At 50.2% G+C, this 69,893-nt stretch overlaps 1 long non-coding RNA gene across 1 annotated transcript; it reads left to right on the top strand.

Moving 5' to 3' along the window:
- Positions 1 to 19,258: 19,258 nt before the first annotated feature.
- Positions 19,259 to 53,809, top strand: LOC310890853. The gene is made up of 6 exons (XR_014577334.1): positions 19,259 to 19,878; positions 26,692 to 26,969; positions 33,317 to 33,594; positions 39,940 to 40,217; positions 46,414 to 46,902; positions 53,525 to 53,809. It is a non-coding gene; the product is annotated as an uncharacterized lncRNA (long non-coding RNA).
- Positions 53,810 to 69,893: the final 16,084 nt, after the last annotated feature.

Raw genomic sequence — 69,893 nt, forward strand, 5'->3', positions numbered from 1 at the left:
AAGCATTTGCAGGTCGCCCTTTGGAAGAAAAGTGGACGGGACCATACCAGGTGCTGCTGACAACACATACCGCCATCAAGATTAAGGAGCAAACGGCCTGGATCCATTATTCGAGAGTGAAGAAAGCTCCAAAAGCCCCCTGGAAAGTAACGCTGGGTGACGGTGAACTGAAACTAAAGTTCAGTCAAGCAAAATGAAGACACTATGGTCAGGAGTATTTAGTAATGTAGTTAGCAGAAATTTAGTTAACAGAATTGTTTTATTTCTGTGGCTTATAGTTGTAATTGTGATTCAAGAATTGGAAGGTGCTTCTATGATGATAGAGAATGGTGGGTGGCCTTGGTCTGAAGCCGTAACCACGGAGGATAAGAACATTAATGGAAAGTTAGCTGTTGTGGTTATTTGGCGAACAAATGGTGATCATTTACATGCATTATCAGAATGGCAAAATTTAGAGGAAGGGTGGATACACCAAAGAACTGTAGGGGACGAAATTGAAATAGGGTGCCGAATGATTAATGGAACAGCCCACGAGAAAGCAACGGGGATTTTAGTAAAACCGACTTCCAAAAGTGGCCAACAAGAAGGTTGTATCCGCCCAGGTAAATTAGATTGTTGGTATAATTTTATATTAACACAGACTGTAGCAGTTAACTGTTTTTGGACTAATAATGGTCAAAAGCTCGAGATCAAGGAAGGCGAGAGCCTCATGATAAATTTTACAATATATGCTATACTTCCTACGACAGTGAGACCCCCTATTGCACTTCCTTCCCCTACAACCTATGCCCAAGCCCCAGTCAAGCTGGAACCCAAAATTTATGAAACAGGCCCATATGTAGTAAGGAACACAGGCCAACAACAATTGTTATTTAATCCAGAATGGTCTCTCAAGCGTGTTGAATTGCTAATACAAATTAACATCTCAGCAGTTCAACCAGCCTGTTCTCCTTTCCTGAAGACATCATTAGAAGGCTGGACAATATGGTCACAAAAGCAAGTACACCTCAGGGGCAGAACACAAAGAGACTTAACTGGAATGCTAGGAACAGGATTAGGAGTTTTAAATGGAATTGATTCAGAAATACTAATGAATAAGCTAGCCACAGCAACAAGCGATTTGACAAAGCTAAAACAGCCCCTGCAATCATCCTTACTGGCATTGGGAACTAGCCAATGGCAAGTTTCAAAGGTGTTACCAATATGGGAAAAGGCTGAAGACCAGGACCACAGACTAATAATAGATGCACTTAGTATGGCACAAGATAATGTATCTTTAGCTCTTAGTTGTATACAGGTACAGTTATGGATGCAGGCAACGGCTGCCTTGATCATTAGGGAAGGAAGTGAAGGCATTTTTCCGGCTGAAGTCCGAAAGATTGTTTGGGACAATGCCAATGATTTCGAAAAGAAGTTCCAATCTTGGTGGACTCTGGTAAATTTTACCTATGATCCCATTATTAACATGGCTACTGCCTTTGTGCTTACTATACGTAATGCTACAGTTTATGTTATCCACCCCATTGTTGCACTAGGGTTAAATCATGAGGAAACAGTGCTCTATCCTTCGGAGCATAGAACCTGGGCCCGGATGAAGAACGGGAAATGGCAGTCTGTGAATCTAGAATCATGTGTTACCCGGGAACAACAAGGATTTATTTGTGAGAGCAACACAATTGATGCTCAGGATGTCTGTCTTGACACTGAGCAAGGTGTTTGCCACTTTGAAATTCATCCAAATACTAGTCAAAAGACTGTGCTTGTATATATTGGTCAAGGCTGTGTGTGTTTAAGAACTGCTTGTGCTTTTGTAGAAGTAGATGAGGAAAACATAACTCTACCTAGCAAAAATCACTCTAACTTTTGTATTTGTAACTTTGTTAGAATCATCGGGTGTGATTTTTTTATATTCAGCACCAGTGGTATCCCACCAGTTGATCAAGTCCAACCACACAATGTATCACAAGTTATTACCCACACCTATTGGGATGAACCTCACGCTAGTGAAGCAATTACTTAAACACCAAGACCTGATCAAAATTTTAAAAGGCATTCAGGAAGATGGAGAGAAGACTTTAATCACTGTCCACCATGATACAAAAGAAATAAACAGAGTTTTGCAAAGAGTAAAACAAGACACAGATCATAGCTGGTGGGACAAACTCTTTGGATGGTCGCCAACTGCAACTGGGATTTTGAACACATTGTGTCACCCAATTATTGTTCTATTGATGTTAGTTGGTATAAGTTTAATATTGTCTTTTGTAATACTTGTTTGGAATTGGAAATTGTTACAACGAATGGCAATATTAGCTTCCCTGACGAAAGTACATGGCAAGGTATTGAGAGATACATATCGTAGAGGCTGGGAAGAAGAATTTTTGTATTCGGAAAGGTCTCTACTGACATAGAGGAAATATAGAAACAAACAAAGGTTCTGTATAAGATTAGTAAGGATAACATTTCATGGGGCTTTGAGGAAATATGGAATAAGTTAACTTCATGGTTACCCAACTTTCAATAGTTAGAACAAGTTTTTACTGATCTGGTTATGTTATTGGTAGTAGGAATATTTGTATGTATGTCACTGCGATACTGCTAATGATAAGGGCATGCAATGCAAAAGAATTTGCATGGGGAAAAGAAAAGGGGGGATTGATTAGGGAAGCTGAGGCGATTCCAGATAAGAAAGGGTTAAGAATGAAACTATTAAAGGAGAACAGAACATTAGGTGTAGGGCAGGAAACAGATGTACGGACAATGTATCTCAAAATAGGACATACGGGCAATATATCTCGAACAAGACATTGGAATCCAAGATAAGAAAATAATGAGCAGAAGATTCGAAGAAAAAACAGTCCTTGCGGTTAGGAAGAAAGCTAAATCAGCAGAATCCTGACCAAGGGTGAAAAGTACACTGTGAGGAAGACTTATGGCCTTCCTCTCTGAGACCACCGACCACAGCTTGACGACCCCTGCCCAAGACCACTGAGAGGATCTGCGCAGGCGCAGGACACAAAAAACTGATTAGCATGAGAAGCGAGAGTAGGCGGGGTTAGATAATGAATATGTATAGGCGTTAATAAAATATTAATCACTGTGATGTATAAATTTGGGACGGCTTTTCACTTCGGGATGCACGATAGGCGGAAAGATCCGCCGTGCATCCGGCACCGTCAATAAAGAATAAATCACTTAAAGAAATTGGATTTATGATCTTTGAATCACTTGTGGGACGCCTGCCATTGCAATCGTGAATAAAAATGCTACCTCACTGAGATACTTGCCTGAGCCTATGGTATTGGTTACAGAGTGTTTCTAATAAGGTGTTAGGGTTTTAAGGTTTCAGGGCTAAGGCACTAGGGTTGGGTTTCAGGGTTAGGGTTTCCAGGGTTTAGGGTTAGGATTTTAAGGTTGTTAGGGTTGGAGTTATAAGGGTTAGGGTTTGGGGGTTAGTGTGTTAAGGTTTTAAAGTATTTTGTGGTTTTAGTGTTGATAGGGTTTTTAGGGTTAGGGTCTTAGGGTTTTAGTTATGGTCAGGTATTTAGGGTTAGGGTTTTAAGGCCTTTTTTTTTTTTTTTTTTAAGGTTAGGGTCTCCAGCGTTAGGGCTTTGAGAATCTTTACGTTTTGGGTTAGGGTTTAGAGGGTCTTAATTTTTAGGGTTAGGGCTTTTAGGCGTAGGTCTAGTGTGGTAAATTTTATCGGGTTAGGACTGTAAGGGTTTTTAGGGTTAGGGTTTCTAGGGTTTTTTGGGGTAGGGGTTAGGGTTAGATCCGTGGGAGCCGTAGTGTTAGGGGTCAGGGTTCTTAGGGGTAAGGCCCAATATTAGGGTGGAAGGCCAAACTAAGGGGGGAGCCCCCCCCAAAATTGAAGGGTCGAAGCCCCAATTTAGGGGAAGAAACGTCAAAATTGTGGGGTCCCCCAAAATTGGGCGGAAGAGCTCTTAATATTGGGGGAAACCCAAAAAAGGAGGGTGGGGGACTCTAAAATTGGGGGGACCCCCCAAATTGGTTGTGTCCCCCCCCAAATTGGTTGTGTCCCCCCCAAATTAGGGGAGGAACCCCCAAAATTGGTTGGGCGAACCCCCAAATTGGGGGGAAGAAGACTTAAATGGAAGTGTGAAATTCCAGAATTGGATGTGGACCCCCCAGAACAGTCTTCAGGGGTTTAGTGTGGTAAATTTTATCGGGTTAGGGCTGTAAGGGTTTTTAGGGTTAGGGTTTCTAGGGTTTGTTGGGGTAGGGGTTAGGGTTAGATCCGTGGTTGCCATAGGGTTAGGGGTCAAGGTTCTTAGGGGTTAGGCCTAATATTAGGGCGGAAGGCCAAAATAAGAGGGGAGGAGGCCACCCAAAATTGAAGGGTTGAAGCCCAAAGTTAGGGGAAGGAACGTCAAAATTGTGGGGTCCCCCAAAATTGAGCGGAAGAGCTCTTAATATTGGGGGAAACCCAAAAAAGGAGGGTGGGGGACTCTAAAATTGGTTGTGTCCCCCCCAAAATTGGTTGTGTCCCCGCCAATTAGGGGAGGAACCCCCAAAATTGGGTGGGCGAACCCCCATATTGGGGGGGAAGAACACTTAAATGGAAGTGTGAAATTCCAGAATTGAATGTGGACCCCCCAGAACAGTCTTCAGGGGTTTAGTGTGGTAAATTTTATCGGGTTAGGGCTGTAAGGGTTTTTAGGGTTAGGGTTTCTAGGGTTTGTTGGGGTAGGGGTTAGGGTTAGATCCGTGGTTGCCATAGGGTTAGGGGTCAAGGTTCTTAGGGGTTAGGCCTAATATTAGGGCGGAAGGCCAAAATAAGAGGGGGGGAGCCCCCCCCAAAATCGAAGGGTTGAAGCCCAAAGTTAGGGGAAGGAACGGCCAAATTGTGGGGTCCCCCAAAATTGGGCGGAAGAACTCTTTAATATTAGGGGGGAACCCAAAAAAGGAGGGTGGGGAACTCTACAATTGGGGGGGACCCCCAAAATTGGTCGGGTCCCCCCAAATTAGGGGAGGAACCCCCAAAATTGGGTGGGTGAACCCCCAAATTGGGGGGAAGAAGACTTAAATGGAAGTGTGAAATTCCAGAATTGAATGTGGACCCCCCCCAGACCTGGGGAGGAATCCCCAAACTTGGGGGGGACCCCCAAAATTGGGGTTAAAGCCCCAGATCCCGGGGAGCTAAGCCCCAAATTAAGGGAAGGAACCTCAAACATGTGGTGAGAACCCCAACATTGGGGGAAAGAACCTTAATATTAGGGTGGCAGGCCAAGAAAGGATGGTGGGGGCCTCCAAAATTGTGGGGGGCTTGGAATTGGGGGGAATCCCCAAAATGGAGGGGGAACCCCAAAAGTGGGGGGGGGGGGCGAAGCACCAAATTAGGGGAAGGAACCCCAAAATTGCGGGGAAGAACTCTGAAATGGAGAGCTGAAAACCCAAAATTGAGGGGAAACCCCCCAAAACGGCGGGAAAACCCTCCATAAACACGAAACCGGTAATGTAACAGAGCAAAAACTGGCGTCCTACGGCCAGGTGCGAGGCTCAATTTTCTGGGGAGTGCTGGGAAATGTAGTTCTTGGCCACCGGGTTTCCGGGAGTCCATATTGTTTTCCCAGAGCATGCCGGGAGATGTAGTTCTCGGACACTGGGCTTCCGGGAGGCCATGTTGGTTTCCCATCTTTGCTAGACTCCGGGTGCTCTGGCTTCACAGAGAAACCCCCAAACTGAAAAATGTACCTGCTAATATATTGGGCTCTAAATGTAGCCCTGGGTTAATTGAATAACAATCCCTGGGTAAGATTGAAGTGCAGGAGGGGTTGGCTACGGTTTTAAGAGCCGGTTTGCAGAAAAGGGATTTCCCGTTAAGAAATGGCATATACTGATTGTTCTCTTCCTTGCTCTGCCAAGACCTGAAGCACATCTTGGAAGCCAGGCAGAATCCGTGGAGCCAATGGAGTTCTCAAGCTCGACTTCAGCTTCTTCCCAGCTAGAAGAAGCAAGGACACGCCGGCTGAGTTCCACAGGCAACGCGCCCGTATCTGTAGACGAGGATTTAGAGATGCTACTTTGGGAACTCTCAGACGGCATACTGGAAGCCGAGCTCGACTTGGACCCAGGGAAGGATGAGGATGACCTCCTCCTTGAGCTTTCCAAGATGATTGATGATTGAACTGCATAGTCCTATGGTATATTAAAAAAAAAAGAAAAAAAAAAAAAAAGAAAACAACTCTTCTTCTTGTTGGATACCCTGAGGTGATCCTTTTTCTAACTGAGGCTTTGCAATGAGACTTAAAGCACAGTTGGAACTGGTAGAAATTGGCAGGATCTGCACTCAGTTGTCCTAAGTTTTCCTGCTGGTCAGAGTTAAGGTCTTGTGCATGGTTCCGTAACTATAGGTGGCTACCTTTGATATCAAGAGGACAAAACACTTGCTTCTTTTGGCACAGAAAGATGTCCATCGGCACGCTGTGGTGGCTGTGAATTGACGTAGTGATGGAGCGATGCTCTGAAGGCTTAAACGGAAAGCTTCTTCCTTCCGCCCCCCCTTGGCACAGCTCGATGTTGGGCACATTGTGAAGCCTGGGTGTTCTGATTTCTCGAACAGTTGATACCCAAATCCCGGAGTTACTACGTCAACTCTTGACTTTTATTTGTGTATGCCATTGTTTTGACTGTAATCTTTTCAGATGATGAAGCTGTAGGGACGGGAGGGAGCAAAATAATTATTCTAGCGTTGTGGACCAAACATGCTGCCAGGAGTGGTGGTGGTGGGGTCAGCCCACCCGGCCTTACTTTCAATTATCAGGGATGATAAAATGGTGTGAAAAGCAGCAGCTCTGCGATACGGCTACGCTACCCCCACTCCCTTCTCTTGTGCTGTACCAAAGTTCCCCCAAGCTTTGGTTGGTGCTTTTTGCTGGTGACAGTAGGACTCCAGGGCGAGTAGTCGGGACTCTCCTGCAGTAACTGGGTCAATTAAGGGTTGGTTTAAGTGCCTCCTGGTTTTTAAAATTGCTCCCCTGAGCTGCTGGCTCTGCTGCCTGCTACAGCAAATGTTCGGGTGCCATCAGCGTCGCACTTGGGCGTGGGCACTGACCCTGCGGAGGAGAGCTGAGACTCGCGTGTATTGTGTACCCTGCCGCCAGTGATCGTTTTCCCCTAGCAGATCTATTTTGAATCATTTCCCTAAATTTTAGAGGAACTTTAGGCTCTTTGTGCTATGATTTGTGAAGCTGTAGGGGCCCTCAGGCATTTGCTGCTGGCAGAGGAAAACCGCTTGTCGAATTTGTTGTAAATACTTTCTGTTTGGACAACAACGCCTGTGTGTGTGTGTGTGTGTGTGTGTGTGTGCGTGCTTTGACGACCCCCTGCGACGCCCCAGCTCCGCGAGGGAAGCTTTGAAGCGGCTCTGGGAAAACCTCTGCGGAAGAAACCGCTGCTAGTGACTTGCGGAAAAGGGACTCCACAATCAGTGAGATTGTAAAGTAGGTATGTTTATTCAGCGCTGGGCAGCACGGGAGGTCGTGGGCATGAAGATTGATGACTCTTCCTCGTCACCGCTAGTTGACCTCTTGTCTTTGCACAGACTCAGTTGCTCCTTGGCTCTTGTCCATCTGCAGGACCAGTTTCTCCCAGTTTCTTAAGACAGGCTCACTCTCTTATTAGGAGACTGACCTTGGTAAGGGGCCCAAGGCTTCTTGCTTTAGTTAATTGGCACAATGCACCATAGTTAGCAAAGACGCTAAGTAGCATCCTAGTTTAACGCCGTCAGCGCTCTATCTCTACTTGATAAGATTCTCCTAACTCCCTCTCTCACTGGAGCCCACGCAGCCCTCCGTCCTGCCGAAGGACTTCACGGGGACTTCTGCCGGCTCCGGGTGCCCGCACACAGACAGAAATGGCTTTGAGAGAAAACAATCAGGAGGAGGAGAGCTCAGAGACTGCGGCTGGCTTCGGCCACCTTCCCCTCGCTTTCCCTCTCCGTGTTCAAACCGAGCACTGTTCTGCCGTCAACCTTCGCTGCCTCTGCCCGCGGCGCTGGGCTTTCGCGTGTGCCATTGCTCCTCTACATATTTTATCCTTCCTTTTGTAAGGAATGGTCCAGCAATTCGTGTCACTAAGGGATTTGAAGGGTTACCATCGAGGCCCGGGTCTAGGTGATAAGAGAACAAAGGGGTTTTTAGGGAAAAGTGCTGACTACTGCAGGGGATGTTGCTAGAGTTTCTGAAATCCGGCGCAGAGGCTCCCAAACGAGGAGGAAGGGGGAGCTGAAGGACAATTGAAGGACAAAAGCCTGAGAGGAAGACAACCAGCATTCAGCCCGAGCAAGCCCCGAGAGACCACCAGAGACTGGTAGGCAGGCGCCCCTGGGAGGGGTTTCGGATTCCGGAAACCAATTCTAATAACCCTGCCTCTTCTCGAAGTAGTAATGAATATGTATTAGCCTGGGAGCATCAAAACCAGCCGCCTTACGTAACAGGTGTGCGTCCTGGGGGAGCAGAGACTCCCGGCGCACCCAGCGCTGCTTGCTTGCCTCTATTCGTTTAATAAATTGTAAACTTTGATTGTAATCCTATTTGGATTTATAACAGCCATTTATAACAGTTTTTATATTTGTATTTTATTTAAGGCTGTCTTGCCCCCCTCCCCCCCCAGCCTCGCTGCTCGCCAATAAAGCTGGCGCAGGGGCTAAGGGATTTGAAGGGCCTGCTTGTACACCTAAGGGATTTGAGGGCCTGCTTGTACACCTTTGGGGACTGCCTCTTTTGGGGGGGCGTGGGGGGGTGTTAGGAGCTGCTTGTATACTTTTTTAGGCATTCCTCTGAGAGGGGGTTGGGAGCTTCGTGTATACTGGGGGGGGAGGGCCTCCCTCGAGGTGGAAGCGGGGGGGGTTGGAGCGTTTCTACACTGTAGGGGCCTGCCTGTACACTTTTGGGGCCTGCCTTGGAGGGGTTGGGAACTGCTTGTACACCTTTGGGGCCTGCGTCTGCGCGGGGCGGGGGGGGGTTGGGGGGTTGGAGCTGGTTTTAACCTTTCGGGCTTGCATCTGGAGGGGGTTGGGGCCTGCCTTTGGGGGGGTGGTTGTGAGCTGCTTGTATACTGTAGGGGCCTGCTTGTACACCTTTGGGGCCTGCGTCTCGGGGGGGGTGGGAGCTGCTTGTACACTGTTAGGGCCTGCCTTGGGGGAGGGGTTGGGGCATGTGCCTTGGGGGCATGGGGTTGGGAGCTGCTTCTACACTGTAGGGGTCTGGGTCTTGGGGGGTTGGGGCTGTTTGTACACCTTTGGGGCGTGCCTCTGGGGAGGATGGGGAGTTGCTTGTACACCTTTGGGGCCTGTGTCTGGGGGGGGGTTGGGGCCTGTGCCGGGGGGGTTGGGAGCTGCTTGTACGCTCTAGGGTCCTCTGGCAGGCTTTGGGGCCTCCCTTTGAGGGGGGCAGTTGGGAGCTGGTTGTACACCTTTGGGGCCTGAGTCTGGGGTGTGGGGGCTGGGGCTGAGGCCTGGGGCCTGGGGCATGCATCTGGGTGGTGGTGGGGGGGGGTCCAGTTCATGGGGGGGGTGGGTTGGGAGCTGCTTGTGGACAGTTGGGGTCTGCATCCGGGTGTGGCTGGGGCCTGCTTGTAGACTTCTGCAGCCTGTGTCTGGTGTTTGGGGGCTTTTCTGTAGTGTTTGGGGATCGCATTTTGGCTTTGGGATGTGTCTAGAGCTTCTGGGGCCTAGCTGTAGTTCTTGGGGCCTGCGTCTGGGGCTTTTCTGTAGCATTTTGGTAGCGTGTTTGTGATTTGGGGTCTGTATCCAGGGTTTTGCCTTTTTTGTAGTTTTCAGCTTTGTGTCTGTTTCTTTGTTGGTTGCCTGGGGTTTGGGGTTTGGATCATTAGTCAGTGTCATTAGCGCCGGGGGGTTGATATGAAGGGTTAGGGTTGTGGTTAGAGTTGTTAGGGTTAAAGAGAATAAGGATTTTAGGGTAAGGGGATCAAGGTTGTGGGAATAAAAATGTTTTTGCACAGAGTTACATCGTTTAGAGGGAAGGAAGGTGGTATTGATATATGCTTGCAGTGATAAGAAAGCTTAACAGACAACCTTGTAAAATGCAGACAACCAGAATCCTTAGAGCAATTGGGTGGAAATCACGGTGTAAGAAACATTACCACCTCAAAGAGGAAAACAGTCAAGAAAAAAATAAAATTGACTAGTAACAGGCCAGCAGCTGTGTATTTTCTGTGAAGCACTGGATAGATTGTGAACATGGATTACCCAGTCAATGGGGAAACTGGGGAGGGTCCTGGTCACCGAGAGGAAAAAAAAAATTATATAAACTGTGTTATGGAACTAGTAGGTGGCTTGTGGGACGCCTGCCATTGCAATCGTGAATAAAAATGCTACCTCACTGAGATACTTGCCTGAGCCTATGGTATTGGTTACAGAGTGTTTCTAATAAGGTGTTAGGGTTTTAAGGTTTCAGGGCTAAGGCACTAGGGTTGGGTTTCAGGGTTAGGGTTTCCAGGGTTTAGGGTTAGGATTTTAAGGTTGTTAGGGTTGGAGTTATAAGGGTTAGGGTTTGGGGGTTAGTGTGTTAAGGTTTTAAAGTATTTTGTGGTTTTAGTGTTGATAGGGTTTTTAGGGTTAGGGTCTTAGGGTTTTAGTTATGGTCAGGTATTTAGGGTTAGGGTTTTAAGGTCTTATTTTTTTTTTTTTAAGGTTAGGGTCTCCAGCGTTAGGGCTTTGAGAATCTTTACGTTTTGGGTTAGGGTTTAGAGGGTCTTAATTTTTAGGGTTAGGGCTTTTAGGCGTAGGTCTAGTGTGGTAAATTTTATCGGGTTAGGACTGTAAGGGTTTTTAGGGTTAGGGTTTCTAGGGTTTTTTGGGGTAGGGGTTAGGGTTAGATCCGTGGGAGCCGTAGTGTTAGGGGTCAGGGTTCTTAGGGGTAAGGCCCAATATTAGGGTGGAAGGCCAAACTAAGGGGGGAGCCCCCCCCAAAATTGAAGGGTCGAAGCCCCAATTTAGGGGAAGAAACGTCAAAATTGTGGGGTCCCCCAAAATTGGGCGGAAGAGCTCTTAATATTGGGGGAAACCCAAAAAAGGAGGGTGGGGGACTCTAAAATTGGGGGGACCCCCCAAATTGGTTGTGTCCCCCCCCAAATTGGTTGTGTCCCCCCCAAATTAGGGGAGGAACCCCCAAAATTGGTTGGGCGAACCCCCAAATTGGGGGGAAGAAGACTTAAATGGAAGTGTGAAATTCCAGAATTGGATGTGGACCCCCCAAAACAGTCTTCAGGGGTTTAGTGTGGTAAATTTTATTGGGTTAGGGCTGTAAGGGTTTTTAGGGTTAGGGTTTCTAGGGTTTGTTGGGGTAGGGGTTAGGGTTAGATCCGTGGTTGCCATAGCGTTAGGGGTCAAGGTTCTTAGGGGTTAGGCCTAATATTAGGGCGAAAGGCCAAAATAAGAGGGGGGGAGCCCCCCCCAAAATCGAAGGGTTGAAGCCCAAAGTTAGGGGAAGGAACGTCAAAATTGTGGGGTCCCCCAAAATTGGGCGGAAGAACTCTTTAATATTAGGGGGGAACCCAAAAAAGGAGGGTGGGGGACTCTACAATTGGGGGGGACCCCCAAAATTGGTCGGGTCCCCCCAAATTAGGGGAGGAACCCCCAAAATTGGGTGGGTGAACCCCCAAATTGGGGGGAAGAAGACTTAAATGGAAGTGTGAAATTCCAGAATTGAATGTGGACCCCCCCCAGACCTGGGGAGGAATCCCCAAACTTGGGGGGGACCCCCAAAATTGGGGTTAAAGCCCCAGATCCTGGGGAGCTAAGCCCCAAATTAAGGGAAGGAACCTCAAACATGTGGTGAGAACCCCAACATTGGGGGAAAGAACCTTAATATTAGGGTGGCAGGCCAAGAAAGGATGGTGGGGGCCTCCAAAATTGTGGGGGGCTTGGAATTGGGGGGAATCCCCAAAATGGAGGGGGAACCCCAAAAGTGGGGGGGGGGGGGGGCGAAGCACCAAATTAGGGGAAGGAACCCCAAAATTGCGGGGAAGAACTCTGAAATGGAGAGCTGAAAACCCGAAATTGAGGGGAAACCCCCCAAAACGGCGGGAAAACCCTCCATAAACACGAAACCGGTAATGTAACAGAGCAAAAAATGGCGTCCTACGGCCAGGTGCGAGGCTCAATTTTCTGGGGAGTGCTGGGAAATGTAGTTCTTGGCCACCGGGTTTCCGGGAGTCCATATTGTTTTCCCAGAGCATGCCGGGAGATGTAGTTCTCGGACACTGGGCTTCCGGGAGGCCATGTTGGTTTCCCATCTTTGCTAGACTCCGGGTGCTCTGGCTTCACAGAGAAACCCCCAAACTGAAAAATGTACCTGCTAATATATTGGGCTCTAAATGTAGCCCTGGGTTAATTGAATAACAATCCCTGGGTAAGATTGAAGTGCAGGAGGGGTTGGCTACGGTTTTAAGAGCCGGTTTGCAGAAAAGGGATTTCCCGTTAAGAAATGGCATATACTGATTGTTCTCTTCCTTGCTCTGCCAAGACCTGAAGCACATCTTGGAAGCCAGGCAGAATCCGTGGAGCCAATGGAGTTCTCAAGCTCGACTTCAGCTTCTTCCCAGCTAGAAGAAGCAAGGACACGCCGGCTGAGTTCCACAGGCAACGCGCCCGTATCTGTAGACGAGGATTTAGAGATGCTACTTTGGGAACTCTCAGACGGCATACTGGAAGCCGAGCTCGACTTGGACCCAGGGAAGGATGAGGATGACCTCCTCCTTGAGCTTTCCAAGATGATTGATGATTGAACTGCATAGTCCTATGGTATATTAAAAAAAAAAGAAAAAAAAAAAAAAAAGAAAACAACTCTTCTTCTTGTTGGATACCCTGAGGTGATCCTTTTTCTAACTGAGGCTTTGCAATGAGACTTAAAGCACAGTTGGAACTGGTAGAAATTGGCAGGATCTGCACTCAGTTGTCCTAAGTTTTCCTGCTGGTCAGAGTTAAGGTCTTGTGCATGGTTCCGTAACTATAGGTGGCTACCTTTGATATCAAGAGGACAAAACACTTGCTTCTTTTGGCACAGAAAGATGTCCATCGGCACGCTGTGGTGGCTGTGAATTGACGTAGTGATGGAGCGATGCTCTGAAGGCTTAAACGGAAAGCTTCTTCCTTCCGCCCCCCCTTGGCACAGCTCGATGTTGGGCACATTGTGAAGCCTGGGTGTTCTGATTTCTCGAACAGTTGATACCCAAATCCCGGAGTTACTACGTCAACTCTTGACTTTTATTTGTGTATGCCATTGTTTTGACTGTAATCTTTTCAGATGATGAAGCTGTAGGGACGGGAGGGAGCAAAATAATTATTCTAGCGTTGTGGACCAAACATGCTGCCAGGAGTGGTGGTGGTGGGGTCAGCCCACCCGGCCTTACTTTCAATTATCAGGGATGATAAAATGGTGTGAAAAGCAGCAGCTCTGCGATACGGCTACGCTACCCCCACTCCCTTCTCTTGTGCTGTACCAAAGTTCCCCCAAGCTTTGGTTGGTGCTTTTTGCTGGTGACAGTAGGACTCCAGGGCGAGTAGTCGGGACTCTCCTGCAGTAACTGGGTCAATTAAGGGTTGGTTTAAGTGCCTCCTGGTTTTTAAAATTGCTCCCCTGAGCTGCTGGCTCTGCTGCCTGCTACAGCAAATGTTCGGGTGCCATCAGCGTCGCACTTGGGCGTGGGCACTGACCCTGCGGAGGAGAGCTGAGACTCGCGTGTATTGTGTACCCTGCCGCCAGTGATCGTTTTCCCCTAGCAGATCTATTTTGAATCATTTCCCTAAATTTTAGAGGAACTTTAGGCTCTTTGTGCTATGATTTGTGAAGCTGTAGGGGCCCTCAGGCATTTGCTGCTGGCAGAGGAAAACCGCTTGTCGAATTTGTTGTAAATACTTTCTGTTTGGACAACAACGCCTGTGTGTGTGTGTGTGTGTGTGTGTGTGTGCGTGCTTTGACGACCCCCTGCGACGCCCCAGCTCCGCGAGGGAAGCTTTGAAGCGGCTCTGGGAAAACCTCTGCGGAAGAAACCGCTGCTAGTGACTTGCGGAAAAGGGACTCCACAATCAGTGAGATTGTAAAGTAGGTATGTTTATTCAGCGCTGGGCAGCACGGGAGGTCGTGGGCATGAAGATTGATGACTCTTCCTCGTCACCGCTAGTTGACCTCTTGTCTTTGCACAGACTCAGTTGCTCCTTGGCTCTTGTCCATCTGCAGGACCAGTTTCTCCCAGTTTCTTAAGACAGGCTCACTCTCTTATTAGGAGACTGACCTTGGTAAGGGGCCCAAGGCTTCTTGCTTTAGTTAATTGGCACAATGCACCATAGTTAGCAAAGACGCTAAGTAGCATCCTAGTTTAACGCCGTCAGCGCTCTATCTCTACTTGATAAGATTCTCCTAACTCCCTCTCTCACTGGAGCCCACGCAGCCCTCCGTCCTGCCGAAGGACTTCACGGGGACTTCTGCCGGCTCCGGGTGCCCGCACACAGACAGAAATGGCTTTGAGAGAAAACAATCAGGAGGAGGAGAGCTCAGAGACTGCGGCCGGCTTCGGCCACCTTCCCCTCGCTTTCCCTCTCCGTGTTCAAACCGAGCACTGTTCTGCCGTCAACCTTCGCTGCCTCTGCCCGCGGCGCTGGGCTTTCGCGTGTGCCATTGCTCCTCTACATATTTTATCCTTCCTTTTGTAAGGAATGGTCCAGCAATTCGTGTCACTAAGGGATTTGAAGGGTTACCATCGAGGCCCGGGTCTAGGTGATAAGAGAACAAAGGGGTTTTTAGGGAAAAGTGCTGACTACTGCAGGGGATGTTGCTAGAGTTTCTGAAATCCGGCGCAGAGGCTCCCAAACGAGGAGGAAGGGGGAGCTGAAGGACAATTGAAGGACAAAAGCCTGAGAGGAAGACAACCAGCATTCAGCCCGAGCAAGCCCCGAGAGACCACCAGAGACTGGTACGCAGGCGCCCCTGGGAGGGGTTTCGGATTCCGGAAACCAATTCTAATAACCCTGCCTCTTCTCGAAGTAGTAATGAATATGTATTAGCCTGGGAGCATCAAAACCAGCCGCCTTACGTAACAGGTGTGCGTCCTGGGGGAGCAGAGACTCCCGGCGCACCCAGCGCTGCTTGCTTGCCTCTATTCGTTTAATAAATTGTAAACTTTGATTGTAATCCTATTTGGATTTATAACAGCCATTTATAACAGTTTTTATATTTGTATTTTATTTAAGGCTGTCTTGCCCCCCTCCCCCCCCAGCCTCGCTGCTCGCCAATAAAGCTGGCGCAGGGGCTAAGGGATTTGAAGGGCCTGCTTGTACACCTAAGGGATTTGAGGGCCTGCTTGTACACCTTTGGGGACTGCCTCTTTTGGGGGGGCGTGGGGGGGTGTTAGGAGCTGCTTGTATACTTTTTTAGGCATTCCTCTGAGAGGGGGTTGGGAGCTTCGTGTATACTGGGGGGGGAGGGCCTCCCTCGAGGTGGAAGCGGGGGGGGGTTGGAGCGTTTCTACACTGTAGGGGCCTGCCTGTACACTTTTGGGGCCTGCCTTGGAGGGGTTGGGAATTGCTTGTACACCTTTGGGGCCTGCGTCTGCGCGGGGCGGGGGGGGGTTGGGGGGTTGGAGCTGGTTTTAACCTTTCGGGCTTGCATCTGGAGGGGGTTGGGGCCTGCCTTTGGGGGGGTGGTTGTGAGCTGCTTGTATACTGTAGGGGCCTGCTTGTACACCTTTGGGGCCTGCGTCTGGGGGGGGGTGGGAGCTGCTTGTACACTGTTAGGGCCTGCCTTGGGGGAGGGGTTGGGGCATGTGCCTTGGGGGCATGGGGTTGGGAGCTGCTTCTACGCTGTAGGGGTCTGGGTCTTGGGGGGTTGGGGCTGTTTGTACACCTTTGGGGCGTGCCTCTGGGGAGGATGGGGAGTTGCTTGTACACCTTTGGGGCCTGTGTCTGGGGGGGGGTTGGGGCCTGTGCCGGGGGGGTTGGGAGCTGCTTGTACGCTCTAGGGTCCTCTGGCAGGCTTTGGGGCCTCCCTTTGAGGGGGGCAGTTGGGAGCTGGTTGTACACCTTTGGGGCCTGAGTCTGGGGTGTGGGGGCTGGGGCTGAGGCCTGGGGCCTGGGGCATGCATCTGGGTGGTGGTGGTGGGGGGTCCAGTTCATGGGGGGGGTGGGTTGGGAGCTGCTTGTGGACAGTTGGGGTCTGCATCCGGGTGTGGCTGGGGCCTGCTTGTAGACTTCTGCAGCCTGTGTCTGGTGTTTGGGGGCTTTTCTGTAGTGTTTGGGGATCGCATTTTGGCTTTGGGATGTGTCTAGAGCTTCTGGGGCCTAGCTGTAGTGCTTGGGGCCTGCGTCTGGGGCTTTTCTGTAGCATTTTGGTAGCGTGTTTGTGATTTGGGGTCTGTATCCAGGGTTTTGCCTTTTTTGTAGTTTTCAGCTTTGTGTCTGTTTCTTTGTTGGTTGCCTGGGGTTTGGGGTTTGGATCATTAGTCAGTGTCATTAGCGTCGGGGGGTTGATATGAAGGGTTAGGGTTGTGGTTAGAGTTGTTAGGGTTAAAGAGAATAAGGATTTTAGGGTAAGGGGATCAAGGTTGTGGGAATAAAAATGTTTTTGCACAGAGTTACATCGTTTAGAGGGAAGGAAGGTGGTATTGATATATGCTTGCAGTGATAAGAAAGCTTAACAGACAACCTTGTAAAATGCAGACAACCAGAATCCTTTATAGCAATTGGGTGGAAATCACGGTGTAAGAAACATTACCACCTCAAAGAGGAAAACAGTCAAGAAAAAAATAAAATTGACTAGTAACAGGCCAGCAGCTGTGTATTTTCTGTGAAGCACTGGATAGATTGTGAACATGGATTACCCAGTCAATGGGGAAACTGGGGAGGGTCCTGGTCACCGAGAGGAAAAAAAAAATTATATAAACTGTGTTATGGAACTAGTAGGTGGCTTGTGGGACGCCTGCCATTGCAATCATGAATAAAAATGCTACCTCACTGAGATACTTGCCTGAGCCTATGGTATTGGTTACAGAGTGTTTCTAATAAGGTGTTAGGGTTTTAAGGTTTCAGGGCTAAGGCACTAGGGTTGGGTTTCAGGGTTAGGGTTTCCAGGGTTTAGGGTTAGGATTTTAAGGTTGTTAGGGTTGGAGTTATAAGGGTTAGGGTTTGGGGGTTAGTGTGTTAAGGTTTTAAAGTATTTTGTGGTTTTAGTGTTGATAGGGTTTTTAGGGTTAGGGTCTTAGGGTTTTAGTTATGGTCAGGTATTTAGGGTTAGGGTTTTAAGGTCTTATTTTTTTTTTTTTAAGGTTAGGGTCTCCAGCGTTAGGGCTTTGAGAATCTTTACGTTTTGGGTTAGGGTTTAGAGGGTCTTAATTTTTAGGGTTAGGGCTTTTAGGCGTAGGTCTAGTGTGGTAAATTTTATCGGGTTAGGACTGTAAGGGTTTTTAGGGTTAGGGTTTCTAGGGTTTTTTGGGGTAGGGGTTAGGGTTAGATCCGTGGGAGCCGTAGTGTTAGGGGTCAGGGTTCTTAGGGGTAAGGCCCAATATTAGGGTGGAAGGCCAAACTAAGGGGGGAGCCCCCCCCAAAATTGAAGGGTCGAAGCCCCAATTTAGGGGAAGAAACGTCAAAATTGTGGGGTCCCCCAAAATTGGGCGGAAGAGCTCTTAATATTGGGGGAAACCCAAAAAAGGAGGGTGGGGGACTCTAAAATTGGGGGGACCCCCCAAATTGGTTGTGTCCCCCCCCAAATTGGTTGTGTCCCCCCCAAATTAGGGGAGGAACCCCCAAAATTGGTTGGGCGAACCCCCAAATTGGGGGGAAGAAGACTTAAATGGAAGTGTGAAATTCCAGAATTGGATGTGGACCCCCCAGAACAGTCTTCAGGGGTTTAGTGTGGTAAATTTTATCGGGTTAGGGCTGTAAGGGTTTTTAGGGTTAGGGTTACTAGGGTTTGTTGGGGTAGGGGTTAGGGTTAGATCCGTGGTTGCCATAGCGTTAGGGGTCAAGGTTCTTAGGGGTTAGGCCTAATATTAGGGCGGAAGGCCAAAATAAGAGGGGAGGAGGCCACCCAAAATTGAAGGGTTGAAGCCCAAAGTTAGGGGAAGGAACGTCAAAATTGTGGGGTCCCCCAAAATTGAGCGGAAGAGCTCTTAATATTGGGGGAAACCCAAAAAAGGAGGGTGGGGGACTCTAAAATTGGTTGTGTCCCCCCCCAAATTGGTTGTGTCCCCGCCAATTAGGGGAGGAACCCCCAAAATTGGGTGGGCGAACCCCCATATTGGGGGGGAAGAACACTTAAATGGAAGTGTGAAATTCCAGAATTGAATGTGGACCCCCCAGAACAGTCTTCAGGGGTTTAGTGTGGTAAATTTTATCGGGTTAGGGCTGTAAGGGTTTTTAGGGTTAGGGTTTCTAGGGTTTGTTGGGGTAGGGGTTAGGGTTAGATCCGTGGTTGCCATAGGGTTAGGGGTCAAGGTTCTTAGGGGTTAGGCCTAATATTAGGGCGGAAGGCCAAAATAAGAGGGGGGGAGCCCCCCCCAAAATCGAAGGGTTGAAGCCCAAAGTTAGGGGAAGGAACGGCCAAATTGTGGGGTCCCCCAAAATTGGGCGGAAGAACTCTTTAATATTAGGGGGGAACCCAAAAAAGGAGGGTGGGGGACTCTACAATTGGGGGGGACCCCCAAAATTGGTCGGGTCCCCCCAAATTAGGGGAGGAACCCCCAAAATTGGGTGGGTGAACCCCCAAATTGGGGGGAAGAAGACTTAAATGGAAGTGTGAAATTCCAGAATTGAATGTGGACCCCCCCCAGACCTGGGGAGGAATCCCCAAACTTGGGGGGGACCCCCAAAATTGGGGTTAAAGCCCCAGATCCCGGGGAGCTAAGCCCCAAATTAAGGGAAGGAACCTCAAACATGTGGTGAGAACCCCAACATTGGGGGAAAGAACCTTAATATGAGGGTGGCAGGCCAAGAAAGGATGGTGGGGGCCTCCAAAATTGTGGGGGGCTTGGAATTGGGGGGAATCCCCAAAATGGAGGGGGAACCCCAAAAGTGGGGGGGGGGGGCGAAGCACCAAATTAGGGGAAGGAACCCCAAAATTGCGGGGAAGAACTCTGAAATGGAGAGCTGAAAACCCAAAATTGAGGGGAAACCCCCCAAAACGGCGGGAAAACCCTCCATAAACACGAAACCGGTAATGTAACAGAGCAAAAAATGGCGTCCTACGGCCAGGTGCGAGGCTCAATTTTCTGGGGAGTGCTGGGAAATGTAGTTCTTGGCCACCGGGTTTCCGGGAGTCCATATTGTTTTCCCAGAGCATGCCGGGAGATGTAGTTCTCGGACACTGGGCTTCCGGGAGGCCATGTTGGTTTCCCATCTTTGCTAGACTCCGGGTGCTCTGGCTTCACAGAGAAACCCCCAAACTGAAAAATGTACCTGCTAATATATTGGGCTCTAAATGTAGCCCTGGGTTAATTGAATAACAATCCCTGGGTAAGATTGAAGTGCAGGAGGGGTTGGCTACGGTTTTAAGAGCCGGTTTGCAGAAAAGGGATTTCCCGTTAAGAAATGGCATATACTGATTGTTCTCTTCCTTGCTCTGCCAAGACCTGAAGCACATCTTGGAAGCCAGGCAGAATCCGTGGAGCCAATGGAGTTCTCAAGCTCGACTTCAGCTTCTTCCCAGCTAGAAGAAGCAAGGACACGCCGGCTGAGTTCCACAGGCAACGCGCCCGTATCTGTAGACGAGGATTTAGAGATGCTACTTTGGGAACTCTCAGACGGCATACTGGAAGCCGAGCTCGACTTGGACCCAGGGAAGGATGAGGATGACCTCCTCCTTGAGCTTTCCAAGATGATTGATGATTGAACTGCATAGTCCTATGGTATATTAAAAAAAAAAGAAAAAAAAAAAAAAAAAGAAAACAACTCTTCTTCTTGTTGGATACCCTGAGGTGATCCTTTTTCTAACTGAGGCTTTGCAATGAGACTTAAAGCACAGTTGGAACTGGTAGAAATTGGCAGGATCTGCACTCAGTTGTCCTAAGTTTTCCTGCTGGTCAGAGTTAAGGTCTTGTGCATGGTTCCGTAACTATAGGTGGCTACCTTTGATATCAAGAGGACAAAACACTTGCTTCTTTTGGCACAGAAAGATGTCCATCGGCACGCTGTGGTGGCTGTGAATTGACGTAGTGATGGAGCGATGCTCTGAAGGCTTAAACGGAAAGCTTCTTCCTTCCGCCCCCCCTTGGCACAGCTCGATGTTGGGCACATTGTGAAGCCTGGGTGTTCTGATTTCTCGAACAGTTGATACCCAAATCCCGGAGTTACTACGTCAACTCTTGACTTTTATTTGTGTATGCCATTGTTTTGACTGTAATCTTTTCAGATGATGAAGCTGTAGGGACGGGAGGGAGCAAAATAATTATTCTAGCGTTGTGGACCAAACATGCTGCCAGGAGTGGTGGTGGTGGGGTCAGCCCACCCGGCCTTACTTTCAATTATCAGGGATGATAAAATGGTGTGAAAAGCAGCAGCTCTGCGATACGGCTACGCTACCCCCACTCCCTTCTCTTGTGCTGTACCAAAGTTCCCCCAAGCTTTGGTTGGTGCTTTTTGCTGGTGACAGTAGGACTCCAGGGCGAGTAGTCGGGACTCTCCTGCAGTAACTGGGTCAATTAAGGGTTGGTTTAAGTGCCTCCTGGTTTTTAAAATTGCTCCCCTGAGCTGCTGGCTCTGCTGCCTGCTACAGCAAATGTTCGGGTGCCATCAGCGTCGCACTTGGGCGTGGGCACTGACCCTGCGGAGGAGAGCTGAGACTCGCGTGTATTGTGTACCCTGCCGCCAGTGATCGTTTTCCCCTAGCAGATCTATTTTGAATCATTTCCCTAAATTTTAGAGGAACTTTAGGCTCTTTGTGCTATGATTTGTGAAGCTGTAGGGGCCCTCAGGCATTTGCTGCTGGCAGAGGAAAACCGCTTGTCGAATTTGTTGTAAATACTTTCTGTTTGGACAACAACGCCTGTGTGTGTGTGTGTGTGTGTGTGTGTGTGTGCGTGCTTTGACGACCCCCTGCGACGCCCCAGCTCCGCGAGGGAAGCTTTGAAGCGGCTCTGGGAAAACCTCTGCGGAAGAAACCGCTGCTAGTGACTTGCGGAAAAGGGACTCCACAATCAGTGAGATTGTAAAGTAGGTATGTTTATTCAGCGCTGGGCAGCACGGGAGGTCGTGGGCATGAAGATTGATGACTCTTCCTCGTCACCGCTAGTTGACCTCTTGTCTTTGCACAGACTCAGTTGCTCCTTGGCTCTTGTCCATCTGCAGGACCAGTTTCTCCCAGTTTCTTAAGACAGGCTCACTCTCTTATTAGGAGACTGACCTTGGTAAGGGGCCCAAGGCTTCTTGCTTTAGTTAATTGGCACAATGCACCATAGTTAGCAAAGACGCTAAGTAGCATCCTAGTTTAACGCCGTCAGCGCTCTATCTCTACTTGATAAGATTCTCCTAACTCCCTCTCACTGGAGCCCACGCAGCCCTCCGTCCTGCCGAAGGACTTCACGGGGACTTCTGCCGGCTCCGGGTGCCCGCACACAGACAGAAATGGCTTTGAGAGAAAACAATCATGAGGAGGAGAGCTCAGAGACTGCGGCCGGCTTCGGCCACCTTCCCCTCGCTTTCCCTCTCCGTGTTCAAACCGAGCACTGTTCTGCCGTCAACCTTCGCTGCCTCTGCCCGCGGCGCTGGGCTTTCGCGTGTGCCATTGCTCCTCTACATATTTTATCCTTCCTTTTGTAAGGAATGGTCCAGCAATTCGTGTCACTAAGGGATTTGAAGGGTTACCATCGAGGCCCGGGTCTAGGTGATAAGAGAACAAAGGGGTTTTTAGGGAAAAGTGCTGACTACTGCAGGGGATGTTGCTAGAGTTTCTGAAATCCGGCGCAGAGGCTCCCAAACGAGGAGGAAGGGGGAGCTGAAGGACAATTGAAGGACAAAAGCCTGAGAGGAAGACAACCAGCATTCAGCCCGAGCAAGCCCCGAGAGACCACCAGAGACTGGTACGCAGGCGCCCCTGGGAGGGGTTTCGGATTCCGGAAACCAATTCTAATAACCCTGCCTCTTCTCGAAGTAGTAATGAATATGTATTAGCCTGGGAGCATCAAAACCAGCCGCCTTACGTAACAGGTGTGCGTCCTGGGGGAGCAGAGACTCCCGGCGCACCCAGCGCTGCTTGCTTGCCTCTATTCGTTTAATAAATTGTAAACTTTGATTGTAATCCTATTTGGATTTATAACAGCCATTTATAACAGTTTTTATATTTGTATTTTATTTAAGGCTGTCTTGCCCCCCTCCCCCCCCAGCCTCGCTGCTCGCCAATAAAGCTGGCGCAGGGGCTAAGGGATTTGAAGGGCCTGCTTGTACACCTAAGGGATTTGAGGGCCTGCTTGTACACCTTTGGGGACTGCCTCTTTTGGGGGGGCGTGGGGGGGTGTTAGGAGCTGCTTGTATACTTTTTTAGGCATTCCTCTGAGAGGGGGTTGGGAGCTTCGTGTATACTGGGGGGGGAGGGCCTCCCTCGAGGTGGAAGCGGGGGGGGGTTGGAGCGTTTCTACACTGTAGGGGCCTGCCTGTACACTTTTGGGGCCTGCCTTGGAGGGGTTGGGAATTGCTTGTACACCTTTGGGGCCTGCGTCTGCGCGGGGCGGGGGGGGGTTGGGGGGTTGGAGCTGGTTTTAACCTTTCGGGCTTGCATCTGGAGGGGGTTGGGGCCTGCCTTTGGGGGGGTGGTTGTGAGCTGCTTGTATACTGTAGGGGCCTGCTTGTACACCTTTGGGGCCTGCGTCTGGGGGGGGGTGGGAGCTGCTTGTACACTGTTAGGGCCTGCCTTGGGGGAGGGGTTGGGGCATGTGCCTTGGGGGCATGGGGTTGGGAGCTGCTTCTACGCTGTAGGGGTCTGGGTCTTGGGGGGTTGGGGCTGTTTGTACACCTTTGGGGCGTGCCTCTGGGGAGGATGGGGAGTTGCTTGTACACCTTTGGGGCCTGTGTCTGGGGGGGGGTTGGGGCCTGTGCCGGGGGGGTTGGGAGCTGCTTGTACGCTCTAGGGTCCTCTGGCAGGCTTTGGGGCCTCCCTTTGAGGGGGGCAGTTGGGAGCTGGTTGTACACCTTTGGGGCCTGAGTCTGGGGTGTGGGGGCTGGGGCTGAGGCCTGGGGCCTGGGCATGCATCTGGGTGGTGGTGGTGGGGGGTCCAGTTCATGGGGGGGGTGGGTTGGGAGCTGCTTGTGGACAGTTGGGGTCTGCATCCGGGTGTGGCTGGGGCCTGCTTGTAGACTTCTGCAGCCTGTGTCTGGTGTTTGGGGGCTTTTCTGTAGTGTTTGGGGATCGCATTTTGGCTTTGGGATGTGTCTAGAGCTTCTGGGGCCTAGCTGTAGTGCTTGGGGCCTGCGTCTGGGGCTTTTCTGTAGCATTTTGGTAGCGTGTTTGTGATTTGGGGTCTGTATCCAGGGTTTTGCCTTTTTTGTAGTTTTCAGCTTTGTGTCTGTTTCTTTGTTGGTTGCCTGGGGTTTGGGGTTTGGATCATTAGTCAGTGTCATTAGCGTCGGGGGGTTGATATGAAGGGTTAGGGTTGTGGTTAGAGTTGTTAGGGTTAAAGAGAATAAGGATTTTAGGGTAAGGGGATCAAGGTTGTGGGAATAAAAATGTTTTTGCACAGAGTTACATCGTTTAGAGGGAAGGAAGGTGGTATTGATATATGCTTGCAGTGATAAGAAAGCTTAACAGACAACCTTGTAAAATGCAGACAACCAGAATCCTTTATAGCAATTGGGTGGAAATCACGGTGTAAGAAACATTACCACCTCAAAGAGGAAAACAGTCAAGAAAAAAATAAAATTGACTAGTAACAGGCCAGCAGCTGTGTATTTTCTGTGAAGCACTGGATAGATTGTGAACATGGATTACCCAGTCAATGGGGAAACTGGGGAGGGTCCTGGTCACCGAGAGGAAAAAAAAAATTATATAAACTGTGTTATGGAACTAGTAGGTGGCTTGTGGGACGCCTGCCATTGCAATCATGAATAAAAATGCTACCTCACTGAGATACTTGCCTGAGCCTATGGTATTGGTTACAGAGTGTTTCTAATAAGGTGTTAGGGTTTTAAGGTTTCAGGGCTAAGGCACTAGGGTTGGGTTTCAGGGTTAGGGTTTCCAGGGTTTAGGGTTAGGATTTTAAGGTTGTTAGGGTTGGAGTTATAAGGGTTAGGGTTTGGGGGTTAGTGTGTTAAGGTTTTAAAGTATTTTGTGGTTTTAGTGTTGATAGGGTTTTTAGGGTTAGGGTCTTAGGGTTTTAGTTATGGTCAGGTATTTAGGGTTAGGGTTTTAAGGTCTTATTTTTTTTTTTTTAAGGTTAGGGTCTCCAGCGTTAGGGCTTTGAGAATCTTTACGTTTTGGGTTAGGGTTTAGAGGGTCTTAATTTTTAGGGTTAGGGCTTTTAGGCGTAGGTCTAGTGTGGTAAATTTTATCGGGTTAGGACTGTAAGGGTTTTTAGGGTTAGGGTTTCTAGGGTTTTTTGGGGTAGGGGTTAGGGTTAGATCCGTGGGAGCCGTAGTGTTAGGGGTCAGGGTTCTTAGGGGTAAGGCCCAATATTAGGGTGGAAGGCCAAACTAAGGGGGGAGCCCCCCCCAAAATTGAAGGGTCGAAGCCCCAATTTAGGGGAAGAAACGTCAAAATTGTGGGGTCCCCCAAAATTGGGCGGAAGAGCTCTTAATATTGGGGGAAACCCAAAAAAGGAGGGTGGGGGACTCTAAAATTGGGGGGACCCCCCAAATTGGTTGTGTCCCCCCCCAAATTGGTTGTGTCCCCCCCAAATTAGGGGAGGAACCCCCAAAATTGGTTGGGCGAACCCCCAAATTGGGGGGAAGAAGACTTAAATGGAAGTGTGAAATTCCAGAATTGGATGTGGACCCCCCAGAAGAGTCTTCAGGGGTTTAGTGTGGTAAATTTTATCGGGTTAGGGCTGTAAGGGTTTTTAGGGTTAGGGTTACTAGGGTTTGTTGGGGTAGGGGTTAGGGTTAGATCCGTGGTTGCCATAGCGTTAGGGGTCAAGGTTCTTAGGGGTTAGGCCTAATATTAGGGCGGAAGGCCAAAATAAGAGGGGAGGAGGCCACCCAAAATTGAAGGGTTGAAGCCCAAAGTTAGGGGAAGGAACGTCAAAATTGTGGGGTCCCCCAAAATTGAGCGGAAGAGCTCTTAATATTGGGGGAAACCCAAAAAAGGAGGGTGGGGGACTCTAAAATTGGTTGTGTCCCCCCCCAAATTGGTTGTGTCCCCGCCAATTAGGGGAGGAACCCCCAAAATTGGGTGGGCGAACCCCCATATTGGGGGGGAAGAACACTTAAATGGAAGTGTGAAATTCCAGAATTGAATGTGGACCCCCCAGAACAGTCTTCAGGGGTTTAGTGTGGTAAATTTTATTGGGTTAGGGCTGTAAGGGTTTTTAGGGTTAGGGTTTCTAGGGTTTGTTGGGGTAGGGGTTAGGGTTAGATCCGTGGTTGCCATAGGGTTAGGGGTCAAGGTTCTTAGGGGTTAGGCCTAATATTAGGGCGGAAGGCCAAAATAAGAGGGGGGGAGCCCCCCCCAAAATCGAAGGGTTGAAGCCCAAAGTTAGGGGAAGGAACGGCCAAATTGTGGGGTCCCCCAAAATTGGGCGGAAGAACTCTTTAATATTAGGGGGGAACCCAAAAAAGGAGGGTGGGGAACTCTACAATTGGGGGGGACCCCCAAAATTGGTCGGGTCCCCCCAAATTAGGGGAGGAACCCCCAAAATTGGGTGGGTGAACCCCCAAATTGGGGGGAAGAAGACTTAAATGGAAGTGTGAAATTCCAGAATTGAATGTGGACCCCCCCCAGACCTGGGGAGGAATCCCCAAACTTGGGGGGGACCCCCAAAATTGGGGTTAAAGCCCCAGATCCCGGGGAGCTAAGCCCCAAATTAAGGGAAGGAACCTCAAACATGTGGTGAGAACCCCAACATTGGGGGAAAGAACCTTAATATGAGGGTGGCAGGCCAAGAAAGGATGGTGGGGGCCTCCAAAATTGTGGGGGGCTTGGAATTGGGGGGAATCCCCAAAATGGAGGGGGAACCCCAAAAGTGGGGGGGGGGGGCGAAGCACCAAATTAGGGGAAGGAACCCCAAAATTGCGGGGAAGAACTCTGAAATGGAGAGCTGAAAACCCAAAATTGAGGGGAAACCCCCCAAAACGGCGGGAAAACCCTCCATAAACACGAAACCGGTAATGTAACAGAGCAAAAAATGGCGTCCTACGGCCAGGTGCGAGGCTCAATTTTCTGGGGAGTGCTGGGAAATGTAGTTCTTGGCCACCGGGTTTCCGGGAGTCCATATTGTTTTCCCAGAGCATGCCGGGAGATGTAGTTCTCGGACACTGGGCTTCCGGGAGGCCATGTTGGTTTCCCATCTTTGCTAGACTCCGGGTGCTCTGGCTTCACAGAGAAACCCCCAAACTGAAAAATGTACCTGCTAATATATTGGGCTCTAAATGTAGCCCTGGGTTAATTGAATAACAATCCCTGGGTAAGATTGAAGTGCAGGAGGGGTTGGCTACGGTTTTAAGAGCCGGTTTGCAGAAAAGGGATTTCCCGTTAAGAAATGGCATATACTGATTGTTCTCTTCCTTGCTCTGCCAAGACCTGAAGCACATCTTGGAAGCCAGGCAGAATCCGTGGAGCCAATGGAGTTCTCAAGCTCGACTTCAGCTTCTTCCCAGCTAGAAGAAGCAAGGACACGCCGGCTGAGTTCCACAGGCAACGCGCCCGTATCTGTAGACGAGGATTTAGAGATGCTACTTTGGGAACTCTCAGACGGCATACTGGAAGCCGAGCTCGACTTGGACCCAGGGAAGGATGAGGATGACCTCCTCCTTGAGCTTTCCAAGATGATTGATGATTGAACTGCATAGTCCTATGGTATATTAAAAAAAAAAGAAAAAAAAAAAAAAAAAGAAAACAACTCTTCTTCTTGTTGGATACCCTGAGGTGATCCTTTTTCTAACTGAGGCTTTGCAATGAGACTTAAAGCACAGTTGGAACTGGTAGAAATTGGCAGGATCTGCACTCAGTTGTCCTAAGTTTTCCTGCTGGTCAGAGTTAAGGTCTTGTGCATGGTTCCGTAACTATAGGTGGCTACCTTTGATATCAAGAGGACAAAACACTTGCTTCTTTTGGCACAGAAAGATGTCCATCGGCACGCTGTGGTGGCTGTGAATTGACGTAGTGATGGAGCGATGCTCTGAAGGCTTAAACGGAAAGCTTCTTCCTTCCGCCCCCCCTTGGCACAGCTCGATGTTGGGCACATTGTGAAGCCTGGGTGTTCTGATTTCTCGAACAGTTGATACCCAAATCCCGGAGTTACTACGTCAACTCTTGACTTTTATTTGTGTATGCCATTGTTTTGACTGTAATCTTTTCAGATGATGAAGCTGTAGGGACGGGAGGGAGCAAAATAATTATTCTAGCGTTGTGGACCAAACATGCTGCCAGGAGTGGTGGTGGTGGGGTCAGCCCACCCGGCCTTACTTTCAATTATCAGGGATGATAAAATGGTGTGAAAAGCAGCAGCTCTGCGATACGGCTACGCTACCCCCACTCCCTTCTCTTGTGCTGTACCAAAGTTCCCCCAAGCTTTGGTTGGTGCTTTTTGCTGGTGACAGTAGGACTCCAGGGCGAGTAGTCGGGACTCTCCTGCAGTAACTGGGTCAATTAAGGGTTGGTTTAAGTGCCTCCTGGTTTTTAAAATTGCTCCCCTGAGCTGCTGGCTCTGCTGCCTGCTACAGCAAATGTTCGGGTGCCATCAGCGTCGCACTTGGGCGTGGGCACTGACCCTGCGGAGGAGAGCTGAGACTCGCGTGTATTGTGTACCCTGCCGCCAGTGATCGTTTTCCCCTAGCAGATCTATTTTGAATCATTTCCCTAAATTTTAGAGGAACTTTAGGCTCTTTGTGCTATGATTTGTGAAGCTGTAGGGGCCCTCAGGCATTTGCTGCTGGCAGAGGAAAACCGCTTGTCGAATTTGTTGTAAATACTTTCTGTTTGGACAACAACGCCTGTGTGTGTGTGTGTGTGTGTGTGTGTGTGTGCGTGCTTTGACGACCCCCTGCGACGCCCCAGCTCCGCGAGGGAAGCTTTGAAGCGGCTCTGGGAAAACCTCTGCGGAAGAAACCGCTGCTAGTGACTTGCGGAAAAGGGACTCCACAATCAGTGAGATTGTAAAGTAGGTATGTTTATTCAGCGCTGGGCAGCACGGGAGGTCGTGGGCATGAAGATTGATGACTCTTCCTCGTCACCGCTAGTTGACCTCTTGTCTTTGCACAGACTCAGTTGCTCCTTGGCTCTTGTCCATCTGCAGGACCAGTTTCTCCCAGTTTCTTAAGACAGGCTCACTCTCTTATTAGGAGACTGACCTTGGTAAGGGGCCCAAGGCTTCTTGCTTTAGTTAATTGGCACAATGCACCATAGTTAGCAAAGACGCTAAGTAGCATCCTAGTTTAACGCCGTCAGCGCTCTATCTCTACTTGATAAGATTCTCCTAACTCCCTCTCACTGGAGCCCACGCAGCCCTCCGTCCTGCCGAAGGACTTCACGGGGACTTCTGCCGGCTCCGGGTGCCCGCACACAGACAGAAATGGCTTTGAGAGAAAACAATCATGAGGAGGAGAGCTCAGAGACTGCGGCCGGCTTCGGCCACCTTCCCCTCGCTTTCCCTCTCCGTGTTCAAACCGAGCACTGTTCTGCCGTCAACCTTCGCTGCCTCTGCCCGCGGCGCTGGGCTTTCGCGTGTGCCATTGCTCCTCTACATATTTTATCCTTCCTTTTGTAAGGAATGGTCCAGCAATTCGTGTCACTAAGGGATTTGAAGGGTTACCATCGAGGCCCGGGTCTAGGTGATAAGAGAACAAAGGGGTTTTTAGGGAAAAGTGCTGACTACTGCAGGGGATGTTGCTAGAGTTTCTGAAATCCGGCGCAGAGGCTCCCAAACGAGGAGGAAGGGGGAGCTGAAGGACAATTGAAGGACAAAAGCCTGAGAGGAAGACAACCAGCATTCAGCCCGAGCAAGCCCCGAGAGACCACCAGAGACTGGTACGCAGGCGCCCCTGGGAGGGGTTTCGGATTCCGGAAACCAATTCTAATAACCCTGCCTCTTCTCGAAGTAGTAATGAATATGTATTAGCCTGGGAGCATCAAAACCAGCCGCCTTACGTAACAGGTGTGCGTCCTGGGGGAGCAGAGACTCCCGGCGCACCCAGCGCTGCTTGCTTGCCTCTATTCGTTTAATAAATTGTAAACTTTGATTGTAATCCTATTTGGATTTATAACAGCCATTTATAACAGTTTTTATATTTGTATTTTATTTAAGGCTGTCTTGCCCCCCTCCCCCCCCAGCCTCGCTGCTCGCCAATAAAGCTGGCGCAGGGGCTAAGGGATTTGAAGGGCCTGCTTGTACACCTAAGGGATTTGAGGGCCTGCTTGTACACCTTTGGGGACTGCCTCTTTTGGGGGGGCGTGGGGGGGTGTTAGGAGCTGCTTGTATACTTTTTTAGGCATTCCTCTGAGAGGGGGTTGGGAGCTTCGTGTATACTGGGGGGGGAGGGCCTCCCTCGAGGTGGAAGCGGGGGGGGGTTGGAGCGTTTCTACACTGTAGGGGCCTGCCTGTACACTTTTGGGGCCTGCCTTGGAGGGGTTGGGAATTGCTTGTACACCTTTGGGGCCTGCGTCTGCGCGGGGCGGGGGGGGGTTGGGGGGTTGGAGCTGGTTTTAACCTTTCGGGCTTGCATCTGGAGGGGGTTGGGGCCTGCCTTTGGGGGGGTGGTTGTGAGCTGCTTGTATACTGTAGGGGCCTGCTTGTACACCTTTGGGGCCTGCGTCTGGGGGGGGGTGGGAGCTGCTTGTACACTGTTAGGGCCTGCCTTGGGGGAGGGGTTGGGGCATGTGCCTTGGGGGCATGGGGTTGGGAGCTGCTTCTACGCTGTAGGGGTCTGGGTCTTGGGGGGTTGGGGCTGTTTGTACACCTTTGGGGCGTGCCTCTGGGGAGGATGGGGAGTTGCTTGTACACCTTTGGGGCCTGTGTCTGGGGGGGGGTTGGGGCCTGTGCCGGGGGGGTTGGGAGCTGCTTGTACGCTCTAGGGTCCTCTGGCAGGCTTTGGGGCCTCCCTTTGAGGGGGGCAGTTGGGAGCTGGTTGTACACCTTTGGGGCCTGAGTCTGGGGTGTGGGGGCTGGGGCTGAGGCCTGGGGCCTGGGGCATGCATCTGGGTGGTGGTGGGGGGGGGTCCAGTTCATGGGGGGGGTGGGTTGGGAGCTGCTTGTGGACAGTTGGGGTCTGCATCCGGGTGTGGCTGGGGCCTGCTTGTAGACTTCTGCAGCCTGTGTCTGGTGTTTGGGGGCTTTTCTGTAGTGTTTGGGGATCGCATTTTGGCTTTGGGATGTGTCTAGAGCTTCTGGGGCCTAGCTGTAGTTCTTGGGGCCTGCGTCTGGGGCTTTTCTGTAGCATTTTGGTAGCGTGTTTGTGATTTGGGGTCTGTATCCAGGGTTTTGCCTTTTTTGTAGTTTTCAGCTTTGTGTCTGTTTCTTTGTTGGTTGCCTGGGGTTTGGGGTTTGGATCATTAGTCAGTGTCATTAGCGTCAGGGGGTTGATATGAAGGGTTAGGGTTGTGGTTAGAGTTGTTAGGGTTAAAGAGAATAAGGATTTTAGGGTAAGGGGATCAAGGTTGTGGGAATAAAAATGTTTTTGCACAGAGTTACATCGTTTAGAGGGAAGGAAGGTGGTATTGATATATGCTTGCAGTGATAAGAAAGCTTAACAGACAACCTTGTAAAATGCAGACAACCAGAATCCTTTATAGCAATTGGGTGGAAATCACGGTGTAAGAAACATTACCACCTCAAAGAGGAAAACAGTCAAGAAAAAAATAAAATTGACTAGTAACAGGCCAGCAGCTGTGTATTTTCTGTGAAGCACTGGATAGATTGTGAACATGGATTACCCAGTCAATGGGGAAACTGGGGAGGGTCCTGGTCACCGAGAGGAAAAAAAAAATTATATAAACTGTGTTATGGAACTAGTAGGTGGCTTGTGGGACGCCTGCCATTGCAATCGTGAATAAAAATGCTACCTCACTGAGATACTTGCCTGAGCCTATGGTATTGGTTACAGAGTGTTTCTAATAAGGTGTTAGGGTTTTAAGGTTTCAGGGCTAAGGCACTAGGGTTGGGTTTCAGGGTTAGGGTTTCCAGGGTTTAGGGTTAGGATTTTAAGGTTGTTAGGGTTGGAGTTATAAGGGTTAGGGTTTGGGGGTTAGTGTGTTAAGGTTTTAAAGTATTTTGTGGTTTTAGTGTTGATAGGGTTTTTAGGGTTAGGGTCTTAGGGTTTTAGTTATGGTCAGGTATTTAGGGTTAGGGTTTTAAGGTCTTATTTTTTTTTTTTAAGGTTAGGGTCTCCAGCGTTAGGGCTTTGAGAATCTTTACGTTTTGGGTTAGGGTTTAGAGGGTCTTAATTTTTAGGGTTAGGGCTTTTAGGCGTAGGTCTAGTGCGGTAAATTTTATCGGGTTAGGACTGTAAGGGTTTTTAGGGTTAGGGTTTCTAGGGTTTTTTGGGGTAGGGGTTAGGGTTAGATCCGTGGGAGCCGTAGTGTTAGGGGTCAGGGTTCTTAGGGGTAAGGCCCAATATTAGGGTGGAAGGCCAAACTAAGGGGGGAGCCCCCCCCAAAATTGAAGGGTCGAAGCCCCAATTTAGGGGAAGAAACGTCAAAATTGTGGGGTCCCCCAAAATTGGGCGGAAGAGCTCTTAATATTGGGGGAAACCCAAAAAAGGAGGGTGGGGGACTCTAAAATTGGGGGGACCCCCCAAATTGGTTGTGTCCCCCCCCAGATTGGTTGTGTCCCCCCCAAATTAGGGGAGGAACCCCCAAAATTGGTTGGGCGAACCCCCAAATTGGGGGGAAGAAGACTTAAATGGAAGTGTGAAATTCCAGAATTGGATGTGGACCCCCCAAAACAGTCTTCAGGGGTTTAGTGTGGTAAATTTTATTGGGTTAGGGCTGTAAGGGTTTTTAGGGTTAGGGTTTCTAGGGTTTGTTGGGGTAGGGGTTAGGGTTAGATCCGTGGTTGCCATAGCGTTAGGGGTCAAGGTTCTTAGGGGTTAGGCCTAATATTAGGGCGAAAGGCCAAAATAAGAGGGGGGGAGCCCCCCCCAAAATCGAAGGGTTGAAGCCCAAAGTTAGGGGAAGGAACGGCCAAATTGTGGGGTCCCCCAAAATTGGGCGGAAGAACTCTTTAATATTAGGGGGGAACCCAAAAAAGGAGGGTGGGGGACTCTACAATTGGGGGGGACCCCCAAAATTGGTCGGGTCCCCCCAAATTAGGGGAGGAACCCCCAAAATTGGGTGGGTGAACCCCCAAATTGGGGGGAAGAAGACTTAAATGGAAGTGTGAAATTCCAGAATTGAATGTGGACCCCCCCCAGACCTGGGGAGGAATCCCCAAACTTGTGGGGGACCCCCAAAATTGGGGTTAAAGCCCCAGATCCTGGGGAGCTAAGCCCCAAATTAAGGGAAGGAACCTCAAACATGTGGTGAGAACCCCAACATTGGGGGAAAGAACCTTAATATTAGGGTGGCAGGCCAAGAAAGGATGGTGGGGGCCTCCAAAATTGTGGGGGGCTTGGAATTGGGGGGAATCCCCAAAATGGAGGGGGAACCCCAAAAGTGGGGGGGGGGGGGGCGAAGCACCAAATTAGGGGAAGGAACCCCAAAATTGCGGGGAAGAACTCTGAAATGGAGAGCTGAAAACCCAAAATTGAGGGGAAACCCCCCAAAACGGCGGGAAAACCCTCCATAAACACGAAACCGGTAATGTAACAGAGCAAAAAATGGCGTCCTACGGCCAGGTGCGAGGCTCAATTTTCTGGGGAGTGCTGGGAAATGTAGTTCTTGGCCACCGGGTTTCCGGGAGTCCATATTGTTTTCCCAGAGCATGCCGGGAGATGTAGTTCTCGGACACTGGGCTTCCGGGAGGCCATGTTGGTTTCCCATCTTTGCTAGACTCCGGGTGCTCTGGCTTCACAGAGAAACCCCCAAACTGAAAAATGTACCTGCTAATATATTGGGCTCTAAATGTAGCCCTGGGTTAATTGAATAACAATCCCTGGGTAAGATTGAAGTGCAGGAGGGGTTGGCTACGGTTTTAAGAGCCGGTTTGCAGAAAAGGGATTTCCCGTTAAGAAATGGCATATACTGATTGTTCTCTTCCTTGCTCTGCCAAGACCTGAAGCACATCTTGGAAGCCAGGCAGAATCCGTGGAGCCAATGGAGTTCTCAAGCTCGACTTCAGCTTCTTCCCAGCTAGAAGAAGCAAGGACACGCCGGCTGAGTTCCACAGGCAACGCGCCCGTATCTGTAGACGAGGATTTAGAGATGCTACTTTGGGAACTCTCAGACGGCATACTGGAAGCCGAGCTCGACTTGGACCCAGGGAAGGATGAGGATGACCTCCTCCTTGAGCTTTCCAAGATGATTGATGATTGAACTGCATAGTCCTATGGTATATTAAAAAAAAAAAAAAAAAAAAAAAAAAAGAAAACAACTCTTCTTCTTGTTGGATACCCTGAGGTGATCCTTTTTCTAACTGAGGCTTTGCAATGAGACTTAAAGCACAGTTGGAACTGGTAGAAATTGGCAGGATCTGCACTCAGTTGTCCTAAGTTTTCCTGCTGGTCAGAGTTAAGGTCTTGTGCATGGTTCCGTAACTATAGGTGGCTACCTTTGATATCAAGAGGACAAAACACTTGCTTCTTTTGGCACAGAAAGATGTCCATCGGCACGCTGTGGTGGCTGTGAATTGACGTAGTGATGGAGCGATGCTCTGAAGGCTTAAACGGAAAGCTTCTTCCTTCCGCCCCCCCTTGGCACAGCTCGATGTTGGGCACATTGTGAAGCCTGGGTGTTCTGATTTCTCGAACAGTTGATACCCAAATCCCGGAGTTACTACGTCAACTCTTGACTTTTATTTGTGTATGCCATTGTTTTGACTGTAATCTTTTCAGATGATGAAGCTGTAGGGACGGGAGGGAGCAAAATAATTATTCTAGCGTTGTGGACCAAACATGCTGCCAGGAGTGGTGGTGGTGGGGTCAGCCCACCCGGCCTTACTTTCAATTATCAGGGATGATAAAATGGTGTGAAAAGCAGCAGCTCTGCGATACGGCTACGCTACCCCCACTCCCTTCTCTTGTGCTGTACCAAAGTTCCCCCAAGCTTTGGTTGGTGCTTTTTGCTGGTGACAGTAGGACTCCAGGGCGAGTAGTCGGGACTCTCCTGCAGTAACTGGGTCAATTAAGGGTTGGTTTAAGTGCCTCCTGGTTTTTAAAATTGCTCCCCTGAGCTGCTGGCTCTGCTGCCTGCTACAGCAAATGTTCGGGTGCCATCAGCGTCGCACTTGGGCGTGGGCACTGACCCTGCGGAGGAGAGCTGAGACTCGCGTGTATTGTGTACCCTGCCGCCAGTGATCGTTTTCCCCTAGCAGATCTATTTTGAATCATTTCCCTAAATTTTAGAGGAACTTTAGGCTCTTTGTGCTATGATTTGTGAAGCTGTAGGGGCCCTCAGGCATTTGCTGCTGGCAGAGGAAAACCGCTTGTCGAATTTCTTGTAAATACTTTCTGTTTGGACAACAACGCCTGTGTGTGTGTGTGTGTGTGTGTGTGTGTGCGTGCTTTGACGACCCCCTGCGACGCCCCAGCTCTGCGAGGGAAGCTTTGAAGCGGCTCTGGGAAAACCTCTGCGGAAGAAACCGCTGCTAGTGACTTGCGGAAAAGGGACTCCACAATCAGTGAGATTGTAAAGTAGGTATGTTTATTCAGCGCTGGGCAGCACGGGAAGTCGTGGGCATGAAGATTGATGACTCTTCCTCGTCACCGCTAGTTGACCTCTTGTCTTTGCACAGACTCAGTTGCTCCTTGGCTCTTGTCCATCTGCAGGACCAGTTTCTCCCAGTTTCTTAAGACAGGCTCACTCTCTTATTAGGAGACTGACCTTGGTAAGGGGCCCAAGGCTTCTTGCTTTAGTTAATTGGCACAATGCACCATAGTTAGCAAAGACGCTAAGTAGCATCCTAGTTTAACGCCGTCAGCGCTCTATCTCTACTTGATAAGATTCTCCTAACTCCCTCTCACTGGAGCCCACGCAGCCCTCCGTCCTGCCGAAGGACTTCACGGGGACTTCTGCCGGCTCCGGGTGCCCGCACACAGACAGAAATGGCTTTGAGAGAAAACAATCATGAGGAGGAGAGCTCAGAGACTGCGGCCGGCTTCGGCCACCTTCCCCTCGCTTTCCCTCTCCGTGTTCAAACCGAGCACTGTTCTGCCGTCAACCTTCGCTGCCTCTGCCCGCGGCGCTGGGCTTTCGCGTGTGCCATTGCTCCTCTACATATTTTATCCTTCCTTTTGTAAGGAATGGTCCAGCAATTCGTGTCACTAAGGGATTTGAAGGGTTACCATCGAGGCCCGGGTCTAGGTGATAAGAGAACAAAGGGGATTTTAGGGAAAAGTGCTGACTACTGCAGGGGATGTTGCTAGAGTTTCTGAAATCCGGCGCAGAGGCTCCCAAACGAGGAGGAAGGGGGAGCTGAAGGACAATTGAAGGACAAAAGCCTGAGAGGAAGACAACCAGCATTCAGCCCGAGCAAGCCCCGAGAGACCACCAGAGACTGGTACGCAGGCGCCCCTGGGAGGGGTTTCGGATTCCGGAAACCAATTCTAATAACCCTGCCTCTTCTCGAAGTAGTAATGAATATGTATTAGCCTGGGAGCATCAAAACCAGCCGCCTTACGTAACAGGTGTGCGTCCTGGGGGAGCAGAGACTCCCGGCGCACCCAGCGCTGCTTGCTTGCCTCTATTCGTTTAATAAATTGTAAACTTTGATTGTAATCCTATTTGGATTTATAACAGCCATTTATAACAGTTTTTATATTTGTATTTTATTTAAGGCTGTCTTGCCCCCCTCCCCCCCCAGCCTCGCTGCTCGCCAATAAAGCTGGCGCAGGGGCTAAGGGATTTGAAGGGCCTGCTTGTACACCTAAGGGATTTGAGGGCCTGCTTGTACACCTTTGGGGACTGCCTCTTTTGGGGGGGCGTGGGGGGGTGTTAGGAGCTGCTTGTATACTTTTTTAGGCATTCCTCTGAGAGGGGGTTGGGAGCTTCGTGTATACTGGGGGGGGAGGGCCTCCCTCGAGGTGGAAGCGGGGGGGGGTTGGAGCGTTTCTACACTGTAAGGGCCTGCCTGTACACTTTTGGGGCCTGCCTTGGAGGGGTTGGGAATTGCTTGTACACCTTTGGGGCCTGCGTCTGCGCGGGGCGGGGGGGGGTTGGGGGGTTGGAGCTGGTTTTAACCTTTCGGGCTTGCATCTGGAGGGGGTTGGGGCCTGCCTTTGGGGGGGTGGTTGTGAGCTGCTTGTATACTGTAGGGGCCTGCTTGTACACCTTTGGGGCCTGCGTCTGGGGGGGGGTGGGAGCTGCTTGTACACTGTTAGGGCCTGCCTTGGGGGAGGGGTTGGGGCATGTGCCTTGGGGGCATGGGGTTGGGAGCTGCTTCTACGCTGTAGGGGTCTGGGTCTTGGGGGGTTGGGGCTGTTTGTACACCTTTGGGGCGTGCCTCTGGGGAGGATGGGGAGTTGCTTGTACAACTTTGGGGCCTGTGTCTGGGGGGGGGTTGGGGCCTGTGCCGGGGGGGTTGGGAGCTGCTTGTACGCTCTAGGGTCCTCTGGCAGGCTTTGGGGCCTCCCTTTGAGGGGGGCAGTTGGGAGCTGGTTGTACACCTTTGGGGCCTGAGTCTGGGGTGTGGGGGCTGGGGCTGAGGCCTGGGGCCTGGGGCATGCATCTGGGTGGTGGTGGGGGGGGGTCCAGTTCATGGGGGGGGTGGGTTGGGAGCTGCTTGTGGACAGTTGGGGTCTGCATCCGGGTGTGGCTGGGGCCTGCTTGTAGACTTCTGCAGCCTGTGTCTGGTGTTTGGGGGCTTTTCTGTAGTGTTTGGGGATCGCATTTTGGCTTTGGGATGTGTCTAGAGCTTCTGGGGCCTAGCTGTAGTTCTTGGGGCCTGCGTCTGGGGCTTTTCTGTAGCATTTTGGTAGCGTGTTTGTGATTTGGGGTCTGTATCCAGGGTTTTGCCTTTTTTGTAGTTTTCAGCTTTGTGTCTGTTTCTTTGTTGGTTGCCTGGGGTTTGGGGTTTGGATCATTAGTCAGTGTCATTAGCGTCGGGGGGTTGATATGAAGGGTTAGGGTTGTGGTTAGAGTTGTTAGGGTTAAAGAGAATAAGGATTTTAGGGTAAGGGGATCAAGGTTGTGGGAATAAAAATGTTTTTGCACAGAGTTACATCGTTTAGAGGGAAGGAAGGTGGTATTGATATATGCTTGCAGTGATAAGAAAGCTTAACAGACAACCTTGTAAAATGCAGACAACCAGAATCCTTTATAGCAATTGGGTGGAAATCACGGTGTAAGAAACATTACCACCTCAAAGAGGAAAACAGTCAAGAAAAAAATAAAATTGACTAGTAACAGGCCAGCAGCTGTGTATTTTCTGTGAAGCACTGGATAGATTGTGAACATGGATTACCCAGTCAATGGGGAAACTGGGGAGGGTCCTGGTCACCGAGAGGAAAAAAAAAATTATATAAACTGTGTTATGGAACTAGTAGGTGGCTTGTGGGACGCCTGCCATTGCAATCGTGAATAAAAATGCTACCTCACTGAGATACTTGCCTGAGCCTATGGTATTGGTTACAGAGTGTTTCTAATAAGGTGTTAGGGTTTTAAGGTTTCAGGGCTAAGGCACTAGGGTTGGGTTTCAGGGTTAGGGTTTCCAGGGTTTAGGGTTAGGATTTTAAGGTTGTTAGGGTTGGAGTTATAAGGGTTAGGGTTTGGGGGTTAGTGTGTTAAGGTTTTAAAGTATTTTGTGGTTTTAGTGTTGATAGGGTTTTTAGGGTTAGGGTCTTAGGGTTTTAGTTATGGTCAGGTATTTAGGGTTAGGGTTTTAAGGTCTTATTTTTTTTTTTTTAAGGTTAGGGTCTCCAGCGTTAGGGCTTTGAGAATCTTTACGTTTTGGGTTAGGGTTTAGAGGGTCTTAATTTTTAGGGTTAGGGCTTTTAGGCGTAGGTCTAGTGTGGTAAATTTTATCGGGTTAGGACTGTAAGGGTTTTTAGGGTTAGGGTTTCTAGGGTTTTTTGGGGTAGGGGTTAGGGTTAGATCCGTGGGAGCCGTAGTGTTAGGGGTCAGGGTTCTTAGGGGTAAGGCCCAATATTAGGGTGGAAGGCCAAACTAAGGGGGGAGCCCCCCCCAAAATTGAAGGGTCGAAGCCCCAATTTAGGGGAAGAAACGTCAAAATTGTGGGGTCCCCCAAAATTGGGCGGAAGAGCTCTTAATATTGGGGGAAACCCAAAAAAGGAGGGTGGGGGACTCTAAAATTGGGGGGACCCCCCAAATTGGTTGTGTCCCCCCCCAAATTGGTTGTGTCCCCCCCAAATTAGGGGAGGAACCCCCAAAATTGGTTGGGCGAACCCCCAAATTGGGGGGAAGAAGACTTAAATGGAAGTGTGAAATTCCAGAATTGGATGTGGACCCCCCAAAACAGTCTTCAGGGGTTTAGTGTGGTAAATTTTATTGGGTTAGGGCTGTAAGGGTTTTTAGGGTTAGGGTTTCTAGGGTTTGTTGGGGTAGGGGTTAGGGTTAGATCTGTGGTTGCCATAGCGTTAGGGGTCAAGGTTCTTAGGGGTTAGGCCTAATATTAGGGCGAAAGGCCAAAATAAGAGGGTGGGAGCCCCCCCCAAAATCGAAGGGTTGAAGCCCAAAGTTAGGGGAAGGAACGGCCAAATTGTGGGGTCCCCCAAAATTGGGCAGAAGAACTCTTTAATATTAGGGGGGAACCCAAAAAAGGAGGGTGGGGGACTCTACAATTGGGGGGAACCCCCAAAATTGGTCGGGTCCCCCCAAATTAGGGGAGGAACCCCCAAAATTGGGTGGGTGAACCCCCAAATTGGGGGGAAGAAGACTTAAATGGAAGTGTGAAATTCCAGAATTGAATGTGGACCCCCCCCAGACCTGGGGAGGAATCCCCAAACTTGTGGGGGACCCCCAAAATTGGGGTTAAAGCCCCAGATCCTGGGGAGCTAAGCCCCAAATTAAGGGAAGGAACCTCAAACATGTGGTGAGAACCCCAACATTGGGGGAAAGAACCTTAATATTAGGGTGGCAGGCCAAGAAAGGATGGTGGGGGCCTCCAAAATTGTGGGGGGCTTGGAATTGGGGGGAATCCCCAAAATGGAGGGGGAACCCCAAAAGTGGGGGGGGGGGGGGCGAAGCACCAAATTAGGGGAAGGAACCCCAAAATTGCGGGGAAGAACTCTGAAATGGAGAGCTGAAAACCCAAAATTGAGGGGAAACCCCCCAAAACGGCGGGAAAACCCTCCATAAACACGAAACCGGTAATGTAACAGAGCAAAAAATGGCGTCCTACGGCCAGGTGCGAGGCTCAATTTTCTGGGGAGTGCTGGGAAATGTAGTTCTTGGCCACCGGGTTTCCGGGAGTCCATATTGTTTTCCCAGAGCATGCCGGGAGATGTAGTTCTCGGACACTGGGCTTCCGGGAGGCCATGTTGGTTTCCCATCTTTGCTAGACTCCGGGTGCTCTGGCTTCACAGAGAAACCCCCAAACTGAAAAATGTACCTGCTAATATATTGGGCTCTAAATGTAGCCCTGGGTTAATTGAATAACAATCCCTGGGTAAGATTGAAGTGCAGGAGGGGTTGGCTACGGTTTTAAGAGCCGGTTTGCAGAAAAGGGATTTCCCGTTAAGAAATGGCATATACTGATTGTTCTCTTCCTTGCTCTGCCAAGACCTGAAGCACATCTTGGAAGCCAGGCAGAATCCGTGGAGCCAATGGAGTTCTCAAGCTCGACTTCAGCTTCTTCCCAGCTAGAAGAAGCAAGGACACGCCGGCTGAGTTCCACAGGCAACGCGCCCGTATCTGTAGACGAGGATTTAGAGATGCTACTTTGGGAACTCTCAGACGGCATACTGGAAGCCGAGCTCGACTTGGACCCAGGGAAGGATGAGGATGACCTCCTCCTTGAGCTTTCCAAGATGATTGATGATTGAACTGCATAGTCCTATGGTATATTAAAAAAAAAAGAAAAAAAAAAAAAAAAGAAAACAACTCTTCTTCTTGTTGGATACCCTGAGGTGATCCTTTTTCTAACTGAGGCTTTGCAATGAGACTTAAAGCACAGTTGGAACTGGTAGAAATTGGCAGGATCTGCACTCAGTTGTCCTAAGTTTTCCTGCTGGTCAGAGTTAAGGTCTTGTGCATGGTTCCGTAACTATAGGTGGCTACCTTTGATATCAAGAGGACAAAACACTTGCTTCTTTTGGCACAGAAAGATGTCCATCGGCACGCTGTGGTGGCTGTGAATTGACGTAGTGATGGAGCGATGCTCTGAAGGCTTAAACGGAAAGCTTCTTCCTTCCGCCCCCCCTTGGCACAGCTCGATGTTGGGCACATTGTGAAGCCTGGGTGTTCTGATTTCTCGAACAGTTGATACCCAAATCCCGGAGTTACTACGTCAACTCTTGACTTTTATTTGTGTATGCCATTGTTTTGACTGTAATCTTTTCAGATGATGAAGCTGTAGGGACGGGAGGGAGCAAAATAATTATTCTAGCGTTGTGGACCAAACATGCTGCCAGGAGTGGTGGTGGTGGGGTCAGCCCACCCGGCCTTACTTTCAATTATCAGGGATGATAAAATGGTGTGAAAAGCAGCAGCTCTGCGATACGGCTACGCTACCCCCACTCCCTTCTCTTGTGCTGTACCAAAGTTCCCCCAAGCTTTGGTTGGTGCTTTTTGCTGGTGACAGTAGGACTCCAGGGCGAGTAGTCGGGACTCTCCTGCAGTAACTGGGTCAATTAAGGGTTGGTTTAAGTGCCTCCTGGTTTTTAAAATTGCTCCCCTGAGCTGCTGGCTCTGCTGCCTGCTACAGCAAATGTTCGGGTGCCATCAGCGTCGCACTTGGGCGTGGGCACTGACCCTGCGGAGGAGAGCTGAGACTCGCGTGTATTGTGTACCCTGCCGCCAGTGATCGTTTTCCCCTAGCAGATCTATTTTGAATCATTTCCCTAAATTTTAGAGGAACTTTAGGCTCTTTGTGCTATGATTTGTGAAGCTGTAGGGGCCCTCAGGCATTTGCTGCTGGCAGAGGAAAACCGCTTGTCGAATTTGTTGTAAATACTTTCTGTTTGGACAACAACGCCTGTGTGTGTGTGTGTGTGTGTGTGTGTGTGCGTGCTTTGACGACCCCCTGCGACGCCCCAGCTCCGCGAGGGAAGCTTTGAAGCGGCTCTGGGAAAACCTCTGCGGAAGAAACCGCTGCTAGTGACTTGCGGAAAAGGGACTCCACAATCAGTGAGATTGTAAAGTAGGTATGTTTATTCAGCGCTGGGCAGCACGGGAAGTCGTGGGCATGAAGATTGATGACTCTTCCTCGTCACCGCTAGTTGACCTCTTGTCTTTGCACAGACTCAGTTGCTCCTTGGCTCTTGTCCATCTGCAGGACCAGTTTCTCCCAGTTTCTTAAGACAGGCTCACTCTCTTATTAGGAGACTGACCTTGGTAAGGGGCCCAAGGCTTCTTGCTTTAGTTAATTGGCACAATGCACCATAGTTAGCAAAGACGCTAAGTAGCATCCTAGTTTAACGCCGTCAGCGCTCTATCTCTACTTGATAAGATTCTCCTAACTCCCTCTCACTGGAGCCCACGCAGCCCTCCGTCCTGCCGAAGGACTTCACGGGGACTTCTGCCGGCTCCGGGTGCCCGCACACAGACAGAAATGGCTTTGAGAGAAAACAATCAGGAGGAGGAGAGCTCAGAGACTGCGGCCGGCTTCGGCCACCTTCCCCTCGCTTTCCCTCTCCGTGTTCAAACCGAGCACTGTTCTGCCGTCAACCTTCGCTGCCTCTGCCCGCGGCGCTGGGCTTTCGCGTGTGCCATTGCTCCTCTACATATTTTATCCTTCCTTTTGTAAGGAATGGTCCAGCAATTCGTGTCACTAAGGGATTTGAAGGGTTACCATCGAGGCCCGGGTCTAGGTGATAAGAGAACAAAGGGGATTTTAGGGAAAAGTGCTGACTACTGCAGGGGATGTTGCTAGAGTTTCTGAAATCCGGCGCAGAGGCTCCCAAACGAGGAGGAAGGGGGAGCTGAAGGACAATTGAAGGACAAAAGCCTGAGAGGAAGACAACCAGCATTCAGCCCGAGCAAGCCCCGAGAGACCACCAGAGACTGGTAGGCAGGCGCCCCTGGGAGGGGTTTCGGATTCCGGAAACCAATTCTAATAACCCTGCCTCTTCTCGAAGTAGTAATGAATATGTATTAGCCTGGGAGCATCAAAACCAGCCGCCTTACGTAACAGGTGTGCGTCCTGGGGGAGCAGAGACTCCCGGCGCACCCAGCGCTGCTTGCTTGCCTCTATTCGTTTAATAAATTGTAAACTTTGATTGTAATCCTATTTGGATTTATAACAGCCATTTATAACAGTTTTTATATTTGTATTTTATTTAAGGCTGTCTTGCCCCCCTCCCCCCCCAGCCTCGCTGCTCGCCAATAAAGCTGGCGCAGGGGCTAAGGGATTTGAAGGGCCTGCTTGTACACCTAAGGGATTTGAGGGCCTGCTTGTACACCTTTGGGGACTGCCTCTTTTGGGGGGGGGGGTGGGGGGGTGTTAGGAGCTGCTTGTATACTTTTTTAGGCATTCCTCTGAGAGGGGGTTGGGAGCTTCGTGTATACTGGGGGGGGAGGGCCTCCCTCGAGGTGGAAGCGGGGGGGGGTTGGAGCGTTTCTACACTGTAGGGGCCTGCCTGTACACTTTTGGGGCCTGCCTTGGAGGGGTTGGGAATTGCTTGTACACCTTTGGGGCCTGCGTCTCGGGGGGGGTGGGAGCTGCTTGTACACTGTTAGGGCCTGCCTTGGGGGAGGGGTTGGGGCATGTGCCTTGGGGGCATGGGGTTGGGAGCTGCTTCTACGCTGTAGGGGTCTGGGTCTTGGGGGGTTGGGGCTGTTTGTACACCTTTGGGGCGTGCCTCTGGGGAGGATGGGGAGTTGCTTGTACACCTTTGGGGCCTGTGTCTGGGGGGGGGTTGGGGCCTGTGCCGGGGGGGTTGGGAGCTGCTTGTACGCTCTAGGGTCCTCTGGCAGGCTTTGGGGCCTCCCTTTGAGGGGGGCAGTTGGGAGCTGGTTGTACACCTTTGGGGCCTGAGTCTGGGGTGTGGGGGCTGGGGCTGAGGCCTGGGGCCTGGGGCATGCATCTGGGTGGTGGGGGGGGGGGGTCCAGTTCATGGGGGGGGTGGGTTGGGAGCTGCTTGTGGACAGTTGGGGTCTGCATCCGGGTGTGGCTGGGGCCTGCTTGTAGACTTCTGCAGCCTGTGTCTGGTGTTTGGGGGCTTTTCTGTAGTGTTTGGGGATCGCATTTTGGCTTTGGGATGTGTCTAGAGCTTCTGGGGCCTAGCTGTAGTTCTTGGGGCCTGCGTCTGGGGCTTTTCTGTAGCATTTTGGTAGCGTGTTTGTGATTTGGGGTCTGTATCCAGGGTTTTGCCTTTTTTGTAGTTTTCAGCTTTGTGTCTGTTTCTTTGTTGGTTGCCTGGGGTTTGGGGTTTGGATCATTAGTCAGTGTCATTAGCGTCGGGGGGTTGATATGAAGGGTTAGGGTTGTGGTTAGAGTTGTTAGGGTTAAAGAGAATAAGGATTTTAGGGTAAGGGGATCAAGGTTGTGGGAATAAAAATGTTTTTGCACAGAGTTACATCGTTTAGAGGGAAGGAAGGTGGTATTGATATATGCTTGCAGTGATAAGAAAGCTTAACAGACAACCTTGTAAAATGCAGACAACCAGAATCCTTTATAGCAATTGGGTGGAAATCACGGTGTAAGAAACATTACCACCTCAAAGAGGAAAACAGTCAAGAAAAAAATAAAATTGACTAGTAACAGGCCAGCAGCTGTGTATTTTCTGTGAAGCACTGGATAGATTGTGAACATGGATTACCCAGTCAATGGGGAAACTGGGGAGGGTCCTGGTCACCGAGAGGAAAAAAAAAATTATATAAACTGTGTTATGGAACTAGTAGGTGGCTTGTGGGACGCCTGCCATTGCAATCGTGAATAAAAATGCTACCTCACTGAGATACTTGCCTGAGCCTATGGTATTGGTTACAGAGTGTTTCTAATAAGGTGTTAGGGTTTTAAGGTTTCAGGGCTAAGGCACTAGGGTTGGGTTTCAGGGTTAGGGTTTCCAGGGTTTAGGGTTAGGATTTTAAGGTTGTTAGGGTTGGAGTTATAAGGGTTAGGGTTTGGGGGTTAGTGTGTTAAGGTTTTAAAGTATTTTGTGGTTTTAGTGTTGATAGGGTTTTTAGGGTTAGGGTCTTAGGGTTTTAGTTATGGTCAGGTATTTAGGGTTAGGGTTTTAAGGTCTTATTTTTTTTTTTTTAAGGTTAGGGTCTCCAGCGTTAGGGCTTTGAGAATCTTTACGTTTTGGGTTAGGGTTTAGAGGGTCTTAATTTTTAGGGTTAGGGCTTTTAGGCGTAGGTCTAGTGTGGTAAATTTTATCGGGTTAGGACTGTAAGGGTTTTTAGGGTTAGGGTTTCTAGGGTTTTTTGGGGTAGGGGTTAGGGTTAGATCCGTGGGAGCCGTAGTGTTAGGGGTCAGGGTTCTTAGGGGTAAGGCCCAATATTAGGGTGGAAGGCCAAACTAAGGGGGGAGCCCCCCCCAAAATTGAAGGGTCAAAGCCCCAATTTAGGGGAAGAAACGTCAAAATTGTGGGGTCCCCCAAAATTGGGCGGAAGAGCTCTTAATATTGGGGGAAACCCAAAAAAGGAGGGTGGGGGACTCTAAAATTGGGGGGACCCCCCAAATTGGTTGTGTCCCCCCCCAAATTGGTTGTGTCCCCCCCAAATTAGGGGAGGAACCCCCAAAATTGGTTGGGCGAACCCCCAAATTGGGGGGAAGAAGACTTAAATGGAAGTGTGAAATTCCAGAATTGGATGTGGACCCCCCAAAACAGTCTTCAGGGGTTTAGTGTGGTAAATTTTATTGGGTTAGGGCTGTAAGGGTTTTTAGGGTTAGGGTTTCTAGGGTTTGTTGGGGTAGGGGTTAGGGTTAGATCTGTGGTTGCCATAGCGTTAGGGGTCAAGGTTCTTAGGGGTTAGGCCTAATATTAGGGCGAAAGGCCAAAATAAGAGGGGGGGAGCCCCCCCCAAAATCGAAGGGTTGAAGCCCAAAGTTAGGGGAAGGAACGGCCAAATTGTGGGGTCCCCCAAAATTGGGCGGAAGAACTCTTTAATATTAGGGGGAAACCCAAAAAAGGAGGGTGGGGGACTCTACAATTGGGGGGGACCCCCAAAATTGGTCGGGTCCCCCCAAATTAGGGGAGGAACCCCCAAAATTGGGTGGGTGAACCCCCAAATTGGGGGGAAGAAGACTTAAATGGAAGTGTGAAATTCCAGAATTGAATGTGGACCCCCCCCAGACCTGGGGAGGAATCCCCAAACTTGTGGGGGACCCCCAAAATTGGGGTTAAAGCCCCAGATCCTGGGGAGCTAAGCCCCAAATTAAGGGAAGGAACCTCAAACATGTGGTGAGAACCCCAACATTGGGGGAAAGAACCTTAATATTAGGGTGGCAGGCCAAGAAAGGATGGTGGGGGCCTCCAAAATTGTGGGGGGCTTGGAATTGGGGGGAATCCCCAAAATGGAGGGGGAACCCCAAAAGTGGGGGGGGGGGGGCGAAGCACCAAATTAGGGGAAGGAACCCCAAAATTGCGGGGAAGAACTCTGAAATGGAGAGCTGAAAACCCAAAATTGAGGGGAAACCCCCCAAAACGGCGGGAAAACCCTCCATAAACACGAAACCGGTAATGTAACAGAGCAAAAAATGGCGTCCTACGGCCAGGTGCGAGGCTCAATTTTCTGGGGAGTGCTGGGAAATGTAGTTCTTGGCCACCGGGTTTCCGGGAGTCCATATTGTTTTCCCAGAGCATGCCGGGAGATGTAGTTCTCGGACACTGGGCTTCCGGGAGGCCATGTTGGTTTCCCATCTTTGCTAGACTCCGGGTGCTCTGGCTTCACAGAGAAACCCCCAAACTGAAAAATGTACCTGCTAATATATTGGGCTCTAAATGTAGCCCTGGGTTAATTGAATAACAATCCCTGGGTAAGATTGAAGTGCAGGAGGGGTTGGCTACGGTTTTAAGAGCCGGTTTGCAGAAAAGGGATTTCCCGTTAAGAAATGGCATATACTGATTGTTCTCTTCCTTGCTCTGCCAAGACCTGAAGCACATCTTGGAAGCCAGGCAGAATCCGTGGAGCCAATGGAGTTCTCAAGCTCGACTTCAGCTTCTTCCCAGCTAGAAGAAGCAAGGACACGCCGGCTGAGTTCCACAGGCAACGCGCCCGTATCTGTAGACGAGGATTTAGAGATGCTACTTTGGGAACTCTCAGACGGCATACTGGAAGCCGAGCTCGACTTGGACCCAGGGAAGGATGAGGATGACCTCCTCCTTGAGCTTTCCAAGATGATTGATGATTGAACTGCATAGTCCTATGGTATATTAAAAAAAAAAGAAAAAAAAAAAAAAAAGAAAACAACTCTTCTTCTTGTTGGATACCCTGCGGTGATCCTTTTTCTAACTGAGGCTTTGCAATGAGACTTAAAGCACAGTTGGAACTGGTAGAAATTGGCAGGATCTGCACTCAGTTGTCCTAAGTTTTCCTGCTGGTCAGAGTTAAGGTCTTGTGCATGGTTCCGTAACTATAGGTGGCTACCTTTGATATCAAGAGGACAAAACACTTGCTTCTTTTGGCACAGAAAGATGTCCATCGGCACGCTGTGGTGGCTGTGAATTGACGTAGTGATGGAGCGATGCTCTGAAGGCTTAAACGGAAAGCTTCTTCCTTCCGCCCCCCCTTGGCACAGCTCGATGTTGGGCACATTGTGAAGCCTGGGTGTTCTGATTTCTCGAACAGTTGATACCCAAATCCCGGAGTTACTACGTCAACTCTTGACTTTTATTTGTGTATGCCATTGTTTTGACTGTAATCTTTTCAGATGATGAAGCTGTAGGGACGGGAGGGAGCAAAATAATTATTCTAGCGTTGTGGACCAAACATGCTGCCAGGAGTGGTGGTGGTGGGGTCAGCCCACCCGGCCTTACTTTCAATTATCAGGGATGATAAAATGGTGTGAAAAGCAGCAGCTCTGCGATACGGCTACGCTACCCCCACTCCCTTCTCTTGTGCTGTACCAAAGTTCCCCCAAGCTTTGGTTGGTGCTTTTTGCTGGTGACAGTAGGACTCCAGGGCGAGTAGTCGGGACTCTCCTGCAGTAACTGGGTCAATTAAGGGTTGGTTTAAGTGCCTCCTGGTTTTTAAAATTGCTCCCCTGAGCTGCTGGCTCTGCTGCCTGCTACAGCAAATGTTCGGGTGCCATCAGCGTCGCACTTGGGCGTGGGCACTGACCCTGCGGAGGAGAGCTGAGACTCGCGTGTATTGTGTACCCTGCCGCCAGTGATCGTTTTCCCCTAGCAGATCTATTTTGAATCATTTCCCTAAATTTTAGAGGAACTTTAGGCTCTTTGTGCTATGATTTGTGAAGCTGTAGGGGCCCTCAGGCATTTGCTGCTGGCAGAGGAAAACCGCTTGTCGAATTTGTTGTAAATACTTTCTGTTTGGACAACAACGCCTGTGTGTGTGTGTGTGTGTGTGTGTGTGTGCGTGCTTTGACGACCCCCTGCGACGCCCCAGCTCCGCGAGGGAAGCTTTGAAGCGGCTCTGGGAAAACCTCTGCGGAAGAAACCGCTGCTAGTGACTTGCGGAAAAGGGACTCCACAATCAGTGAGATTGTAAAGTAGGTATGTTTATTCAGCGCTGGGCAGCACGGGAAGTCGTGGGCATGAAGATTGATGACTCTTCCTCGTCACCGCTAGTTGACCTCTTGTCTTTGCACAGACTCAGTTGCTCCTTGGCTCTTGTCCATCTGCAGGACCAGTTTCTCCCAGTTTCTTAAGACAGGCTCACTCTCTTATTAGGAGACTGACCTTGGTAAGGGGCCCAAGGCTTCTTGCTTTAGTTAATTGGCACAATGCACCATAGTTAGCAAAGACGCTAAGTAGCATCCTAGTTTAACGCCGTCAGCGCTCTATCTCTACTTGATAAGATTCTCCTAACTCCCTCTCACTGGAGCCCACGCAGCCCTCCGTCCTGCCGAAGGACTTCACGGGGACTTCTGCCGGCTCCGGGTGCCCGCACACAGACAGAAATGGCTTTGAGAGAAAACAATCAGGAGGAGGAGAGCTCAGAGACTGCGGCCAGCTTCGGCCACCTTCCCCTCGCTTTCCCTCTCCGTGTTCAAACCGAGCACTGTTCTGCCGTCAACCTTCGCTGCCTCTGCCCGCGGCGCTGGGCTTTCGCGTGTGCCATTGCTCCTCTACATATTTTATCCTTCCTTTTGTAAGGAATGGTCCAGCAATTCGTGTCACTAAGGGATTTGAAGGGTTACCATCGAGGCCCGGGTCTAGGTGATAAGAGAACAAAGGGGTTTTTAGGGAAAAGTGCTGACTACTGCAGGGGATGTTGCTAGAGTTTCTGAAATCCGGCGCAGAGGCTCCCAAACGAGGAGGAAGGGGGAGCTGAAGGACAATTGAAGGACAAAAGCCTGAGAGGAAGACAACCAGCATTCAGCCCGAGCAAGCCCCGAGAGACCACCAGAGACTGGTACGCAGGCGCCCCTGGGAGGGGTTTCGGATTCCGGAAACCAATTCTAATAACCCTGCCTCTTCTCGAAGTAGTAATGAATATGTATTAGCCTGGGAGCATCAAAACCAGCCGCCTTACGTAACAGGTGTGCGTCCTGGGGGAGCAGAGACTCCCGGCGCACCCAGCGCTGCTTGCTTGCCTCTATTCGTTTAATAAATTGTAAACTTTGATTGTAATCCTATTTGGATTTATAACAGCCATTTATAACAGTTTTAATATTTGTATTTTATTTAAGGCTGTCTTGCCCCCCTCCCCCCCCAGCCTCGCTGCTCGCCAATAAAGCTGGCGCAGGGGCTAAGGGATTTGAAGGGCCTGCTTGTACACCTAAGGGATTTGAGGGCCTGCTTGTACACCTTTGGGGACTGCCTCTTTTGGGGGGGCGTGGGGGGGTGTTAGGAGCTGCTTGTATACTTTTTTAGGCATTCCTCTGAGAGGGGGTTGGGAGCTTCGTGTATACTGGGGGGGGAGGGCCTCCCTCGAGGTGGAAGCGGGGGGGGGTTGGAGCGTTTCTACACTGTAGGGGCCTGCCTGTACACTTTTGGGGCCTGCCTTGGAGGGGTTGGGAATTGCTTGTACACCTTTGGGGCCTGCGTCTGCGCGGGGCGGGGGGGGGTTGGGGGGTTGGAGCTGGTTTTAACCTTTCGGGCTTGCATCTGGAGGGGGTTGGGGCCTGCCTTTGGGGGGGTGGTTGTGAGCTGCTTGTATACTGTAGGGGCCTGCTTGTACACCTTTGGGGCCTGCGTCTCGGGGGGGGTGGGAGCTGCTTGTACACTGTTAGGGCCTGCCTTGGGGGAGGGGTTGGGGCATGTGCCTTGGGGGCATGGGGTTGGGAGCTGCTTCTACGCTGTAGGGGTCTGGGTCTTGGGGGGTTGGGGCTGTTTGTACACCTTTGGGGCGTGCCTCTGGGGAGGATGGGGAGTTGCTTGTACACCTTTGGGGCCTGTGTCTGGGGGGGGGTTGGGGCCTGTGCCGGGGGGGTTGGGAGCTGCTTGTACGCTCTAGGGTCCTCTGGCAGGCTTTGGGGCCTCCCTTTGAGGGGGGCAGTTGGGAGCTGGTTGTACACCTTTGGGGCCTGAGTCTGGGGTGTGGGGGCTGGGGCTGAGGCCTGGGGCCTGGGGCATGCATCTGGGTGGTGGTGGGGGGGGGTCCAGTTCATGGGGGGGGTGGGTTGGGAGCTGCTTGTGGACAGTTGGGGTCTGCATCCGGGTGTGGCTGGGGCCTGCTTGTAGACTTCTGCAGCCTGTGTCTGGTGTTTGGGGGCTTTTCTGTAGTGTTTGGGGATCGCATTTTGGCTTTGGGATGTGTCTAGAGCTTCTGGGGCCTAGCTGTAGTTCTTGGGGCCTGCGTCTGGGGCTTTTCTGTAGCATTTTGGTAGCGTGTTTGTGATTTGGGGTCTGTATCCAGGGTTTTGCCTTTTTTGTAGTTTTCAGCTTTGTGTCTGTTTCTTTGTTGGTTGCCTGGGGTTTGGGGTTTGGATCATTAGTCAGTGTCATTAGCGTCGGGGGGTTGATATGAAGGGTTAGGGTTGTGGTTAGAGTTGTTAGGGTTAAAGAGAATAAGGATTTTAGGGTAAGGGGATCAAGGTTGTGGGAATAAAAATGTTTTTGCACAGAGTTACATCGTTTAGAGGGAAGGAAGGTGGTATTGATATATGCTTGCAGTGATAAGAAAGCTTAACAGACAACCTTGTAAAATGCAGACAACCAGAATCCTTTATAGCAATTGGGTGGAAATCACGGTGTAAGAAACATTACCACCTCAAAGAGGAAAACAGTCAAGAAAAAAATAAAATTGACTAGTAACAGGCCAGCAGCTGTGTATTTTCTGTGAAGCACTGGATAGATTGTGAACATGGATTACCCAGTCAATGGGGAAACTGGGGAGGGTCCTGGTCACCGAGAGGAAAAAAAAAATTATATAAACTGTGTTATGGAACTAGTAGGTGGCTTGTGGGACGCCTGCCATTGCAATCGTGAATAAAAATGCTACCTCACTGAGATACTTGCCTGAGCCTATGGTATTGGTTACAGAGTGTTTCTAATAAGGTGTTAGGGTTTTAAGGTTTCAGGGCTAAGGCACTAGGGTTGGGTTTCAGGGTTAGGGTTTCCAGGGTTTAGGGTTAGGATTTTAAGGTTGTTAGGGTTGGAGTTATAAGGGTTAGGGTTTGGGGGTTAGTGTGTTAAGGTTTTAAAGTATTTTGTGGTTTTAGTGTTGATAGGGTTTTTAGGGTTAGGGTCTTAGGGTTTTAGTTATGGTCAGGTATTTAGGGTTAGGGTTTTAAGGTCTTATTTTTTTTTTTTTAAGGTTAGGGTCTCCAGCGTTAGGGCTTTGAGAATCTTTACGTTTTGGGTTAGGGTTTAGAGGGTCTTAATTTTTAGGGTTAGGGCTTTTAGGCGTAGGTCTAGTGTGGTAAATTTTATCGGGTTAGGACTGTAAGGGTTTTTAGGGTTAGGGTTTCTAGGGTTTTTTGGGGTAGGGGTTAGGGTTAGATCCGTGGGAGCCGTAGTGTTAGGGGTCAGGGTTCTTAGGGGTAAGGCCCAATATTAGGGTGGAAGGCCAAACTAAGGGGGGAGCCCCCCCCAAAATTGAAGGGTCGAAGCCCCAATTTAGGGGAAGAAACGTCAAAATTGTGGGGTCCCCCAAAATTGGGCGGAAGAGCTCTTAATATTGGGGGAAACCCAAAAAAGGAGGGTGGGGGACTCTAAAATTGGGGGGACCCCCCAAATTGGTTGTGTCCCCCCCCAAATTGGTTGTGTCCCCCCCAAATTAGGGGAGGAACCCCCAAAATTGGGTGGGCGAACCCCCAAATTGGGGGGAAGAAGACTTAAATGGAAGTGTGAAATTCCAGAATTGGATGTGGACCCCCCAAAACAGTCTTCAGGGGTTTAGTGTGGTAAATTTTATTGGGTTAGGGCTGTAAGGGTTTTTAGGGTTAGGGTTTCTAGGGTTTGTTGGGGTAGGGGTTAGGGTTAGATCTGTGGTTGCCATAGCGTTAGGGGTCAAGGTTCTTAGGGGTTAGGCCTAATATTAGGGCGAAAGGCCAAAATAAGAGGGGGGGAGCCCCCCCCAAAATCGAAGGGTTGAAGCCCAAAGTTAGGGGAAGGAACGGCCAAATTGTGGGGTCCCCCAAAATTGGGCGGAAGAACTCTTTAATATTAGGGGGGAACCCAAAAAAGGAGGGTGGGGGACTCTACAATTGGGGGGGACCCCCAAAATTGGTCGGGTCCCCCCAAATTAGGGGAGGAACCCCCAAAATTGGGTGGGTGAACCCCCAAATTGGGGGGAAGAAGACTTAAATGGAAGTGTGAAATTCCAGAATTGAATGTGGACCCCCCCCAGACCTGGGGAGGAATCCCCAAACTTGTGGGGGACCCCCAAAATTGGGGTTAAAGCCCCAGATCCTGGGGAGCTAAGCCCCAAATTAAGGGAAGGAACCTCAAACATGTGGTGAGAACCCCAACATTGGGGGAAAGAACCTTAATATTAGGGTGGCAGGCCAAGAAAGGATGGTGGGGGCCTCCAAAATTGTGGGGGGCTTGGAATTGGGGGGAATCCCCAAAATGGAGGGGGAACCCCAAAAGTGGGGGGGGGGGGGGGCGAAGCACCAAATTAGGGGAAGGAACCCCAAAATTGCGGGGAAGAACTCTGAAATGGAGAGCTGAAAACCCAAAATTGAGGGGAAACCCCCCAAAACGGCGGGAAAACCCTCCATAAACACGAAACCGGTAATGTAACAGAGCAAAAACTGGCGTCCTACGGCCAGGTGCGAGGCTCAATTTTCTGGGGAGTGCTGGGAAATGTAGTTCTTGGCCACCGGGTTTCCGGGAGTCCATATTGTTTTCCCAGAGCATGCCGGGAGATGTAGTTCTCGGACACTGGGCTTCCGGGAGGCCATGTTGGTTTCCCATCTATGCTAGACTCCGGGTGCTCTGGCTTCACAGAGAAACCCCCAAACTGAAAAATGTACCTGCTAATATATTGGGCTCTAAATGTAGCCCTGGATTAATTGAATAACAATCCCTGGGTAAGATTGAAGTGCAGGAGGGGTTGGCTACGGTTTTAAGAGCCGGTTTGCAGAAAAGGGATTTCCCGTTAAGAAATGGCATATACTGATTGTTCTCTTCCTTGCTCTGCCAAGACCTGAAGCACATCTTGGAAGCCAGGCAGAATCCGTGGAGCCAATGGAGTTCTCAAGCTCGACTTCAGCTTCTTCCCAGCTAGAAGAAGCAAGGACACGCCGGCTGAGTTCCACAGGCAACGCGCCCGTATCTGTAGACGAGGATTTAGAGATGCTACTTTGGGAACTCTCAGACGGCATACTGGAAGCCGAGCTCGACTTGGACCCAGGGAAGGATGAGGATGACCTCCTCCTTGAGCTTTCCAAGATGATTGATGATTGAACTGCATAGTCCTATGGTATATTAAAAAAAAAAAAAAAAAAAAAAAAAGAAAACAACTCTTCTTCTTGTTGGATACCCTGAGGTGATCCTTTTTCTAACTGAGGCTTTGCAATGAGACTTAAAGCACAGTTGGAACTGGTAGAAATTGGCAGGATCTGCACTCAGTTGTCCTAAGTTTTCCTGCTGGTCAGAGTTAAGGTCTTGTGCATAGTTCCGTAAGTATAGGTGGCTACCTTTGATATCAAGAGGACAAAACACTTGTTTCTTTTGGCACAGAAAGATGTCCATCGGCACGCTGTGGTGGCTGTGAATTGACGTAGTGATGGAGCGATGCTCTGAAGGCTTAAACGGAAAGCTTCTTCCTTCCGCCCCCCCTTGGCACAGCTCGATGTTGGGCACATTGTGAAGCCTGGGTGTTCTGATTTCTCGGACAGTTGATACCCAAATCCCGGAGTTACTATGTCAACTCTTGACTTTTATTTGTGTATGCCATTGTTTTGACTGTAATCTTTTCAGATGATGAAGCTGTAGGGACGGGAGGGAGCAAAATAATTATTCTAGCGTTGTGGACCAAACATGCTGCCAGGAGTGGTGGTGGTGGGGTCAGCCCACCCGGCCTTACTTTCAATTATCAGGGATGATAAAATGGTGTGAAAAGCAGCAGCTCTGCGATACGGCTACGCTACCCCCACTCCCTTCTCTTGTGCTGTACCAAAGTTCCCCCAAGCTTTGGTTGGTGCTTTTTGCTGGTGACAGTAGGACTCCAGGGCGAGTAGTCGGGACTCTCCTGCAGTAACTGGGTCAATTAAGGGTTGGTTTAAGTGCCTCCTGGTTTTTAAAATTGCTCCCCTGAGCTGCTGGCTCTGCTGCCTGCTACAGCAAATGTTCGGGTGCCATCAGCGTCGCACTTGGGCGTGGGCACTGACCCTGCGGAGGAGAGCTGAGACTCGCGTGTATTGTGTACCCTGCCGCCAGTGATCGTTTTCCCCTAGCAGATCTATTTTGAATCATTTCCCTAAATTTTAGAGGAACTTTAGGCTCTTTGTGCTATGGTTTGTGAAGCTGTAGGGGCCCTCAGGCATTTGCTGCTGGCAGAGGAAAACCGCTTGTCGAATTTGTTGTAAATACTTTCTGTTTGGACAACAACGCCTGTGTGTGTGTGTGTGTGTGTGTGTGTGTGCGTGCTTTGACGACCCCCTGCGACGCCCCAGCTCCGCGAGGGAAGCTTTGAAGCGGCTCTGGGAAAACCTCTGCGGAAGAAACCGCTGCTAGTGACTTGCGGAAAAGGGACTCCACAATCAGTGAGATTGTAAAGTAGGTATGTTTATTCAGCGCTGGGCAGCACGGGAGGTCGTGGGCATGAAGATTGATGACTCTTCCTCGTCACCGCTAGTTGACCTCTTGTCTTTGCACAGACTCAGTTGCTCCTTGGCTCTTGTCCATCTGCAGGACCAGTTTCTCCCAGTTTCTTAAGAGAGGCTCACTCTCTTATTAGGAGACTGACCTTGGTAAGGGGCCCAAGGCTTCTTGCTTTAGTTAATTGGCACAATGCACCATAGTTAGCAAAGACGCTAAGTAGCATCCTAGTTTAACGCCGTCAGCGCTCTATCTCTACTTGATAAGATTCTCCTAACTCCCTCTCTCACTGGAGCCCACGCAGCCCTCCGTCCTGCCGAAGGACTTCACGGGGACTTCTGCCGGCTCCGGGTGCCCGCACACAGACAGAAATGGCTTTGAGAGAAAACAATCAGGAGGAGGAGAGCTCAGAGACTGCGGCCGGCTTCGGCCACCTTCCCCTCGCTTTCCCTCTCCGTGTTCAAACCGAGCACTGTTCTGCCGTCAACCTTCGCTGCCTCTGCCCGCGGCGCTGGGCTTTCGCGTGTGCCATTGCTCCTCTACATATTCTATCCTTCCTTTTGTAAGGAATGGTCCAGCAATTCGTGTCACTAAGGGATTTGAAGGGTTACCATCGAGGCCCGGGTCTAGGTGATAAGAGAACAAAGGGGTTTTTAGGGAAAAGTGCTGACTACTGCAGGGGATGTTGCTAGAGTTTCTGAAATCCGGCGCAGAGGCTCCCAAACGAGGAGGAAGGGGGAGCTGAAGGACAATTGAAGGACAAAAGCCTGAGAGGAAGACAACCAGCATTCAGCCCGAGCAAGCCCCGAGAGACCACCAGAGACTGGTACGCAGGCGCCCCTGGGAGGGGTTTCGGATTCCGGAAACCAATTCTAATAACCCTGCCTCTTCTCGAAGTAGTAATGAATATGTATTAGCCTGGGAGCATCAAAACCAGCCGCCTTACGTAACAGGCGTGCGTCCTGGGGGAGCAGAGACTCCCGGCGCACCCAGCGCTGCTTGCTTGCCTCTATTCGTTTAATAAATTGTAAACTTTGATTGTAATCCTATTTGGATTTATAACAGCCATTTATAACAGTTTTTATATTTGTATTTTATTTAAGGCTGTCTTGCCCCCCTCCCCCCCCAGCCTCGCTGCTCGCCAATAAAGCTGGCGCAGGGGCTAAGGGATTTGAAGGGCCTGCTTGTACACCTAAGGGATTTGAGGGCCTGCTTGTACACCTTTGGGGACTGCCTCTTTTGGGGGGGGGGGTGGGGGGGTGTTAGGAGCTGCTTGTATACTTTTTTAGGCATTCCTCTGAGAGGGGGTTGGGAGCTTCATGTATACTGGGGGGGGAGGGCCTCCCTCGAGGTGGAAGCGGGGGGGGTTGGAGCGTTTCTACACTGTAGGGGCCTGCCTGTACACTTTTGGGGCCTGCCTTGGAGGGGTTGGGAACTGCTTGTACACCTTTGGGGCCTGCGTCTGCGCGGGGCGGGGGGGGGTTGGGGGGTTGGAGCTGGTTTTAACCTTTCGGGCTTGCATCTGGAGGGGGTTGGGGCCTGCCTTTGGGGGGGTGGTTGTGAGCTGCTTGTATACTGTAGGGGCCTGCTTGTACACCTTTGGGGCCTGCGTCTGGGGGAGGGGTGGGAGCTGCTTGTACACTGTTAGGGCCTGCCTTGGGGGAGGGGTTGAGGCATGTGCCTTGGGGGCATGGGGTTGGGAGCTGCTTCTACGCTGTAGGGGTCTGGGTCTTGGGGGGTTGGGGCTGTTTGTACACCTTTGGGGCGTGCCTCTGGGGAGGATGGGGATTGCTTGTACACCTTTGGGGCCTGTGTCCGGGGGGGGGGTTGGGGCCTGTGCCGGGGGGGTTGGGAGCTGCTTGTACGCTCTAGGGTCCTCTGGCAGGCTTTGGGGCCTCCCTTTGAGGAGGGCAGTTGGGAGCTGGTTGTACACCTTTGGGGCCTGAGTCTGGGGTGTGGGGGCTGGGGCTGAGGCCTGGGGCCTGGGGCATGCATCTGGGTGGTGGTGGTGGGGGGTCCAGTTCATGGGGGGGGTGGGTTGGGAGCTGCTTGTGGACAGTTGGGGTCTGCATCCGGGTGTGGCTGGGGCCTGCTTGTAGACTTCTGCAGCCTGTGTCTGGTGTTTGGGGGCTTTTCTGTAGTGTTTGGGGATCGCATTTTGGCTTTGGGATGTGTCTAGAGCTTCTGGGGCCCAGCTGTAGTGCTTGGGGCCTGCGTCTGGGGCTTTTCTGTAGCATTTTGGTAGCGTGTTTGTGATTTGGGGTCTGTATCCAGGGTTTTGCCTTTTTTGTAGTTTTCAGCTTTGTGTCTGTTTCTTTGTTGGTTGCCTGGGGTTTGGGGTTTGGATCATTAGTCAGTGTCATTAGCGTCGGGGGGTTGATATGAAGGGTTAGGGTTGTGGTTAGAGTTGTTAGGGTTAAAGAGAATAAGGATTTTAGGGTAAGGGGATCAAGGTTGTGGGAATAAAAATGTTTTTGCACAGAGTTACATCGTTTAGAGGGAAGGAAGGTGGTATTGATATATGCTTGCAGTGATAAGAAAGCTTAACAGACAACCTTGTAAAATGCAGACAACCAGAATCCTTAGAGCAATTGGGTGGAAATCACGGTGTAAGAAACATTACCACCTCAAAGAGGAAAACAGTCAAGAAAAAAATAAAATTGACTAGTAACAGGCCAGCAGCTGTGTATTTTCTGTGAAGCACTGGATAGATTGTGAACATGGATTACCCAGTCAATGGGGAAACTGGGGAGGGTCCTGGTCACCGAGAGGAAAAAAAAAATTATATAAACTGTGTTATGGAACTAGTAGGTGGCTTGTGGGACGCCTGCCATTGCAATCGTGAATAAAAATGCTACCTCACTGAGATACTTGCCTGAGCCTATGGTATTGGTTACAGAGTGTTTCTAATAAGGTGTTAGGGTTTTAAGGTTTCAGGGCTAAGGCACTAGGGTTGGGTTTCAGGGTTAGGGTTTCCAGGGTTTAGGGTTAGGATTTTAAGGTTGTTAGGGTTGGAGTTATAAGGGTTAGGGTTTGGGGGTTAGTGTGTTAAGGTTTTAAAGTATTTTGTGGTTTTAGTGTTGATAGGGTTTTTAGGGTTAGGGTCTTAGGGTTTTAGTTATGGTCAGGTATTTAGGGTTAGGGTTTTAAGGTCTTTTTTTTTTTTTTAAGGTTAGGGTCTCCAGCGTTAGGGCTTTGAGAATCTTTACGTTTTGGGTTAGGGTTTAGAGGGTCTTAATTTTTAGGGTTAGGGCTTTTAGGCGTAGGTCTAGTGTGGTAAATTTTATCGGGTTAGGACTGTAAGGGTTTTTAGGGTTAGGGTTTCTAGGGTTTTTTGGGGTAGGGGTTAGGGTTAGATCCGTGGGAGCCGTAGTGTTAGGGGTCAGGGTTCTTAGGGGTAAGGCCCAATATTAGGGTGGAAGGCCAAACTAAGGGGGGAGCCCCCCCCAAAATTGAAGGGTCGAAGCCCCAATTTAGGGGAAGAAACGTCAAAATTGTGGGGTCCCCCAAAATTGGGCGGAAGAGCTCTTAATATTGGGGGAAACCCAAAAAAGGAGGGTGGGGGACTCTAAAATTGGGGGGACCCCCCAAATTGGTTGTGTCCCCCCCCAAATTGGTTGTGTCCCCCCCCAAATTGGTTGTGTCCCCCCCAAATTAGGGGAGGAACCCCCAAAATTGGTTGGGCGAACCCCCAAATTGGGGGGAAGAAGACTTAAATGGAAGTGTGAAATTCCAGAATTGGATGTGGACCCCCCAAAACAGTCTTCAGGGGTTTAGTGTGGTAAATTTTATTGGGTTAGGGCTGTAAGGGTTTTTAGGGTTAGGGTTTCTAGGGTTTGTTGGGGTAGGGGTTAGGGTTAGATCCATGGTTGCCATAGGCTTAGGGGTCAAGGTTCTTAGGGGTTAGGCCTAATATTAGGGCGGAAGGCCAAAATAAGAGGGTGGGAGCCCCCCCCAAAATTGAAGGGTTGAAGCCCCAAGTTAGGGGAAGGAACGTCAAAATTGTGGTGTTCCCCAAAATTGGGCGGAAGAACTTTTAATATTAGGGGGGAACCCAAAAAAGGAGGGTGGGGGACTCTAAAATCGGTTGTGTCCCCCCCAAATTAGGGGAGGAACCCCCAAAATTGGGTGGGCGAACCCCCAAATTGGGGGGAAGAAGACTTAAATGGAAGTGTGAAATTCCAGAATTGGATGTGGACCCCCCAAAACAGTCTTCAGGGGTTTAGTGTGGTAAATTTTATCGGGTTAGGGCTGTAAGGGTTTTTAGGGTTAGGGTTTCTAGGGTTTGTTGGGGTAGGGGTTAGGGTTAGATCCGTGGTTGCCATAGGCTTAGGGGTCAAGGTTCTTAGGGGTTAGGCCTAATATTAGGGCGGAAGGCCAAAATAAAAGGGGAGGAGCCCACCCAAAATTGGAGGGTTGAAGCCCCAAGTTAGGGGAAGGAACGTCAAAATTGTGGGGTCCCCCAAAATTGGGCGGAAGAACTTTTAATATTAGGGGGGAACCCAAAAAAGGAGGGTGGGGGACTCTAAAATCGGTTGTGTCCCCCCCAAATTAGGGGAGGAACCCCCAAAATTGGGTGGGCGAACCCCCAAATTGGGGGGAAGAAGACTTAAATGGAAGTGTGAAATTCCAGAATTGAATGTGGACCCCCCAGAACAGTCTTCAGGGGTTTAGTGTGGTAAATTTTATCGGGTTAGGGCTGTAAGGGTTTTTAGGGTTAGGGTTTCTAGGGTTTGTTGGGGTAGGGGTTAGGGTTAGATCCGTGGTTGCCATAGGCTTAGGGGTCAAGGTTCTTAGGGGTTAGGCCTAATATTAGGGCGGAAGGCCAAAATAAGAGGGGGGGAGCCCCCCCCAAAATTGAAGGGTTGAAGCCCAAAGTTAGGGGAAGGAACGGCCAAATTGTGGGGTCCCCCAAAATTGGGCGGAAGAACTCTTTAATATTAGGGGGGAACCCAAAAAAGGAGGGTGGGGGACTCTACAATTGGGGGGGACCCCCAAAATTGGTCGGGTCCCCCCAAATTAGGGGAGGAACCCCCAAAATTGGGTGGGTGAACCCCCAAATTGGGGGGAAGAAGACTTAAATGGAAGTGTGAAATTCCAGAATTGAATGTGGACCCCCCCCAGACCTGGGGAGGAATCCCCAAACTTGGGGGGGACCCCCAAAATTGGGGTTAAAGCCCCAGATCCCGGGGAGCTAAGCCCCAAATTAAGGGAAGGAACCTCAAACATGTGGTGAGAACCCCAACATTGGGGGAAAGAACCTTAATATTAGGGTGGCAGGCCAAGAAAGGATGGTGGGGGCCTCCAAAATTGTGGGGGGCTTGGAATTGGGGGGAATCCCCAAAATGGAGGGGGAACCCCAAAAGTGGGGGGGGGGGGGGGCGAAGCACCAAATTAGGGGAAGGAACCCCAAAATTGCGGGGAAGAACTCTGAAATGGAGAGCTGAAAACCCGAAATTGAGGGGAAACCCCCCAAAACGGCGGGAAAACCCTCCATAAACACGAAACCGGTAATGTAACAGAGCAAAAAATGGCGTCCTACGGCCAGGTGCGAGGCTCAATTTTCTGGGGAGTGCTGGGAAATGTAGTTCTTGGCCACCGGGTTTCCGGGAGTCCATATTGTTTTCCCAGAGCATGCCGGGAGATGTAGTTCTCGGACACTGGGCTTCCGGGAGGCCATGTTGGTTTCCCATCTTTGCTAGACTCCGGGTGCTCTGGCTTCACAGAGAGACCCCCAAACTGAAAAATGTACCTGCTAATATATTGGGCTCTAAATGTAGCCCTGGGTTAATTGAATAACAATCCCTGGGTAAGATTGAAGTGCAGGAGGGGTTGGCTACGGTTTTAAGAGCCGGTTTGCAGAAAAGGATTTCCCGTTAAGAAATGGCATATACTGATTGTTCTCTTCCTTGCTCTGCCAAGACCTGAAGCACATCTTGGAAGCCAGGCAGAATCCGTGGAGCCAATGGAGTTCTCAAGCTCGACTTCAGCTTCTTCCCAGCTAGAAGAAGCAAGGACACGCCGGCTGAGTTCCACAGGCAACGCGCCCGTATCTGTAGACGAGGATTTAGAGATGCTACTTTGGGAACTCTCAGACGGCATACTGGAAGCCGAGCTCGACTTGGACCCAGGGAAGGATGAGGATGACCTCCTCCTTGAGCTTTCCAAGATGATTGATGATTGAACTGCATAGTCTGCATAGTCCTATGGTATATTAAAAAAAAAAAAAAAAAAAAAAAAAAAAAGAAAACAACTCTTCTTCTTGTTGGATACCCTGAGGTGATCCTTTTTCTAACTGAGGCTTTGCAATGAGACTTAAAGCACAGTTGGAACTGGTAGAAATTGGAAGGATCTGCACTCAGTTGTCCTAAGTTTCCCTGCTGGTCAGAGTTAAGGTCTTGTGCATGGTTCCGTAAGTATAGGTGGCTACCTTTGATATCAAGAGGACAAAACACTTGTTTCTTTTGGCACAGAAAGATGTCCATCGGCACGCTGTGGTGGCTGTGAATTGACGTAGTGATGGAGCGATGCTCTGAAGGCTTAAACGGAAAGCTTCTTCCTTCCGCCCCCCCTTGGCACAGCTCGATGTTGGGCACATTGTGAAGCCTGAGTGTTCTGATTTCTCGGACAGTTGATACCCAAATCCCGGAGTTACTACGTCAACTCTTGACTTTTATTTGTGTATGCCATTGTTTTGACTGTAATCTTTTCAGATGATGAAGCTGTAAGGGCGGGAGGGAGCAAAATAATTATTCTAGCGTTGTGGACCAAACATGCTGCCAGGAGTGGTGGTGGTGGGGTCAGCCCACCCGGCCTTACTTTCAATTATCAGGGATGATAAAATGGTGTGAAAAGCAGCAGCTCTGCGATACGGCTACGCTACCCCCACTCCCTTCTCTTGTGCTGTACCAAAGTTCCCCCAAGCTTTGGTTGGTGCTTTTTGCTGGTGACAGTAGGACTCCAGGGCGAGTAGTCGGGACTCTCCTGCAGTAACTGGGTCAATTAAGGGTTGGTTTAAGTGCCTCCTGGTTTTTAAAATTGCTCCCCTGAGCTGCTGGCTCTGCTGCCTGCTACAGCAAATGTTCGGGTGCCATCAGCGTCGCACTTGGGCGTGGGCACTGACCCTGCGGAGGAGAGCTGAGACTCGCGTGTATTGTGTACCCTGCCGCCAGTGATCGTTTTCCCCTAGCAGATCTATTTTGAATCATTTCCCTAAATTTTAGAGGAACTTTAGGCTCTTTGTGCTATGATTTGTGAAGCTGTAGGGGCCCTCAGGCATTTGCTGCTGGCAGAGGAAAACCGCTTGTCGAATTTGTTGTAAATACTTTCTGTTTGGACAACAACGCCTGTGTGTGTGTGTGTGTGTGTGTGTGTGTGCACGCGTGCTTTGATGACCCCCTGCGACGCCCCAGCTCCGCGAGGGAAGCTTTGAAGCGGCTCTGGGAAAACCTCTGCGGAAGAAACCGCTGCTAGTGACTTGCGGAAAAGGGACTCCACAATCAGTGAGATTGTAAAGTAGGTATGTTTATTCAGCACTGGGCAGCACGGGAGGTCGTGGGCATGAAGATTGATGACTCTTCCTCGTCACCGCTAGTTGACCTCTTGTCTTTGCACAGACTCAGTTGCTCCTTGGCTCTTGTCCATCTGCAGGACCAGTTTCTCCCAGTTTCTTAAGACAGGCTCACTCTCTTATTAGGAGACTGACCTTGGTAAGGGGCCCAAGGCTTCTTGCTTTAGTTAATTGGCACAATGCACCATAGTTAGCAAAGACGCTAAGTAGCATCCTAGTTTAACGCCGTCAGCGCTCTATCTCTACTTGATAAGATTCTCCTAACTCCCTCTCTCACTGGAGCCCACGCAGCCCTCCGTCCTGCCGAAGGACTTCACGGGGACTTCTGCCGGCTCCGGGTGCCCGCACACAGACAGAAATGGCTTTGAGAGAAAACAATCATGAGGAGGAGAGCTCAGAGACTGCGGCCGGCTTCGGCCACCTTCCCCTCGCTTTCCCTCTCCGTGTTCAAACCGAGCACTGTTCTGCCGTCAACCTTCGCTGCCTCTGCCCGCGGCGCTGGGCTTTCGCGTGTGCCATTGCTCCTCTACATATTTTATCCTTCCTTTTGTAAGGAATGGTCCAGCAATTCGTGTCACTAAGGGATTTGAAGGGTTACCATCGAGGCCCGGGTCTAGGTGATAAGAGAACAAAGGGGTTTTTAGGGAAAAGTGCTGACTACTGCAGGGGATGTTGCTAGAGTTTCTGAAATCCGGCGCAGAGGCTCCCAAACGAGGAGGAAGGGGGAGCTGAAGGACAATTGAAGGACAAAATCCTGAGAGGAAGACAACCAGCATTCAGCCCGAGCAAGCCCCGAGAGACCACCAGAGACTGGTACGCAGGCGCCCCTGGGAGGTGTTTCAGATTCCGGAAACCAATTCTAATAACCCTGCCTCTTCTCGAAGTAGTAATGAATATGTATTAGCCTGGGAGCATCAAAACCAGCCGCCTTACGTAACAGGCGTGCGTCCTGGGGGAGCAGAGACTCCCGGCGCACCCAGCGCTGCTTGCTTGCCTCTATTCGTTTAATAAATTGTAAACTTTGATTGTAATCCTATTTGGATTTATAACAGCCATTTATAACAGTTTTTATATTTGTATTTTATTTAAGGCTGTCTTGCCCCCCTCCCCCCCCAGCCTCGCTGCTCGCCAATAAAGCTGGCGCAGGGGCTAAGGGATTTGAAGGGCCTGCTTGTACACCTAAGGGATTTGAGGGCCTGCTTGTACACCTTTGGGGACTGCCTCTTTTGGGGGGGGGGGTGGGGGGGTGTTAGGAGCTGCTTGTATACTTTTTTAGGCATTCCTCTGAGAGGGGGTTGGGAGCTTCGTGTATACTGGGGGGGGAGGGCCTCCCTCGAGGTGGAAGCGGGGGGGGTTGGAGCGTTTCTACACTGTAGGGGCCTGCCTGTACACTTTTGGGGCCTGCCTTGGAGGGGTTGGGAACTGCTTGTACACCTTTGGGGCCTGCGTCTGCGCGGGGCGGGGGGGGGGGTGGTTGGAGCTGGTTTTAACCTTTCGGGCTTGCATCTGGAGGGGGTTGGGGCCTGCCTTTGGGGGGGTGGTTGTGAGCTGCTTGTATACTGTAGGGGCCTGCTTGTACACCTTTGGGGCCTGCGTCTGGGGGGGGGGTGGGAGCTGCTTGTACACTGTTAGGGCCTGCCTTGGGGGAGGGGTTGAGGCATGTGCCTTGGGGGCATGGGGTTGGGAGCTGCTTCTACGCTGTAGGGGTCTGGGTCTTGGGGGGTTGGGGCTGTTTGTACACCTTTGGGGCGTGCCTCTGGGGAGGATGGGGAGTTGCTTGTACACCTTTGGGGCCTGTGTCCGGGGGGGGGGTTGGGGCCTGTGCCGGGGGGGTTGGGAGCTGCTTGTACGCTCTAGGGTCCTCTGGCAGGCTTTGGGGCCTCCCTTTGAGGGGGGCAGTTGGGAGCTGGTTGTACACCTTTGGGGCCTGAGTCTGGGGTGTGGGGGCTGGGGCTGAGGCCTGGGGCCTGGGGCATGCATTTGGGTGGTGGTGGTGGGGGGTCCAGTTCATGGGGGGGGTGGGTTGGGAGCTGCTTGTGGACAGTTGGGGTCTGCATCCGGGTGTGGCTGGGGCCTGCTTGTAGACTTCTGCAGCCTGTGTCTGGTGTTTGGGGGCTTTTCTGTAGTGTTTGGGGATCGCATTTTGGCTTTGGGATGTGTCTAGAGCTTCTGGGGCCCAGCTGTAGTGCTTGGGGCCTGCGTCTGGGGCTTTTCTGTTGCATTTTGGTAGCGTGTTTGTGATTTGGGGTCTGTATCCAGGGTTTTGCCTTTTTTGTAGTTTTCAGCTTTGTGTCTGTTTCTTTGTTGGTTGCCTGGGGTTTGGGGTTTGGATCATTAGTCAGTGTCATTAGCGTCGGGGGGTTGATATGAAGGGTTAGGGTTGTGGTTAGAGTTGTTAGGGTTAAAGAGAATAAGGATTTTAGGGTAAGGGGATCAAGGTTGTGGGAATAAAAATGTTTTTGCACAGAGTTACATCGTTTAGAGGGAAGGAAGGTGGTATTGATATATGCTTGCAGTGATAAGAAAGCTTAACAGACAACCTTGTAAAATGCAGACAACCAGAATCCTTAGAGCAATTGGGTGGAAATCACGGTGTAAGAAACATTACCACCTCAAAGAGGAAAACAGTCAAGAAAAAAATAAAATTGACTAGTAACAGGCCAGCAGCTGTGTATTTTCTGTGAAGCACTGGATAGATTGTGAACATGGATTACCCAGTCAATGGGGAAACTGGGGAGGGTCCTGGTCACCGAGAGGAAAAAAAAAATTATATAAACTGTGTTATGGAACTAGTAGGTGGCTTGTGGGACGCCTGCCATTGCAATCGTGAATAAAAATGCTACCTCACTGAGATACTTGCCTGAGCCTATGGTATTGGTTACAGAGTGTTTCTAATAAGGTGTTAGGGTTTTAAGGTTTCAGGGCTAAGGCACTAGGGTTGGGTTTCAGGGTTAGGGTTTCCAGGGTTTAGGGTTAGGATTTTAAGGTTGTTAGGGTTGGAGTTATAAGGGTTAGGGTTTGGGGGTTAGTGTGTTAAGGTTTTAAAGTATTTTGTGGTTTTAGTGTTGATAGGGTTTTTAGGGTTAGGGTCTTAGGGTTTTAGTTATGGTCAGGTATTTAGGGTTAGGGTTTTAAGGTCTTATTTTTTTTTTTTTAAGGTTAGGGTCTCCAGCGTTAGGGCTTTGAGAATCTTTACGTTTTGGGTTAGGGTTTAGAGGGTCTTAATTTTTAGGGTTAGGGCTTTTAGGCGTAGGTCTAGTGTGGTAAATTTTATCGGGTTAGGACTGTAAGGGTTTTTAGGGTTAGGGTTTCTAGGGTTTTTTGGGGTAGGGGTTAGGGTTAGATCCGTGGGAGCCGTAGTGTTAGGGGTCAGCGTTCTTAGGGGTAAGGCCCAATATTAGGGTGGAAGGCCAAACTAAGGGGGGAGCCCCCCCCAAAATTGAAGGGTCGAAGCCCCAATTTAGGGGAAGAAACGTCAAAATTGTGGGGTCCCCCAAAATTGGGCGGAAGAGCTCTTAATATTGGGGGAAACCCAAAAAAGGAGGGTGGGGGACTCTAAAATTGGGGGGACCCCCCAAATTGGTTGTGTCCCCCCCCAAATTGGTTGTGTCCCCCCCCAAATTGGTTGTGTCCCCCCCAATTAGGGGAGGAACCCCCAAAATTGGGTGGGCGAACCCCCATATTGGGGGGGCAGAACACTTAAATGGAAGTGTGAAATTCCAGAATTGAATGTGGACCCCCCAGAACAGTCTTCAGGGGTTTAGTGTGGTAAATTTTATCGGGTTAGGGCTGTAAGGGTTTTTAGGGTTAGGGTTTCTAGGGTTTGTTGGGGTAGGGGTTAGGGTTAGATCCGTGGTTGCCATAGCGTTAGGGGTCAAGGTTCTTAGGGGTTAGGCCTAATATTAGGGCGGAAGGCCAAAATAAGAGGGTGGGAGCCCCCCCCAAAATTTAAGGGTTGAAGCCCCAAGTTAGGGGAAGGAAAGTCAAAATTGTGGGGTCCCCCAAAATTGGGCGGAAGAACTTTTAATATTAGGGGGGAACCCAAAAAAGGAGGGTGGGGGACTCTAAAATCGGTTGTGTCCCCCCCAAATTAGGGGAGGAACCCCCAAAATTGGGTGGGCGAACCCCCAAATTGGGGGGAAGAAGACTTAAATGGAAGTGTGAAATTCCAGAATTGAATGTGGACCCCCCAGAACAGTCTTCAGGGGTTTAGTGTGGTAAATTTTATCGGGTTAGGGCTGTAAGGGTTTTTAGGGTTAGGGTTTCTAGGGTTTGTTGGGGTAGGGGTTAGGGTTAGATCCGTGGTTGCCATAGGCTTAGGGGTCAAGGTTCTTAGGGGTTAGGCCTAATATTAGGGCGGAAGGCCAAAATAAGAGGGGAGGAGCCCACCCAAAATTGAAGGGTTGAAGCCCAAAGTTAGGGGAAGGAACGGCCAAATTGTGGGGTCCCCCAAAATTGGGCGGAAGAACTCTTTAATATTAGGGGGGAACCCAAAAAAGGAGGGTGGGGGACTCTACAATTGGGGGGGACCCCCAAAATTGGTCGGGTCCACCCAAATTAGGGGAGGAACCCCCAAAATTGGGTGGGTGAACCCCCAAATTGGGGGGAAGAAGACTTAAATGGAAGTGTGAAATTCCAGAATTGAATGTGGACCCCCCCCAGACCTGGGGAGGAATCCCCAAACTTGGGGGGGACCCCCAAAATTGGGGTTAAAGCCCCAGATCCCGGGGAGCTAAGCCCCAAATTAAGGGAAGGAACCTCAAACATGTGGTGAGAACCCCAACATTGGGGGAAAGAACCTTAATATTAGGGTGGCAGGCCAAGAAAGGATGGTGGGGGCCTCCAAAATTGTGGGGGGCTTGGAATTGGGGGGAATCCCCAAAATGGAGGGGGAACCCCAAAAGTGGGGGGGGGGGGGCGAAGCACCAAATTAGGGGAAGGAACCCCAAAATTGCGGGGAAGAACTCTGAAATGGAGAGCTGAAAACCCGAAATTGAGGGGAAACCCCCCAAAACGGCGGGAAAACCCTCCATAAACACGAAACCGGTAATGTAACAGAGCAAAAAATGGCGTCCTACGGCCAGGTGCGAGGCTCAATTTTCTGGGGAGTGCTGGGAAATGTAGTTCTTGGCCACCGGGTTTCCGGGAGTCCATATTGTTTTCCCAGAGCATGCCGGGAGATGTAGTTCTCGGACACTGGGCTTCCGGGAGGCCATGTTGGTTTCCCATCTTTGCTAGACTCCGGGTGCTCTGGCTTCACAGAGAGACCCCCAAACTGAAAAATGTACCTGCTAATATATTGGGCTCTAAATGTAGCCCTGGGTTAATTGAATAACAATCCCTGGGTAAGATTGAAGTGCAGGAGGGGTTGGCTACGGTTTTAAGAGCCGGTTTGCAGAAAAGGATTTCCCGTTAAGAAATGGCATATACTGATTGTTCTCTTCCTTGCTCTGCCAAGACCTGAAGCACATCTTGGAAGCCAGGCAGAATCCGTGGAGCCAATGGAGTTCTCAAGCTCGACTTCAGCTTCTTCCCAGCTAGAAGAAGCAAGGACACGCCGGCTGAGTTCCACAGGCAACGCGCCCGTATCTGTAGACGAGGATTTAGAGATGCTACTTTGGGAACTCTCAGACGGCATACTGGAAGCCGAGCTCGACTTGGACCCAGGGAAGGATGAGGATGACCTCCTCCTTGAGCTTTCCAAGATGATTGATGATTGAACTGCATAGTCTGCATAGTCCTATGATATATTAAAAAAAAAAAAAAAAAAAAAAAAAAAAAAAGAAAACAACTCTTCTTCTTGTTGGATACCCTGAGGTGATCCTTTTTCTAACTGAGGCTTTGCAATGAGACTTAAAGCACAGTTGGAACTGGTAGAAATTGGCAGGATCTGCACTCAGTTGTCCTAAGTTTCCCTGCTGGTCAGAGTTAAGGTCTTGTGCATGGTTCCGTAAGTAGAGGTGGCTACCTTTGATATCAAGAGGACAAAACACTTGTTTCTTTTGGCACAGAAAGATGTCCATCGGCACGCTGTGGTGGCTGTGAATTGACGTAGTGATGGAGCGATGCTCTGAAGGCTTAAACGGAAAGCTTCTTCCTTCCGCCCCCCCTTGGCACAGCTCGATGTTGGGCACATTGTGAAGCCTGAGTGTTCTGATTTCTCGGACAGTTGATACCCAAATCCCGGAGTTACTACGTCAACTCTTGACTTTTATTTGTGTATGCCATTGTTTTGACTGTAATCTTTTCAGATGATGAAGCTGTAGGGACGGGAGGGAGCAAAATAATTATTCTAGCGTTGTGGACCAAACATGCTGCCAGGAGTGGTGGTGGTGGGGTCAGCCCACCCGGCCTTACTTTCAATTATCAGGGATGATAAAATGGTGTGAAAAGCAGCAGCTCTGCGATACGGCTACGCTACCCCCACTCCCTTCTCTTGTGCTGTACCAAAGTTCCCCCAAGCTTTGGTTGGTGCTTTTTGCTGGTGACAGTAGGACTCCAGGGCGAGTAGTCGGGACTCTCCTGCAGTAACTGGGTCAATTAAGGGTTGGTTTAAGTGCCTCCTGGTTTTTAAAATTGCTCCCCTGAGCTGCTGGCTCTGCTGCCTGCTACAGCAAATGTTCGGGTGCCATCAGCGTCGCACTTGGGCGTGGGCACTGACCCTGCGGAGGAGAGCTGAGACTCGCGTGTATTGTGTACCCTGCCGCCAGTGATCGTTTTCCCCTAGCAGATCTATTTTGAATCATTTCCCTAAATTTTAGAGGAACTTTAGGCTCTTTGTGCTATGATTTGTGAAGCTGTAGGGGCCCTCAGGCATTTGCTGCTGGCAGAGGAAAACCGCTTGTCGAATTTGTTGTAAATACTTTCTGTTTGGACAACAACGCCTGTGTGTGTGTGTGTGTGTGTGTGTGTGTGTGTGCACGCGTGCGTGCTTTGACGACCCCCTGCGACGCCCCAGCTCCGCGAGGGAAGCTTTGAAGCGGCTCTGGGAAAACCTCTGCGGAAGAAACCGCTGCTAGTGACTTGCGGAAAAGGGACTCCACAATCAGTGAGATTGTAAAGTAGGTATGTTTATTCAGCGCTGGGCAGCACGGGAGGTCGTGGGCATGAAGATTGATGACTCTTCCTCGTCACCGCTAGTTGACCTCTTGTCTTTGCACAGACTCAGTTGCTCCTTGGCTCTTGTCCATCTGCAGGACCAGTTTCTCCCAGTTTCTTAAGACAGGCTCACTCTCTTATCAGGAGACTGACCTTGGTAAGGGGCCCAAGGCTTCTTGCTTTAGTTAATTGGCACAATGCACCATAGTTAGCAAAGACGCTAAGTAGCATCCTAGTTTAACGCCGTCAGCGCTCTATCTCTACTTGATAAGATTCTCCTAACTCCCTCTCTCACTGGAGCCCACGCAGCCCTCCGTCCTGCCGAAGGACTTCACGGGGACTTCTGCCGGCTCCGGGTGCCCGCACACAGACAGAAATGGCTTTGAGAGAAAACAATCATGAGGAGGAGAGCTCAGAGACTGCGGCCGGCTTCGGCCACCTTCCCCTCGCTTTCCCTCTCCGTGTTCAAACCGAGCACTGTTCTGCCGTCAACCTTCGCTGCCTCTGCCCGCGGCGCTGGGCTTTCGCGTGTGCCATTGCTCCTCTACATATTTTATCCTTCCTTTTGTA

The sequence above is a fragment of the Anser anser genome (genome assembly GCF_964211835.1).
Source record: "Anser anser genome assembly, contig: HAP1_SCAFFOLD_154, whole genome shotgun sequence".
Lineage (NCBI taxonomy): Eukaryota > Metazoa > Chordata > Aves > Anseriformes > Anatidae > Anser > Anser anser.